This window comes from Papaver somniferum, chromosome 3 (genome assembly GCF_003573695.1).
Source record: "Papaver somniferum cultivar HN1 chromosome 3, ASM357369v1, whole genome shotgun sequence".
Classification (NCBI taxonomy): domain Eukaryota; kingdom Viridiplantae; phylum Streptophyta; class Magnoliopsida; order Ranunculales; family Papaveraceae; genus Papaver; species Papaver somniferum.
In genome coordinates this window covers 136,242,038-136,314,126 of record NC_039360.1, presented here as the reverse complement: position 1 = coordinate 136,314,126, position 72,089 = coordinate 136,242,038, and the positions used below count along the sequence as shown (strand labels likewise).

General features: G+C 36.7%; 1 protein-coding gene and 1 long non-coding RNA gene across 5 annotated transcripts; both read right to left on the bottom strand.

Annotated features, from left to right (window-relative positions):
- Positions 1-5,436: 5,436 nt before the first annotated feature.
- LOC113361660 lies at positions 5,437-6,489 on the bottom strand. Its single transcript, XR_003365256.1, has 3 exons — positions 6,241-6,489; positions 6,012-6,132; positions 5,437-5,918 (listed from the first exon to the last, which is right to left on the bottom strand). It is a non-coding gene; the product is annotated as an uncharacterized LOC113361660 (long non-coding RNA).
- Positions 6,490-13,554: 7,065 nt separating this feature from the next.
- Positions 13,555-19,816, bottom strand: LOC113357456. Of its 4 annotated transcripts, XM_026600850.1 has the most exons (6): positions 19,355-19,816; positions 19,196-19,244; positions 18,672-18,767; positions 17,577-17,958; positions 17,131-17,441; positions 13,555-16,030 (listed from the first exon to the last, which is right to left on the bottom strand). In XM_026600850.1, the coding sequence occupies exons 4-6, from the start codon at positions 17,944-17,946 to the stop codon at positions 14,168-14,170; spliced, it is 2,544 nt and encodes an 847-aa protein (XP_026456635.1). In that variant the 5' UTR covers positions 17,947-17,958; positions 18,672-18,767; positions 19,196-19,244; positions 19,355-19,816; the 3' UTR covers positions 13,555-14,167. The 4 variants fall into 4 exon arrangements, with proteins under 4 accessions (XP_026456635.1, XP_026456631.1, XP_026456634.1 ...); XM_026600846.1 differs by having other exon boundaries at positions 17,131-17,958; XM_026600849.1 differs by having other exon boundaries at positions 13,555-16,024; positions 17,131-17,958.
- Positions 19,817-72,089: the final 52,273 nt, after the last annotated feature.

The following is a 72,089-nucleotide window of genomic DNA, read 5'->3' as shown; positions in this document are numbered from 1 at the left end:
TTAGTGTTTCCATTTGCGGTATATAGGATACACTCCTTCGTATTTATAACTATTTACTTTCAGCTTTTATGCTTATTAGGTGTAGAACTACCTGGCATCAATATAGCTATGTAGGTGTGGAATTGGCATCAATACCATTCATTGTTTGTAAGGAGGAGTGTGTCCATATACATGATTGTTTTGTGTGCGCTTGTCTTCTGAAATTGTTTTGAAGTACATATTGTCTATTCTTAGTGGTTTTTATGTAACTTCGACGTTTGGTAAGTTTGCATTGTTTAAAATTCAACTTTAATGATTTCATTTGAGAAGTGTAAGTATCCACTGAGCTTGGTGGGCTCACTATTTCCATCTCCTTTTAGTGGCATCAATATAGCTATGTAGGTGTGGAATTGGCATCAATACTATAAATTGTTTGTAAGGAGGAGTGTGTCCATATACATGATTGTTTTGTGTGCGCTTGTCTTCTGAAATTGTTTTGAAGTACATATTGTCTATTCTCAGTGGTTTTTATGTAACTTCAACGTTTGGTAAGTTTGCAGTGTTTGAAATTCAAGTTTAATGATTTCATTTGAGAAGTGTAAGTATCCACTGAGCTTGGTGGGCTCACTCTTTCCATCTCCTTTTAGTGGAAGATAACTGTGATGTAAGTGGTGTCGACTTGGGAGAAGGAGAGATTGACGTTTGGGTCGAGTAAAGTGTTTGGTTTGTGTATAGGGTTGTAGCCGTCGGTAACTTTTTGGAAGCAGTTCTGTGTAGATAGTCTCCTAGATGGATGTACTTTTGTTTGTATGTAAAATACTAACTAGTGAATAGTGTATAATTATCTATCTCCAACTCTTTGTAAGAAAATATCTAGTAATGTAATGAATATAGCTATCTTAGATCCAGAACTGTTTTCTCTTGTGATGTCCTTGTCCTTCCCTTTTGTTTACACCTTCAGTGTTTCAGACCCTTATTACTGTTCTTAGCACCTTAAGATTGAAATTAGTGTTTTAAACTCAGATTAAGAAATCGGGGTGCTACAGTTTAGCATGTGGTATGGTGCTGGTGGTGGTAATGATGATGGCTGAAGAGGTGTTCCTGAATCTATTTGCAGTGACAGAGGTGATAATGAGGAGGTGGTAGTGGTGGTGGTAGCGATGAAAAAGACGGTGGTGGTGGTGGTGTTTGGAAAGAGAGAAAATAGATAAAAAAAAATTAGATCTGAAATGAAATAAAAGAGGAAGATACTGTTACTAAATAGATATGAGGGTAAATTTGGAAACAAAAAAATAATTAATGGACCCCTGATGGTCTTATATACGGAGAAGGGTATATCTATCGTGTGATAAGGATATTTGTGAAGCCCATCAAAACAAGGGACATTTATATAATTACCACATTAATCAACCGACTCTAGATGAGTTTTGATACTAAATTATTTTGATACTAAATTATGACAACCAAACTTGACATATCAATGCTTGGTGGGTTTAGCCGAGCAATGCTCTAACAATACTCGTGAACATGCCTTACCGGTTCACGAACCGTTTCACCAACGTTCCTAGTAGAATTTAGCGGATGCTCAAAGACTTGTTTTTAGAATATGTTTATCATTGCTATGACTTTCTTTCAACTAGCTCAATGGGGCAAGGTAAATGCTAGACTTATGTCTTGGGTTGTTCCACCAGTTTGGCTCCTTCTTACTCTGTGCGATAATTACAGAAACGAAAGGATGATAACTTACAGTTTTGTTATATGTTTGTTTGCATATGAAAAGGTAAAAAAAAAAATTGTGTTTCCGGACATTGCAACTAATGCACTTACAACTTACAAGACTGTGCCAATAAATCAATATGCACTACAGTTATTGTCTTTTAAGAAATCTGAAGGATAATTAGTTAGAACATGATAATAACAACACAAAGTTGGTCTGATAGCCCTAAAACAACAATTCCTAAGTGGAAAAGACATCTAAAATTTGGATTAATTAAATGGACGGGAATTAAAGATACTTTTCTATTATCCAATTTGGACACCACCCAAACTTTAATTTTTTAGTGATATTTATAATTATATAACTGATTAAAATATCCCTATCTAGCTTAACTAAAGTTTTCCTTAACTGTGTATGCTTATGTATAGAGTATGAGTGGCTAATTTGTGTTACCTATCAGTTTGCGTGAATATATGGGTGATGCAACAAGAGATGGTGAACACATTAGGAGCTTGCACGAGTTTCAAAGCGGTGTCAATGATAATTTTTGAGAGTTTCATAACATGTAACCAAGGGACTAACATGTACATGTGAAAATTAAACCCAAGACAGTGAAGGCATTATGTGACTGGTTTTTACTCATGTATACTTTTGGAGGCTATATGATAGAGAACCGTATAAATTCTTATCAAACTGCATTTGGGTTTGAGGCAGATAAATTAACGTTCTCCTAAGGCTAACCCCTATGGGCTAGATTGGAGTGCTAGAATGACCAAAAAGTGTTGCAAATCAAGAAAAAAATGTTGGAAAAAAGTTAACAGTGATAGTTGATAGTTCTCTCACCTATCAAGTGCCCGCAGTCCAACTATCAGCGAGATTGAAACGCTGAACCTTTCGGTGCTCAAAAAGTGACATAAACACCGAACCATTCGGCGCTCTATATATTTTACTAATTTTTGAGAGAGAATGTGATGGAGATAGAAGAAAAAGAGGGAGAGAGGGGGAAAAAAGAGGAAGAACGTGATGGAGGGAGGAAAAAAAGGGAGAGAGAGGAAAAAATTGGAGAGAGAGAGAGGAAAAAGGTGGAGAGAGATATAATGATTAGTTTTTTAAAAAATAAAATTATGTATCACCGAACCATCCGGCGTTTAGCGCTGTTTTATTCAGCATTTCGCTGTTAGATTAACAATATCATAGGACTTAGGAAGTTGCCCAGGCTGACGTGGATGGCCAATCTAGCAGCTAGATATCTAGCCCATAGGACTAAGCCTAAGTCAATAAGAAGCTAGAAATCAAGTCACACTCAAGTTGTAAGCCATTTATCCCAGCATCTTTTACAATTCATCGCATAAATTAAAAATCTCGTGGTTTACGACATCGGCTATGCTGACGTGAACGACACACAAGAACATGTATATAAATGCCAGATACTAATTAAAGTTGTCTTAAAGAAGTATTTTTCCAACCTATCCATTAAAGAAATAGGTTAAAAAAAGTCAGATAACTTAGGGAGTAACTACACAAAATTACCCATCTGTAGAAAGTTTACTCCTGACTAGGTACTACCCCAAAATACAAGATAAGTGGTCGAACAAGTTTTTCAAGAATTAGCTCAAAATATATTGGTGTCTATGGCATCAGATGGAGCGTATTGGTGTGGATAGTAAAGGCTTTAGACAAAGCTCAATAGTGCTCTCCCGTGACTTATAAACCTACAACCCGGTCCTTTGTTTAGACTGGTTTGATAAATATACTAAGCAACGTACTCGTTAGGTATAGACAGATATGAGAGGATTATATCTCCATCTTTTCCATTTTTTAAATTGTTAATGGAAGCTACAAAATCTTTGGTTAGAGTAAACAATAAGAGAAGCATAAAATTAACATCAAAAATTCTGGACGAAGAGTCTCCACTAAATACTCGATCACACCGGGTAGTCAAATGAGTTGGATACGTCAAGCAATTATATTGGATATATCTGGATACATCCAGTGTTGCTATTGCTATTCTTATTTCAACTTCGGTAACCAACATATGATATAACTGGATTCATCCCACAATATATAAATCGTATTTATTCCAGATTTAACTCAATATAGAGCAGGATGAAACCGATTTTCTTAATAACTTAAACATGGAGGAAAACTAATTCAACCAAATCTAAAACAAGATGAAAATGATTTCATCCTAGTTTAAATATGGATAAGACTAGTTAAGCCAAATGTAAAACATGATGATACCAGTTTCATCCTAATATAAACATGGATAAAAAAAATTCAGCCAAGGATGATACTAGTTTCATACCGGTTTAAACATGGATGAAAGCAAATTCAGCCAAATCTAAAACTTGATGATATCAATTTCATCAAAACTGAATGATACCAGTTTCATACTCCTTTAAACATGGCTGAAAACAAATAGCATAACTGATATAGGATGACACCAGTTTGATCCATATTTACGCAAGAAAAAAAAGATCATTCATCTCATAAATTTCAGGTCTAATACAGGATGCTACTAGTTTCATCCACTTTTACCCACGTAAAAAAAAACTATAATTTCGCTCATATATAAAATGATTCATCTCATGATAAGGTAGTTAGGGTCAATTCATGTGAAATTGATGAATTCAGATAATACAATCAAGAAAAAACTTAGGATTAGAAACTTACGAGCGCTCATCTTGCTAAATTGATGGAAGACAAAACTCTAATATTTTTAGTTTCAATGAATTTGAGAAATCTTCACTTTAATTAGGGCATTTGAAGGCAAAACAAACTGTATACGGTGGGGGTGGTATCAATCTCAACGATGCTGACGGTATTTTTTTAGTGGGGGAAGATGGTGGTGTTGGTTGTAGTTGTTGTAGATGATGATGGAGGTGGTTGTAGTTACTGTTTGATAGTGGTGGTGTCTGTGGTTATAGTTGATGACGGTGGTGGTGGTAATTGTGGTTAACGGTGTTGAGAAAGAGAAAATTGAGATGGTGGAGAGAAGATTTCAGACTACGGTACTAGTGGTTTTAGTGGATTTTGGTGATAATGACAAAAATAAAAGATGTTAATTATCAGTTATTTTTTCTTTACAAAATATAAAAAGAAAGAAAATTAGGATATATTTGGCAATTTCAAAGTAACTCTTTTCCGTCCATTTGACCCACACAAGATTTTACTCGCCTATTACAACTGAAATTTAAAGGTTTACCGGCATTTGACCCATTTTTCTATAATAGTAAATTAAATCTATCCATTTTTAAAAACAAAACTAGTCATAAAAACCCAAGGTGACCAAACTTGTGATACAAAAAATCCACTCAAGTGTTGGGATTCATTAAAACTCCATCTTAAACTAAATTATACAAAACCCTCAAAATTTTAAAAAATTGATACCAAAATCCCAAATTTCAAAATTGGTTTCATCAAATTTTATGATGAAACCAAAAATTGGTTTCGTCAAACCCTATAAGGTTTCATCAAACTTTATGATGAAAGGGTTTTTGTGTTACTTTTGTTTTGACGGGTTTTTTGTGGATGGATAGTGACTCCTTTGGGGTTTTAAAAATAATTAATTATTAAGGACGAAGAGTACTACATTAATTAGTTGGAAGCCTAACAAACTAGGCTCGGGGTTGAGATTGTGTCACTAGGGGGACAAATTAACTCTACCTTCCATGTTAATTTCTGCAATATTACGCCATTGGGGTTCGAATCTGGGACCTCCTGAAACGGATGAAACTTTGAAAAACGGGAATGACCAGCTGAGCTAGGTACCCATTAATAATACAAGCTCCATCCATTCGAATTGATAATTTATTTAACAAATCATACAACACAATATCAACAAAATACAAATTACATCCATTTCGCACATTTAGGCCCTTACGACCAGACGACCTTTACGACAATAAATCTTCAATCAATCCCAATAAAAGAAATCCTAAGCACAATTTGTAGTGTAGCCAGTTCTTAAAACCAATTTGGATGAGTGTTCGGCCATGGTTTTAGCCGATCACGCCTTAATAGCACCAGCTGAGAGAACTATGATCCACACAAGGAGAAAACATGCGAATATGGAGAGTCCGAATGATGCCCACATATATCTACAAAACTTATCGAAAACATTACATGTTTTTGACCATCCATCATGGGAATTTCCTTTAGTTCCAATAAATAAGACAGCACCGGCTGTTCCAGTAGCCGAAGCCAAAAGTGTCAACATAACCTGCACCAGAAAAACAAATTCAGAATTTTAACCTTTTTTTTTTATAAGAATAAAACATTTGCACGAAATAGATTTTGTACAGAAAATACTTACGGCATCGCAGAATAAGAGACTGAGAAGAAAATATTTGTTTCCGCTCCTCCCACAAATTCCTGAATTTATTGCTGCGAAGAAAGTGTAGGCAAAAACAATCCAAAGAACCGACAGAAAATACCTACAAATAATTAAACAAAAAATAAAAAATCAATCATTAAAAATTATTTACCGCTCTAGCTAATTCGTATCAGGAAAATGAGTTTGATTAAGGATTTAATTAACTTACTTGTAGGCAGGATAATGAGTGTATCTGGTTGTTTTAGAACCGTAAGAGTAATCATCCACTGTCTGCTTGCTTGTATGTACTACAACTAACACCTAAACTTGCTGTTATGCTTGCGACGCTTGTAGCATAACTTGATGAGTATCCCCCTGTTTCCACAGATGACTCTTTTCCTTTGACTTCCTCAGTAGACATGATTACTGTTTGATGGATTACGAAGATTATTACAGAGAACTAATCTGTGTTGCTTAATTAAGAGTGTGTTTGAGATAATGATTCAGGAAAATATCTCTACATATTTATATCCGAAGCAAGCAAGGGAGAGATAAAAGTTAAATAATTAAGAATGAATGCCAACGTCGAATGATGATATATGCGCACTGTCTTTTTAGTTAACTTCTATTGCTGCATGGAATATATATCTACTAAGACGATATTAGTTAAACTAAACTAGAATGCATGGCATGAGCAGCCCACGTGTGTACTTTCCTGATTTGATCCTCCTGCGCCTATTCATTTTGTGGTTAACTATCATATTTGACGCAAGTAATTTTGAGTCCCAAATTAATCCTTTGAGAAAGCACTGTGGTGGTTTTGGTGCTTTTGTAACTTCTACGAACTTCCCATTTTCTTCTTTGATGTAAGACGCGTCATTTTACTTGTTTCTTGTTCTTGCATCTAGACTAGAGATTCATTGTGATTCTACTTCAGTAAAAGATGATACAGCTAACAGGGTAAGCCAGAACAGACAGGCTAAAAGAGGATCCTAAAAGTCTAATTAATAGGAAAAGAAGTTGGTAAACTTGCCTTGCTTGCATAAATAATTCCTATCTACTCCTCAAAAAAGATCGTATATTTTATCCCTACTTGCATTGAAAAGCACATTGCTGCGATTCTAGCTCCTACTACCACTAGTGATCAGAAAGAAACTAACAAAACTAGTAACTTCATGACTACATTTTAGAGTCAAAGTCAGAGCAGTCTAAAGAAATTACATTAGATATGAGTCATATGACTGCATTTTAGAGTCAAATCAGAGCAGTCTAAAGAAATTACACTAAAATACGGCTGCCACGGTGGCGAGGGCCCACCTAAAAGAAAGCGAAACATCGTTTAGCGGTTGCATAACGAAGTTAGTGGATGTATAAGTTGTTGTGCATTCTTTATGATAGCTCCATAATTCATTATATATCTTTTTTTCGTTGGAATGATATTTTTAGGCGTATACTACCTCCGTTTCAGAAAGAGAGATACTTTCACAGCTATATTTTTATCTAAAATAAGCAAAATTTAAGAGGTGCAAGTTTCATTTTTCCTGACATGGAGGGAAAGTATCAATTATCCAGACACGGAGTGAAAATATCACTTTTCCTGACACGGGCTGAAACTATCACTTTTCCTGAAACGGGGCGAAAGTATCATTTTTCCTGACATGCGCCAAAGTATCACTTTTTCTAACACAGCGTGAAAGTATCAGTGTTCCTGACACATAACGTAAGTATCATTTTTCCTAACATAGAATGAATATTATTTTTCCAGACACGGCGTGAAAGTATCAGTGTTCTTGACACATAATATAAGTATCATTTTTCCTAACACAGAATGAATATTATTTTTCCCGACACGGGTGAAAGTATTATTTTTCCTAACACAGAGTGAAATTATCATTTTTCCCGACACAAAGTGAAAGTATCACTTTTCTTGACACGCACGAAAGTATCATTTTTCTTGACACGCACGAAAGTATCATTTTTTCTGACACGACGCGAAAGTATCATTTTTCATAACACAGAGTGGAAGTTTGATTTTTCCTGACACAACATGATATTAAGTATCATTTTTCCTGACACGGGGTGAAAATATCACTTTTTTATTTTATAACTAAAAATTTAAAATCAAGAAGGGGCGTTTTGGGTTTTTTCATAGTAACAATTTCCAATTTTTTTAATCAAATTGCACGTTTGCATGTTCTATTTTACAAAAAAGTGACTATAAAAGGGACTCCCTCCCTTCAAGCCCTCCTGTCGGTCGGCCCAATTCCTAAGACCAATATACGACCCATCACACTCGTGGACTCACCCGGACAGCTTCTTAATCCCGCCCTAAGGGCTTGAATCCCGACCTCCCTCTTGGAATGCATACCGCAAAACGAGATAAATCATATCGAAGAAAAATAAAATATCTAATCAAGTGAGTCTTAGCTTCTTTAGATTGGTCATGTTTCTTCCCTTATACCATTGTTAAGCATTTAGTTAGAGTGGGACGAGATCACACTTCAGTATTGCTAGTAAGTAGTAATGATTTTTTTTTTAATCAGAAGATTAATAAGCCTTTTAAAATTTTAAGAGTCTGGAAAAACTTTGACGAAATTGTGAAAGATAATTGGAGAACTGAAACTAGGGGTTCAAATGCTTTCAGACCGAATAGTAATGATGAACCTTGTGAATATATTTAGGAAATGGAACATACAAGTGTAGTTACCTAAAATATGAGAGAGGTTAAAAGTGGGATTGTAGGATTTCTGAAAGTGAGTTACGGGAGGTTGAACACGAACAGTCTTCGCCTAAACCACGCACAATAGCCGTTCAAAGGCTGCTCAGTCACAGGGAAGAGTCTTAGGGCCGGTCTTAGGGATGAAAGCAAATGAAGAGAGAGATCAGAGAATTCTAGGGTTTGAATAAGAATTGCTCTGAGTTGTTGAGAGAAAAGGTTGGTGTTAGCTTGGAGAAACAGATGACTTATTTATAGCTGAATTCACTAATTTCAGGTCGGTGAAGATAAGTATTGCTTGTCGTGCTGTGCAGAGAAATTCTCGTGTCTCTTCAGGAATAGATAGAGATAAAGTAGGTTGAGTTTATCTCATTATCCCACTTCCTTTACTCTCTTCTGCGGTGAGAAATAGGACGGGTATTTCTCAGACTTGTCGTAGACCGCCAGACCTAAACCCTAATTGATATCCCCCCATTTATGTGAATCTCAGTCAGCCTTTGTGATGATGTGTTGAGAGAGAAATATTCTCTTTAGCCGATTTGGCCAAGATATAGAGATATTCTCTGATTTGTGAGAATGACTAGGATGAGTCACGTGAAAAGGCATGGAATGTCCAGGAATCATGTGCAAAGTGTAAGAGGAGCTGAGGTTGAGCTCCCTTTATCCATGTCCGGTCACATATGTCATGTGGATACCGTATTATTGCTTGTGGGTCCCTTTGTTGATCATGCGAAGCTCAAGAGAGCTTATCCACGTTTTTGTATATACATATATAATTCAGGCTCAATTTACTAGCCATGAGTGTGTTTGAGAGGCTAAGAAATAGTCTTGAACCCTAGGTAAGGCATGTGCCTATTATGGGGAATATTCGGTCCTGTCTGAGATTTCCTGAGAGATTTGAATCTCACGGAGATTTTGCAGAGAGATGTGAATCTCTCTGGGATTTTGAAAAGTGATGTGAATCTCTTTGAGATTTTGAGGAGAGATGTGAATCTCTCTGAAATTTTGATAACAGATGTGAATCTCTCCGAGATTTTGCAGAGAGATGTGAATCTCTTCGGGATTTCAAAAAAAAAAAACTCGTGGTTACCCCATAAAAACTAATTTAGTCAACAACAAATTTCTGCTCGTCAGAATTTTTCAGGAACGTTTCTCTGTTTTGTAAAATATATATTAAAAAAAAAATACTTTTACAACTCCAAAAATTCTGAAATTTTATGTGGGTAACTATCAAGATGGCTACTACATTAGGTCAAAAGGGTTCATCGAGATTCGTCCTAGGTTAAGAGATAAATTCGAAACGGTACAGCTGACTGAAAATTCATTTTTTGTTTATCACTCCACAATTAACATCCACGATTATTACAAACGTTAATGTCTTAAGATTGTTGTGTGCAATAATCAAAAACAAGGAAAAATCATATAAAAAAAGTTATTGATACTTAGCTTTATAATGGAAGTGGTTGATTTGACGTACGAGCTCCCCAGGTCTCCGCAACATCAACATCGAAAAACTTTGGAAAAAAGAGTGAGTCACGTGTTCAACACGCTGTTCTTAATACATTAGCGCCCGGCTACACTCAAGAGTGATGCTATATCCCTTACAAGTGGATGCCTTCAGGATAAAACACCTTACTACATCCACTACTAGCATATGTAATAGATGCTCAACTTGAGCTTGGCAGCTCCGAAAACCCCCCTAAGGAAAAACGCAAACACTTAAGAAAACAATAGAAATTTTTTTCTTTGGGGTCTCTCTAAAATATAGAGAAACCCCTTTCTCTTGGAGTTTACAAAAGTAGAGAAATTTGTTTATATAATGGAATAATATAACTTAAGAAGATGAACTTCCCGATGCGGGACTAAAAAGTTCCATTCAGAAAAGAAAACAATAAGTTATTATTTTTCTTAAAAAACTTTAAAAAATAATTTTTTTTATAAATTGTTTTCCAACAAAATCAACATATGGAATGATCCATGGATTCCCACAACCAGGCTTTACGCCAATTGGTATAAGAGATGGTATGACTAATTTTACTAAAGTCATTCAACTAATTGATGATACTACTGGCACATGCAAAGTGGATGTCGTTAACCAAATTTTTATCAATTATCAGCAAGGCACGTGCTGGATATCTACATCAACAAAGAGGCCAAAGACAAATTGATATAGATGCACACAAGTCATGGTAATTATACACCTCAATCTTACCCAAAAAATGATATGTTGTAGGTGAATCCACAAATGTTAATGATAATACTTTTCCAAGGAAGATTTTTGGAAACTAAGAAAATGGCTCCAAAAGTCAGATTGTTTTTGTGGAGAGTAATTTACAATTTTTTTTTTTTTTTTTTTTTTGAGTTTAAGATCGAAAATAAGAGAATACAAAGTAACAAGAGCATACCGTACAAGCACAATAACGAGAAATCCGACAAGAGAAAGAGAAGGATTACCGGAGTAAGACAAATACAAGTATGAATAAGATCCGATTAAATCGGAGGAAGAATGGTTTTTCGCGGAATTAGAATCCAACCATTTAGTTTGTTTTTCTTCTTTAGAAAGATATGCTCCCAAAATAGGAGTGGTTTGCTCAAATCTCTTGAAACTAGTGATGGAGATTCCGTCATCAAAGAAATCACCAATGAAGATGAAGATTTCGTCGTTGGAGAGCATCACTATCGATCTTGAAACCCAACCCAATAACCAAGAACCGCCATTAAAGCGAAGATACACCTCAAAAGAGTAGATAAGACCACCATAATGGTATAGATAAGAAGAAAACATAATAAAAATTAAATTATAATTACTAACCTAGAAAACAAGAAATAGTGAAGAAATCTGCTCAGATCCAGCCCAAAATGGACTAGATCTGAGCAGAGAAGGATTGTTCTTGATGGTGTTGTTGTTGAAGAAGAAGAAGAGTGAGAGATGAGGGAGAGGATTTCACTACGATTTTGGAGTGCTTAACAAAGTTGGTATATTTACTGAGGGGTTATCTACAGACTGTTGTATTTGCCACTCGGCTGAGGAAAGCATCAATCACTTGTTGATTGCGTGTTCTTTTTCCCAAGCAGTGTGGTCCGCGTCTCCTTTTGGTTTGAGGATCTTTTCTGTTAATCCGTTAACCCTTGCTGACAATGACTCCCTGTTCAGGATGAGGAGTATTCTTTCTCAATGGTGCTGCAATTTGTCGGGCCTTATGGAAATCTAAAAACACACTGGTGTTTGAGAAACATCAAGTGAATATTCAGGGTGTTCTTAAGCAAGCGCTTTACTGGTTCAATCTTTACTATTCCGAAAATGACATAGAGGAAGATAAGATAAGCTCTAGTAGTGGGAATTTCGTAGGTAATGCTCAACAGATCGGATGGCTTCCACCACCACCTGACAGAATCAAAATCAATCATGGCGCTTTGCGTGGAGGCAAGTTCGCAGCTGCTTCCATTGCAAGAAATAGTCAAAGTAGAATTGTGGGTGTATCTACTGTGCCGAGAACCTCTATATTACCATTAGTAGCTGAAGTTACTGGATTCTTACTTGCTACCGATCTGGCTCACACACTCAATGTAAATGATGTGGTAATTGAAAGAGACAGTCAAGTGGTGGTTAAAATCCTCAAGGGTGAAACTACGTCAACACCTTGGAAAATTTGGAAGATAATAGATGATATTAAAGCCTATGTAGAGGACTTTTTCAAGCTGATTTTTCCTCTATTCCGAAGAGAGCTAATGCTACTGCTCATGCTCTTATAGCATATGCGATTTCCAACAATGTCCAAGAATGGTGGACATCTTCTCAATCTCTCGACCCTCTCATTTTCTTACTCCCTTGTAACTGAACTTTCTCATTTTCTTGTTCGTTTTTTTCCCTTCCTTTGTAAAAGAAAAAAGAAGTTAAATTTTACATATTTGCCCCTCCAAGGCATGCTATTTACAAGAAAACGAACCCTAAGTTAGTTAAATCTCAAAATCAAGTGAGTCCCTATTTATAAGAAAACTAAGCATGTTTAAATTTTAAAATCAATAGGGGTCCCCGTATCCTTCCGTCCCTGGGTGTAGTCTAGTCGAAGGGAGTTATTGGTTGCATTCTAAAGTTGGATGTTTGGCATGAGTTTAACTACACAACATAGCAACTGCATGTTCTTACTGTTATATTGAATACTCACCTGCAGCTATGTACTACGCCCTTAACTATATTATTGATCAATATTTTTTCGGCTTATTTTATTAACATAGTCAGATATTGAACTGGAGAAGTCTCCTTTAAAGAAAAAGTTAAAATTCATATAATTGAAAAAAGAGAGAAACAACCATCAGTTGATATTACAACATTATGATACCACTGCTTCCTAGCTAGCTAGGATGCAAGTGATAGGTATCAAGTGAAAAGTATTTTCATAAAATTGACAAAGCTTTCACCTCTAAAATACTGTCCTCACTGGTCTTAAATTTGCCTTCAAAATATTGTGTGAGGTCACAGTGAAGTCACAGTGTCACACTATCACACAAGCACACCACAGGTATGGACATGAAATTTTGATACTCTGTTTTTGAGCATTCTCATTGGACTTGGGCTTTACAACTTACAAAACTGTGCAGTCAATTGATGGCCCACAATTAATACTGGTTTCTGTCTACAGCCTATCGAGAGTGACCTACTTCACAACAGTATCATACTGTTTCTGTAGTAATGAAGCTAAAAATATTGTGCTATGACTCCGCGACAGTTGGAAAAGGGAAGTTACCCAGAAAAACTGATGTTTACCTAATTACTTCTCATGGTTTACCAAAAAGCAATAAAACAGTTATTGTATGAATTCTATGTAATGAAGTCTTAAGAAGAATCATCACAGGTAGTAATATCTATTCATTACATCAGTGCAGTATCTGATAATAGTTGTGGATATACCACTTACATGTTTATCTGTCATGGTTTCAACCCAAAAAGAGAAGGGCAAAGCAAAAGAAAGAGGCAATCAGAATGTTGATTATTACCTCATGCTGTAATTCTGTATTATCCGTCTTTCTCGTCTCGGTCGAGATTGGTGGTTGTTTCTTTACTTGGGACTGGATACCCTCTCATTAGAGAAATTAAAATATGTGAAGGACCCAAGCTTCATGCTTGCTTGTCAATAACGACTTCAACAGAGATTCTATGACTAGTTACTCCTTTCTGTAATCCAAAATCCCTGACCTTTACCAATGTACATCCACGAACCGACCGCCGTCAATAAAATCAACAATGTAAGAAAAAGCCATAGACAACTGTTGTGTTTTAATGCGCAACACGATTAAAATGTGCTGTTTTTTTAATGGCGAACCTGATTTATGTCCATGGGTATTTTGACTAGTTAATCTGATCTCACTCTTATATAGAAACAACCTGACATCCTGAAAGAAAACCCTTGAGAGCAAAGAACAGCAAGTTGGTCCCTACTCCCTAGCCAGGTTGATTGTATCTTTCAGCAAAAATTTCAGAATGATAGGGAAGTTTCAGGCTCAAGCTCAAGCTCAACATTAACTCATCACATCCTTCTATTTCAGACCGAATACGGGATTCCCTAAGCATGTCAGTGTTACTACTGCATGCTTCCTCAACCCTCTCATCCACCTTGGTATTGGCACTCCCTGCAGCAACACAACCCTTTGCACGGACTCGAGGAGAGGGCCTTGTAAATGAGTTATCTCTTGACACAGATTTCTTGTCCCTTGATTTCCTATTTGTGGTTATGTACCCACCAGCCAGAGCTTCCAATGCTTTTGCGGTTAGCGGTCGATTTCTTGAACTCTGTCGGCGGGCATTAAGAGTAGGCTGATCCTCAGCACTAGAGATACCATTTGAGGTTCTCACTGACGTTTGAAGATCCTCTGGTTGGATTACTTCAGCTGGAAGAGACAAACCCTTCGTACTTTCATCGCAATGGAAATCCCCCTCCTCCATGAAGAAGGGATCACTATCTTCATATTCTGGTAGTGCATTTAGATCGATCATAGGCCGCTGTTCAGCTCTCCGACTGCCTAGCTTTTCATTGCTATCATGTCGGTCTTCTTTAGTTGAAGAACCAGACGATACTTTATCTTGAAATGGATATACTTCAGGAACCATATGTTCACAGGCGTCAGGTGAGTCTAAATTGGAAGAGGGCTCCTCTTCTTTTACTCCAAAATGTGTAGATATGTTATTTGTACTCAAGCTTCTCTCTTTTTTAGCACGAGGACCTATTTTTTTTCGTTTCTTCACTGGAACACTAGAGTTTGACTCTCCAGATTTTGCTCTCTTTTGTAATATACACCTCGACATCTTCCCCACATGCTGGTTGTCATTAACTGCAGCATACTGAAACTCGTGATTCTCCATGGAAAAACTGCTAATAACTGAGCCATTAATCGACACACACTGCCTTGAAACACCAACTAGATTATCTGCATTAGAGTTACCCTTCCTCGGCCTACTAGTAACAGTATCTTGCTGAGTGCCATCAACCAACATATCAACTGAGTCTGGATAGTCCAGGCGCTCTTTAAAGCTTACTCCGATAGTTTCTCCAGATATACTTGATGGAGTAGAAGCATTATTGGTCTCAACGGGTAAGGTTCTTAGATCTCTCATCTTGAATGGTCTTTCTCCATTTATCAAACTGGTATCCACAACAGTAAACTTCACTAGATCTGAATTAGAACTTGAAAGCGGCGGTTTCAGATAACAATGGCGTTGATGATCTGAATGAATATCCTGATCCATCTCTGGATTCCACTCATGCGCTTCGTTGTTGTCATCTTCTATAGGTGCTTCTTCTACCTCAACGTCAAGAAGAGTTGGATCAGATACCACTTTGTCCAAAACGTCGGTGACAGAATCAAAATAGTGATTTCCTTTCACATGTCGTTTTCTTGAGAACTTCTTAACATCCGGAATGAGAAACACTAAAGAATTCTTGTTACCATTATTATAACCTTGATACTTAGGTTGCTCAGAGTGCCATCCTCTGGCAAGTAAACGGGGCCAAACGGCTTCCCAAAATAGATCATTAGACCGAGCTTTGCTTAAACGGAAATCACCGTTTAAAAACTTAAGGATGTCCGCAGATGTAAGAGAGTTACACTCTTTGCCGGTTGGAATTTCTTGACGAACAGGGATAGCTTGGTTGCTCCTTACAGAGTCTGAAATGCCAGTCAAATCTCGCTTACCCTTGCCGATTCCCACAGCTTCTACCAGTGTTTCTATGCCAACTGTTTCCTTCATCATAGAAACATAGTCCTCGAGCGTAATTGTACCATCTGTTAATTTCTTCCCCACCTGCATCTTTGCAAATGACATATATAAAGCAACTCTATCTGAACAATGTTTCTAAAGGTTTCTGCAAGGAAGTATAAGAGCATGACCACGTTCTCTCCTTATAAATGTTCGGAAATGGCGACAAATTCTGCCAGGGTGATACTTATGTCTGTGATGATCAACATACTGAGAGGCGAAATTGGATGCATCTCTGCAACTGTTATTCGAAATTTTATGGATACCTGATACCGAGATAATGCAACAATAATGACCATAATCTGTGATGATCAACATCGTGCTGGTATATTCAGCAAAAAAAAAAAACATCGCGCTGGTATATACAAGAGAGGCGAAATTGGATGCATCTCTGCAACTGTTATTCAAAATTTTATGAATATCTTATATGTTTTATACCGAGATAATGCAACAATAATGACCATAAGAAAGAAAAGTTGAAGTTTGAATCTGCTAGAGCATTTGTGCATGCTACCAGTACTAGTGATTAGTGAGAATGAAGTAAACTAAAAGCAAAACGTGGTAGCTAAAATCCAGATGCATCATCTGATGAGACAAACTAAAACTAGATATATTAGTACAAAGATCACATGTATGCTCGCAAGCCCACAATTTGATGAGAAATCTAAAATCTTCCAGAGGGACAAACATATCGAGGTATGGTGGAATACTCTGGAAGCTACACGTTAATAAGTAAAGATTTTATTGTGGAAGATTTATTCCAAAAACTAAACCATTGAGAAATATAAGCTTAGCCACTTTAAGAGGCAGAGAAGGCTTCGGAAATGATGGATCTCCATAAAATAAAATTACTCAATACAATTTTGATACAAGAACACGAGGATTTAGGGGAAGTATTTTCAGAAAGATGAAAGCAGTTAAAGATTGCATCAACAATATGAAATCAACTCTAAGATTATTACATGAAACTATCAAGTGTTAAGATCTAATTGTTTTCACTGATGTACTTCTAAGGGATATAGGAAACCAATCATGACGATTTCATAAAGACATAGATAAGTGCAGAGTGGAAATTTATTTGCAATTGTGACCAAGTGATCATTTAATTTATACTCCCCAGCAAAACTTTTGAATCTAAATATTGACATTACCTCCATGAAAGCATTTCTGCACTCCTTGGGAACATGGGGAAGCAAACGTGATAACAGTTCTTGTTGCCGCAATCCAGTGAAAATCTTTTGCCCGTGTACACATTTTTTGCTTCTTATCTTCCTGCCTTCTGACCATCGACGGTGTGCATCAGACCTAAAAAATCTCCCGTAGTAATATGACTGTATATCACCCATCTGTTTACTTTCAACAAATTTCTTCACCTGAACAAGATTCTTCCCAAAAATATAAAGACCAAGGAGAAATCTATCCTTCTCAACATCCCTCCAGGAATTGCTTACCAAACCTGGAACTGGACAGTAATTTTTGGCAACTAAGTCACATTTCTCATTCATTGAGGGTAAATCCGCATCCATCCGGTTGCCAGCTAATGTACTATTTTCTCTACTATCCAATTTCACAAAAGGTTCAACTTTAGCTTTAATACCTTTATGGTCTGAATATTTGTGCCTGGCTTTCCTTTCAGACCTATTTGCACCCATTCTACCATCTGGGGCCCGTTGCAATTTTATCCCTTCAAGTTTGATATCATCAACTTGATCATACACCCACATAACTGGGATGGATAATCTCATTGGTGAAGAATGACTAGTACCAGCTGTTTCGAAATGAGATGCGGTATTCTTGAAGTTGTCCGATTCCCTTTCTCTTTCTGGAATTTCCACCTGGTACTGATCTCCAACTCGAGGAACTACTTCTGGTTCCCCGAAGATATCATACCTTGGAAAAAGCAAAAGCTCGGCAGATGTGTCTTCAGTAAGGTGCTCACCGTCGTGATCCATTTTGACAGAATCCATCTACCAATTGACCTGAAAGAAAAAACAATTCAGAACTTAAACAATCTATGGTAGAAACGAAACATATTTTAAAGTACTCAAGTATTTATCTCGGAAGCTTGTTCGCCCATCTGTAGTACACAACTTTCAACTTATAGACAGAACTGTATTCCTAAGTTCAAACTGCAAAGTCAGCTATCAACATTTTGACGCTCGTAACAATGTGCGTCATTTGAGTAGTTCTCAAAGCTAAGTATTTTAAATTCGTACTCAAACCAGTACATTAACCAAGTCTCAATATGTTTTTCCAAAAAGAGTACACAACACCCATAGGAGTCCATGCGAAGTTAGAAATGAGGAGGAATTAAGCACTATGCCTTAACCGATAAATCAAAGTAAAGCTAACTAATTCATATTTTCAGACTAGTGAAAACAGGAGAAACCTTTGCGAACTTAATCAGTATGTATTACTTAATTAAGCCTAAAACAAAACATAAATCGACTGTTAATATTGGATTAAATGGGGCAAAGAAGTTTGACTACTCCATCAGAAACATAACAAAGATCAGAGATACACTAAACTTAAACATTAAACTTAAACTTAGACTCAGTTTCATGTGAGTTCATTTTCATCTTGTCTTAATTATCAGTTAAGAACATAAGCTCTTAATACTGACAAATCAGCAAAGCACCCTACTACTGCAGAAGAAACTATTGGAACAAAATCACATATTATCAAGAATTACCTTCAATCCATCATTAAAATCCTTGTATGAACTGCCACAGTTTAACTTCAGCTTCTCATTGCAACCGCAATTCAACTTCTAATCTCAAACTATTGGCTGTAACATAATGTAGAAATACGATTAACATCTAAACCCATAAATAAGCAATTATTATACGGTCTCAATACTATAAACCTGTGTTTAAACAGAACCCACTAATCAAAATCCCTATAGAATGCTTAAACTACAATCAATTTCAAAAAAAATAAAATCTTTAAGGCATTTTATCAAACACATAAGGTGAATTGTACAAAACAATAAGTTTTTTAAAATTAGGCTAGATAAGCTACAACATAGAATTAATATTAATAACCATGAGTTCATGCTTACAACATTGATAACTTCTGTAAACAACTATACATGAAACTCTCTATAGTTGCAGAAAGTTTTAGTTAGGAATTAGGATACACAAAAGAGGAAGTCTAGAAGAAGAAAAAAAAACGAAGCTTTGACATGACGCAGTTCGAAAGATGATTAAACCATACCGTTCAAGTTGTCGAATTGCTAGCCTGAAATTTGGAAGAAAGAAGAGATCTGTGAATTTGAAGTAACAACAACTCAAAAACAATCAAAACAAATATATTAAACAATCAAAACAGAGTTATTAAGAAGATAAAAATGAAAGATTATTTTTTTTACTTCACCTCTAACTTTACGCGACGAAAGGGAAGCATGAGTTAGAAGGGTAAAATGGGGTCGCATAAGTATATTTCTGACCCTTGGATTGGATTGTCAACTTTTTCACTCCTCAAAATATACCAAGTGTTTTATAGAGAGAGGGAAAGAGACGCAGAAAAGAAAGAAATGGTTTGCCTTGTTAAAACTCTTGATGTATACAAATTCATGGAGGATGGAGGAAGAGAGTCTTCAAAACAAACAAACAAAAAAGAAAACCAAAGTCGTTTCCTTTCCTTGTCTAAACACACGAAACCAGAAGAAGATGGAGTCTACAAAGAGAGAGAGAAAGAAGTAAAAAGTGAAACGAGAGAGACTGTTTAGATTCTAAAGGAGACGAAATCTAGAGAGAGATAGGAGATTTACGCGCAGCAACAGGAGGTTTTGTTTTGTTTATGGGGAGGATTTGATTTATGGACACATCATTTGAAAAGATGTGATCACAGGCGTTATTTTCGTTACTAGTTTACTGCTGGTTATACTGTTTTATTTATTTATTTGACCAAATTGCCCTTTATCCTTTTTAATCTCTTATTGTCATTTTCTTTTTCTTTTTTGTGTTTTTCTGTCTTTTTCTTCGTTTTCATTTTTTTTCCTTCCTTGACTAATTAAAATCTTTATCATTTCCAGCAAAATAAATAGGTAAGTTAAACTTGAATACTAAAAATCCAATCTTACTAAGCTAAATCTTATCGTTAAATTGTTGTGATTTAGTATTAAAATTGCTAATCTAATTTTGTGTGTGGTTTTGTACTAAAATTGCTAATTTAACCTTGAATGTTCGAGATTACAATATTTTAAGTTTTGCAACCAGTTTTGTGTGTAGATATTCGAATTCCAAGTGAGTTTATAATCGAAATTATGAAGATTTTTTTTTTGAATAAGGAATGGTTATATTAAAATTATGACGATTTATTATGAAGATCTTGTTTCGACTTCATCAACTTTTAGTAAATTTTTTTAATGTTATAATTCTATCGACGGAGTTTACAATAAATTTGTTGGAACTTTCTGAGCTTAATTAGACTTCAAAATTTACTAGAACAAAAAAAACAAATAAACTAAGATCAATGCACCTTATTAATTTTCTTGAACATAGAAGAAAAATGAAAATAAATTAAACCCATAATTCTTCAACATATCAATTATGTTTTTCTTTCTAGTTTTATTATCAAAAATTTGTAAGTTCGATATCAAATAATCGAAGATATGCATGTTTTAAATTTAAATTTTTGGTGCAAATTCTAATTTATCATAATTATAAACCTAATCAATGCGGGAAAAATTCTAGTCTACAAGATTACAAGTATCCTTTGTTTCTAAGAACAAAGACGTACCGGTGAAGGTTAATATCTGTATTTGTTTAAATTGATATAAAATTCTTAGTTTATCTTTATCCAGTTGTATCATTCTGGACAGATCAACACATACCGATACAAAGTAGAGAAACACGTGAACATTAAAGTTTGCACAAGTTCCTCACCAATTTGAAAAAAACGTAATGGTTTAAATGTTAGTGATAAGTAAATAACATAATGATGCATGCAAGGATGATGGACTGACATGTAACAACAATGAAATTATTGATGGGTTTACTTAAGGCCAGGTTGATATATTACCAACCACAAATATTTGTCTCCGTAAAAAAACTTTTACCTGTAAAATAATATTCTTTTATGTGTGTATTTCTACCAACCGTAGATATATCTGGTAACTGTAAATATTTTGTTACATGTATATTTCTATCATATATATATATATATATACCACAAATATCTCCGTCAGCTGTACAAATTTTTTTAGGTTAGTTTGGCAATTGAAACGTGTTTAGTTTGGTAACTTCAATCCGTGAGTTTTTAGTTCAAAGAATGTTTGGGAAAATCAGAATTTTTCTTGGTCCCTGAACGAAAACTGAGTAAATCTCTGGTGATTACTCTTCCCAAAATTCTCAACATATCCGTTTGCTTATGAACCTAAAATTCTCAACATATCTGTTTGCTTATGAAGTTTCAGTGAGATTACATTTCCTGTTTATCATCACACGATTAAAGAATTTCTACACTATTAACAAATCTTAAAAGATCAACATCATTAATTTAACGAAGTATTCAGCCTAAAAAAATCTTAAAGAATCTTAATTTTTGAAAAGTTTTTATTACCATATATAGCATTTCATGTTGCTTCAAACTCCCGTAACCAAAGATTACTACACATATCAATATACTATTGATACACAGGTCTTCTACGGTAAGTTAAAAATAAAGAAACCCAACCGTGGCCAAATTACGATTAGTGTATTTAAGATCAAAAAAGTTACCAGTATAAAACTACATAACTTTTCTCAAGGAATTCAATATATGAGTTAGTGAATTCAAACTTCCACATCTCAATGGATTTTTCTATGTTGATCCTTGAGTGTGAATCTAGTCAAGTAAGAGTTTGGATTACAAAGTTTCATTAGATTTAGTCAAATGCTTATATACAATAAGAACTTTTTTTGTAAATGTCGTTCAGTACTAAAGTGCAATCAAGACAATCCACAAATCTGAAACAGAATGAAGACATTATGAAAGACTATATTAAAGACTTTTCCGTTTTCTTACTTTCTTCAAAGTTGATAAAGAAAACACTACAAAATGTAGATATCATATTTCTCCTAAGTCCAAAGGGCTAGTAATGTGGTGGATGGCATTCAAGCCTAAGTACAAGTCTAGGAATACTCTATAATATATGTGACTTAAGTAGCCTACTTCTATGAGGAATACTGGATTGTTGAGGAGGTGTTTCCTTATGCATATGAATATGGAAACTTGGCTTCCAACCATGGGAGGTCGGTCCCAACTTGGTAGTTTTATCAATTATGTGTAAGTAATCTTTATTTTCTCTACTTGGATGTGATTATTAGCTTTTTAACAACTACACATGTATAACATAAGTCAAGACTATTCGGGTAAATAGTGAAAATGCGGGGGTCTAACAACCACACTCAACAATTCGTTTGACAATCTGAGAGGACTTAATCCAATATACTTTCTAGAGAATCAACTAGACAATCAGACTCAATCTAGAGTAAAGTATATCAAAGAGTTTAATATCTCTAACTCTTAATTCAATCCGCAATCAGCAAATAGAAATCTGCGAGCCCAATTGAATATAAGTGGAGTTACTTAAACGGTACCAAAGACCAATATTCAAGTGTCAATCAATGTAAACAACAACCAAAGGTTGGATATTCTAATTGATTGATCTTAACGCACAACCTGTGATATTTCAATTATATAACAAAATATAATGCAGAAAAGAAATAACACAGACACCGGAATTTTGTTAACAAGGAAACCGCAAATGCAGAAAAACCCCGGGACCTAGTCCAGATTGAACACCATACTGTATTAAGCCGCTACAGACTCTAGCCTACTACCAATTAACTTCGAACTGGACTGTAGCTGAACCCTAATCAATCTCACACTGATTCAAGGTACAGTTGCGTTCCTTACGTCTTTGATCCCATCAGGATATTATGCACTTGATTCCCTTAGTTGATCTCCCAAAACCAAGAGTTGTTATGACCCAAAGTCGAAGACTTGATAAACAAATCTGCTTCACACAGAAAAGTTTATGGATTGAACAAATATGTCTCCCACAGAAATACCCAAGAGTTTTTGTTCCGTCTTTTGATAAATCAAGGTGAACAGGAACCAATTAATAAACCGGACTTATATTCCCGAAGAACATCCTAGTATTATCAATCACCTCACAATAATCTTAATCGACTAGCGAAACCAGATATTGTGGAATCACAAACGATGAGACGAAGATGTTTGTGATTACTTTTATCTTGCCTATCGGAGAAATTAATCTCAAGTCAATTATTTCAATTGTACTCAATACGATAGAATCGGGCAAGATCAAAACACGCAACTACAAAGAAAATAGTTGGGTCTGGCTTCACAATCCCAATGAAGTCTTTGAAGTCGTTAACCTACAGGGTCTCGATAGAAACCTAAGTTTAAAGGAGAATCGACTCTAGTTTATGAAACTAGTAACACACAGGAGGTGTGGGGATTAGGTTTCCCAGTTGCTAGAGTTCTCCTTTATATAGTTTTTCAAATCAGGGTTTGCAATCCAAGTTACCTTGGTAACAAAGCATTCAATATTCACATTTAGATGAAAAACCTGATTAGGTTCAAGATAATATTTCTCAACCGTTGGATCGAAACCTTAGCTTGTTACACACAAATGAAATGTCCAATTTTAGGTTTATGTAACTGTTCCCGAACATTAACATTTGTTGGTTCAACAATAGTTAACCAAATGGTTAGCCATTTGATCACTTTCATATCAACCATATTCTTCTTCGCCAATTTCAAGACGATGAGAACATAATTGTCGAGACTCCTTTTTTATATACCCACGAACGCGGGTAAGATGGGAGGAAGAAGAAGGTACGGTAGTCCTTTTTTATATACCCACTAATGGGCTTGGACCCGTTTCTGAACCGCGACCCACAAAGGAATGTAAGATTTTCTTTGATGTTTGTAGATGGTGGATTTTTGACAAAGGATAAAATCGTAAAACCATAATTGTACATACTCCTGATCCAGCAATCAGATGAATATTGAGGCTCATGTCTCTCATCGAAGCATGAAAGCTCATGCTTCAAGAACCTCTGACTGAGAATACTGTCTCTCAGAGCATATATAAATGTGTAGTCTCTCAACTGAGGAAATGGCATATCTCATGAATATTGAGCAATTTCAATAATTACTTCTATATAAAACCGAACGATTGGACGGCTCCTAGACAGCTTGCCTGCTAGTATAGAGCAATAACGTCTTCAGGATGTAACAATGTTTTCCCTGACTATATAAAAGAAATATGACGCTTCAACAAGCTCATATTACTCAATTATCAAATAATTAATGCTCCTATACAGCATGCCTGCTAATCCTTAAATTCATTACCTGAATATTCGGAAACATTTTAGTTCTTCATAGTATTTCATTACTTCAATTCGTGGTTCTTACCAGCAGAATTCCATGGGTTAGTGATAAATATTCAACATACGGGCATCTGAGTCGCTATCGAGTAAGCCCCGACCAAAATGGTGCAAGTGTATTCAGCAATGCACTAACGAGCACCTGAATGCACGAACGAGCATTCCAAAATACGAAGGAATGATGAACCTATGCAAAATAGAAAGAAAAATAACAATAATAAAATATTAAGCTGAGGTGCCAGGGGACTGGGCCCACCGGCCGGCCAATCATGCCGTGGCCAGTCCCATGCCTAATTCTTTATTTTATCATATTTTATTATTTTTCCTTGATCTCATGAAAATTCCTTCATTTGAACAAAACTCCTTCGTTTTAAGGAAACTCCTCAGTTTCATGGTGTTTTCTTTGTATCGAGGAAATAATATAAAATTAGGAAAAGTGTCACGGGACCGGGTTCACTAGCCGACCGGTCATGCCCTAGTTGTGGCCGGTCCCACACCTTGCGTTCCTTATTATTTTATTATTATTATTTCCTTCATCCCATGAAATTCCTCAATTTCATGATATTTCCTTCACACCAAGGAAAAAATATAAAATTAGGGAAAGTTCACGGGATCGGGCCACTAGCCGGCCGACCATGCCCTAGCCATGGCCGGTCCACACACCCCTTATTTTGTTATTATTATTATTACTATTGTTTCCTTCATTTCATGGAAACTCCTTCACTTTAAGGAAAACTCCTCTATTTCAACAAACTCCTTGATTTCATGGTATTTCCCTAAATCATGAAAATAATATAAAATTGGGAAAAGTGCCATGGGACCAGCTCATTGGTCGGACGGCCATGCCTTGGCCATAGACGGTCCCACACTTCATGATTCCTTTATTTTATTATTATTATTTCATTCATCTTATGAAGTTTCCTCAGTTTGAGAAAAAAACCTTGATTTATTCATATTTTCTCAAAATGTTGCTCAAACGCGCATCAGAAAATATCGAAATTCTCAGGACTGAGACACGAACACTTTGGTGACATGAGCATATTACCTTGACCGACCAAGGTTGGCTCTTTGGATTGCAAGAGGCCGGTCCCACACTTTTCATCATTTGACCTAATTTGTTCACATTAGGTTCAAACTCTGGCAAACAATTTGGAATTTCATAAAATGATCGTCAGTCGGTCCCATGACCAACCAGGGCCGATTTCATGACCCCTTGGTCGGTCCTTCATCTCTTCATAATTAATAAGGTTTTATCACCTAGGGTTCAGACAAACATTATTTTAATGAAGGATTAAACCAGCATTTAATCATCTTTTCACCAACTGGTCTTCAAGAGACTTTGATATTTTGCTCACTCGAGCATCTGGGCGCCACATGGTCGACCCATCATCCCATGTAGCCGGTCCCTCCTTCACTCCATGGTTGATTTTCAATAAATCTTCAATTAATCAGCAATTGATCAAAATTAGGGTTTCGAATCCAAAGCTCTGCAAAACATAATTCTGAGTATATTCAAACACTAATAATTTTACGTTGATCCCGTGATCAACATTTTAATTATCATACTCGGTTCAGTTGCTAGTATTTTAAATTAATATTTTATTTGGTTCTGTTACCAATAATTCATCAAACGAGCACCATTTGCTCATATGAGCAATATTTGCTCAGACTAAGGAATATTGGTTCAACTATCAATATTCCACAATTCATCAAATGAGAAATATTTGTTCATCTTAACTATCAATATTTATTCGACAATTATACCTCTGTCTCAACAGACACGTTCAATTCATGAGTCCCAGAACATTTGTTCAACTCAACAATACAAAGACTCATCATCTAGAAATTGGTGAAGAAGAATATGGTTGACATGAAAGTGATCATATGGCTAACCATTTGGTTAACTATTATTGAACCAACAAATGTTAATGTTTGGAAACAGTTACATAAACCCAAAATTGGACATTTCATTTGTGTGTAACAAGCTAAGGTTTCGATCCAACGGTTGAGAAATATTATCTTGAATCTAATCAGGTTTTCATCTAACGGTGAATATTGTATGCTTTGTTACCAAGCTAACATTGATTGCAAACCCTGATTTGAAAGACTATATAAGGGAGAACTATAGCAACTGGGAAACCGAATCCCCACACTTTACATGTGATACTAGTTGCATAAGCTAGAGTGGATTATCCTTTAACCTTTGGTTTCTTCTTCTAAACCAGGTTAACGACTTAAAGTCTTCATTGGGATTGTGAAGCCAGACCGATACTACTTTTTTTGTAGTTGTGTGATCTGATCTTGCATCTTCTATCGTACGAGTACAATTGTAATAATTGGGTTGAGATTTTTATCTCTGATAGGCAAGATAGAAAAGTAATCATAAACACTTCGTCTCATCGTTTGTGATTCCACAATATCTTTTTTCGCTGCGCCGATTAGGATTATTGTGAGGTGATTGATAATACTAGGTTGTTCTTCGAGAGTATAAGTCTGGATTATCAATTGGTTCCTGATCACCTTGATTTATCAAAAGACGGAACAAAAATCGTAGGTATATTCGTGGGAGACGGATTTATCTATTACCGCAGACTTTTCTTTGTGATACAGATTTGTTTATTAAAGTCTTCGACTTTGGGTCGTAGCTGAAAAGGTGAGGGTACCCAAATATACCTCAAGCTAAAACTTTTCCTACCTATAAGTCCTTTCTCCGAAAGTGATTGTCTATGGACTGAGTCGAGACAATACAACTAATCGGTTCACACTTCGTGTGATCGTCTATGGATACGAGTTCGAGACAATACAACAACGAAGTATGTTTACTTGATACAAAGGTTCGGACTTAACCAAACACAATAGGATTGCTTATCAAGTAAATAGGAATTAACGTTTGTGTAATTTACTTTAATTATAATAAAACAATTATAATGCGGAAAATAAAAGTAAATGACACAACAAGATTTTGTTAACGAGGAAACCGCAAATGCAGAAAAACCCCGGGACCTAGTCCAGAATTGAATACTCTCCGGATTAAGCTGCTACACAATTCTGAGAGTAATTTTGTAGCAGCTTAATCCCTATTTACTTGAGAATCAATCCTATTGTGTTTGGTTAAGTCCGAACCTTTGTATCAAGTAAATATACTTTGTTGTTGTATTGTCTCGATCTCGTATCCATAGACGATCACACGAAGTGTGAACCGATTAGTTGTATTGTCTCGACTCAGTCCATAGACAATCACTTTCGGAGAAAGGACTTATAGCTAGGAAAATCTTTAGCTTGAGATATATTTAGGTACCCTCGCCTTTTCAGCTACGACCCAAAGTCGAAAAATTTAGTAAACAAATATACGGTAATAGATAAATCCGTATCCCAAGAATATACCTACGAGTTTTGTTCCGTCTTTTGATAAATCAAGGTGAACAGGAACCAATTGATAAACCGAAATTATATTCCCGAAGAACAACCTAGTATTATCAATCACCTCACAATAATCCTAATTGACGCAGCGAAAAAAGATATTGTGGAATCACAAACGATGAGACGAAGTGTTTGTGATTACTTTTCTATCTTGCCTATCGGAGATATAAATTTCAACCCAATTATTACAATTTTTCTCGTACGATAGAAGATGCAAGATCAGATCACACAACTACAAGAAAAGTAGTATCGGTCTAAATTCACAATCCCAATGAAGTATTTAAGTCGTTAACCTGGTTTAGAAGAAGAAACCAAAGGTTAAAGGAGAATCGACTCTAGCTTATGCAACTAGTATGACACGTAAGGTGTGGGGATTCGGTTTCCCAGTTGCTAGAGTTCTCCCTTATATAGTCTTTCAAATCAGAGTTTGCAATCAATGTTAGCTTGGTAAAAAACATTCAATATTCACCGTTAGATGAAAACCTGATTAGATTCAAGCTAATATTTCTCAACCGTTGGATCGAAACCTTAGATTATTACACACAAATGAAATGTCCAATTTTGGGTTTATGTAACTGTTCCTAAACATTAACATTTGTTGGTTCAACAATAGTTAACCAAATGGTTAGCCATATGATCACTTTCATATCAACCATATTCTTCTTCATCAATTTCTAGACGATGAGACAATGAGTCTTTGTATCGCTGAGTTGAACAAATGTTCTGGGACTCATGAATTGAACGTGTCTGTTGAGACAGAGGTATAATTGTCGAATAAATGTTGATAGTTAAGGTGAACAAATATTTCTCATTTGATGAATTGTTGAATATTGATAGTTGAACTAATATTCCTTAGTCTGAGCAAATATTGCTCATCTGAGCAAATGGTGCTCGTTTGATGGATTATTGGTAACAAAACCAAATAAAATATTAATTTAAAATACTGGCAACTGAACCGAGTATGATAATTAAAATGTTTATCACGGGATCAACGTAAAATTATTAGTGTTTGAATCTACTCAGAATTATGTTTTGCAGATCTTTGGATTCGAAACCCTAATTTTGATCAATTGCTGATCAATTGAAGATTTATTGGAAATCAACCATGGAGTGAAGGAGGGACCGGATACATGGGATGATGGGTCGACCATGTAGCGTCCAGATGCTCGAGTGAGCAAAATATCAAAGTCTCTTGAAGACCAGTTGGTGAAAAGATGATTAAATGCTGGTTTAATCCTTCATTAAAATAATGTTTGTCTGAACCCTAGGTGATAAAACCTTATTAATTATGAAGAGATGAAGGACCGACCAAGGGGTCATGAAACCGGCCCTGGTTGGTCATGGGACCGACTGACGATCATTTTATGAAATTCCAAATTGTTTGCCAGAGTTTGAACCTAATGTGAACAAATTAGGTCAAATGATGAAAAGTGTGGGACCGGCCTCTTGCAATCCAAAGAGCCAACCTTGGTCGGTCAAGGTAATATGCTCATGTCACCAAAGTGTTCGTGTCTCAGTCCTGAGAATTTCGATATTTTCTGATGCGCGTTTGAGCAACATTTTGAGAAAATATGAATAAATCAAGGTTTTTTTCTCAAACTGAGGAAACTTCATAAGATGAATGAAATCATTAGTACAAAACAAAGCTAGGCTAAGTTAGCCTGTGTTAGTGGTGGTCAGGATTTATCCAGACAAAGATAAATCAAGGGCTGTGGTTCTCCTGACTACCCCGTACAACTCGCACGCGTGGCATTAATTCCAATATTATGAATGAAAAATGAATACTCAAGTCAAGATATGGCTTTTCAAAAATTATAATGGGGAGGTTCGAACTCATGACCTATTGTGTCATAAGAGTGGCCTCTAACCAGTGTTCCACCTTGGTTGGAATTAATAGAAAAGATAAATCAACGGTTGTGGTTTGTTCAACTTAAATATCATAATTGCTTTATTAATTAGTGTTTCAATAATTGCACATAATAAATAATCTATTCATTATAAATTGTTTTATTAATTAATATTTCACTTATTGCTCATAATAAATGACTAATCATTTTTAAATTATAAATGTTTTCTTAATTAGTTATAATATTTATTTCTATTAATAAGTAATTTTGATAAATAATATCAATAGACATTTTTGGCGACAATGAGTAGTAGAAGAGGTAGAGGCCGAAAGATTAATGGTGGTTAAGGGCGGCGCTAAGCACAATTATATTTATTTTTGTTCTTTTATCATAAAATGGGATACAAAGCCTATTTTTCACATGTATCCAACTTGCCAAGAGTTTTTTCTCCCTCTTTCCTCAAAATCTTGGCTCCGCCCCTGATTTGTGGTGGAAGAAGTAGTGACGGTGAGTGTTGGTGAGTAGCGATGGACAATATTAATTTTATGTTGTCGTTGCAACATGGATAACATTGTAGTGTGGAAGATGTGGTTGGTTGTTTTTAACACTTTTGATAAAGAAAGGTACCATATATTTCAGGGATGATATCATACAAGATAATATTTGCATGATCGTAGTTGGATCACCCAAATGGTACCCCTGTTATCTTTGGTACTATATCGCATAAATCATGATTTTTTAATGTTAAAATAAAATTGATTGCAATACAAAAAAGAATATATACACGTAAAAAATAATAATGAAACTAATCAATTGACGACATTTTGCTCAATCTAAACCTCATACATGGCATTTGTGGTTGAAAATTAGAATTGCGTCCAACAACCTACATGGGGTGGGCCGCAGTGATGGTGGCAGTGGTGGAGTCAAAAATTGACATTGAGGAGGCCTATTTTTTTTTAAAAAAAAAGAAACATGTAAACTTTGGTGGACTAAACCATAAATATATATGGACAAAGTATTATTTATAAAATAAATTAAAAAATTTATGTAGTTATTAAAAATTTAAGGGGTTAGAGCCAGGTTAGTCAACCCTTGGCTCTGCCACTAGGTGGTGGTGGATAAAAAAAATGGATTCATATGGTTTTATGGTGGTGGCGGGTATTGGTGAACAAAAACATATTATGCTAATTTCGTAACGCCGCAAAATATGTAACGTTATATTATAAAGTATAAACGTGGTTGATCATTCTGATGTTAAAATAAACTCGATAAAACACGTGTCCATTTTAAAAAATTGGTGCAATCAATTGCCATGTTATGTAATAACTAAACGAACGACACGAATTAAGATCAGAACATATGAAATTATTTATTATCGATTTGTCTATGTAAAGAGTGGTCAGGATTTGTCCTTGGCAAAGATAAATTTATCGTTGGGATTTGTTTAACTTAACCATTTTTAAATATTTTATTAATTAGTGTCTCATTGATTGTTCATAATGATTAATTAAATTTTTATTATAAATGTCCCTTTAATAATCTAGCATAAATACATAATTTTATTAATAAATAATTGTACTAAAAGCTATATTAATTCTAATGGTGGTAGTGGAAGTAGGGTTAGTATAAACGGTGGCGGGTGTTTGTGAATGGTGGAGGCGGCAACATTACTATTGGTGGAAGAAATAGTGGCGGTGGATGGTTTTTATGGTGGTGGGTGTTGGTAATAGTAGTGGATAATAATAGTTTTTGCTTTTAGTGAGTTTTATTGACTGAGTAAAAAAAATCTTCCCAAAACATGCAACATTGTATTGTGAAAGATGTAATTGGTTGTTTTTAGCACCATTGATAAGGACAAAAAACAAATATTTCGAGGATGATACCGGAACGTATGATCATGACTGTTGGATCACCGAAACGGTATCCATATTATATAAAGGCAATTGGTGTACCTGCGTAAGAGAACATTATCGCTCTCTTAAGTACTATTACATTTTTTTTCTTGAAAGACCATCAATGTCGAGTTTTTCGCGACAACTACCTACAAAGACAACAACTTTCACTCAATTCCCGATATAAAACATTATTGACCGGGAAAATGTATTTGCATTCTAAAATATTTGTTTGAAAATTATGTTTGTTCATCAAAATCATCAAAAAAACTCTAAATCCTAAATCTAAATTTTGCTTCCGATGTTTATAGAATATTTTTTATATTTTACATTCTCAAATCATGCGACCTCTTGATTTCAAATCAACAATATCAAATTACGGATCAATATGTATAGGTTTCATTCACTGGGTTAGAAGGTAGAGTAGATACATATGGATAGATCACACAAACCAGAACATGACTGAGAATACTTCAATAATTTGGTCAAGAAATAAGGTCAAAAATTTAAGATTAACTTTCTATAGGACTAATTAGATCGGCTTCGATAGGAGCCGACTAAAATATGGATTAATAATAATTTCCACGTAAGACAATTTCAAAACATAGTTTGGCTAACTCTGCCTATGTAAAGAGTGGTCAAGATTTGTCATTCCTCAATTGTTATGTTATGTGATAAGAAGGTAATATCTAAGATTGAGGTACAATTCAAATCTATTAGATTCATACCATTTACAACTGGATGCCTTATAAAAAAATTGACGTGTTGTTATTATTATTACAGGTAAGGGATACATTGACCACAATTGCGCAAATAGCTCACTTTGCAAATGATTGGTGTTGCATGTACAGATGTACTGTCTAGAATGCAACGATGAATTTGAGGAAACAAGGCACCGGAAGCAGTGTCCCGAGTATTTTGGATATAGTAACTTAGACCCGATGTAATACTTATGTTTTTTTTTTTAGTTTTTCCACAATCTATTTATTTAAGAAAAATTAACATTGCAAGTACATAACATCAACAAAAATTAGACAGATTGCGTTTCATAATAATGACTACTGATGGTCCGGAAATGGCAAAAGAAAGGAATTGATGTAGAAGAATTGTTGGGATATACAACGGATTACTTGATACGAATGAAAGAGGTATAACTATTTCGATTCTGAAATCACATAAAGTTCACAGTAGAAGATGACATCAAGTTTAAAGTTAGTAACAAACATAATATGGCTAACTAAAATGTTAAAATCAAACATGATATATAAACTTAGAAAGCCGTGGGACTTGAAGAGGCCAATTTTGAAAACTACAATCTTAGAAAGCAACGATCCACAATACCATAATTTTTTTAATAAATATTGAACGTAGAAGATGTCAACTTTTGGTAAAGGATCTATTGACAACCTATAAATTTGAAATACGATCAGGGAGTACAATACGTGTTCAATGTTCTTTATGAGGTAATGTGTCGCCAGATTGTAATCCAAGTGAAGGTAGGAACATATGGAAGTGACAAAATGTCCAAGACTTTTGAAGTTACCAAAGCCTTCGTTAAGACGAACTTTTTGGCACAATACTTTGTTGAAGATTTAATGGAAGAGGTTTGCATATATGCATTCCCTTCGAAAAGGTAATTGGTACACATTTTAAACATTGTCATCTAATGGATGTTGAAAAATTACAGGAAAATCATGTCACATTGGAGAGTTTGTATCATCCGTTCGATGCAAAAAAATATTATTATCTGCCTATTTGGAGGATCGACAACATGACCATGATAGATGAGTCAGTTGGAGCGAAATAGGAGCATGGACAGACTTTTATTGACGATATTGATTAGTTGATTTCACTGAGATGAGCGCTGCTGACGACATATTTCCAAAAAATATTTAAACTTCCATGTTCATGTAGAGCATTATCTCATTATAAGCAATGAACCTAAATAAAAAAGTGTCTGGAAGTTAAGATTATATTTCTTTCGTTTGAGCAAATCTCCGGCGGTAAAATATTAAAGAAAAAAAAAAGAAAAAAAGAGAGGAAAATCCCGACTATTTTTATGACAAACCCATATCAAATCATAAAGAGTTGATAAGTATTCGGGACACAAATTATACGATATATTACGGCACGGGTTAAGGGCTAGTAATAATAATAAAATAAAGGGATCATGAAGTATGGGACCGTCTATGGACAAGGCATGGCCGGCCAGCCAATGAGCTGGTCCCATGGCACTTTTCCTAATTTTATATTATTTTCATGATTTTAGGGAAATACCATGAAATCAAGGAGTTTGTTGAAATAGAGGAGTTTTCGTTAAAGTGAAGGAGTTTTCGTTAAATTGAAGGAAATAATAATAATAATAATAATAAAATAAGGGGCGTGTGGACCGGCCATGGCTAGGGCATGGTCGGACGGCTAGTGGCCCGGTCCCGTGAACTTTCCCTAATTTTATATCTTTTCCTTGGTGTGAAGGAAATATCATGAAATTGAGGAATTTCATGGGATGAAGGAAATAATAATAATAAAATAATAAGGAACACAAGGTGGGGGACCGACCACAACTAGGGCATGACCGCTCGGCTAGTGAACCCAGTCCCGTGACACTTTTCCTAATTTTATATTATTTCCTCGATACAAAGAAAACACCATGAAACTGAGTTTCCTTAAAACGAAGGAGTTTTGTTCAAATGAAGGAATTTTCATGAGATCAAGGAAAAATAATAAAATATGATAAAATAAAGAATTAGGCACGGAACTGGCCACGGCATGATTGTCCGTCCGGTGGGCCCAGTCCCCTAGCGCCTCAGCTTAATATTTTATTATTATTATTTTTCTTCCTATTTTGCATAGGTTCATCGTTCCTTCGTATTTTGGAATGCTCGTTCGTGCATTCAGGTGCTCGTTAGTGCATTACTGAATACACTTGCACCATTTTGGTCGGGGCTTACTCGATAGCGACTCAGATGCCCGTACATTTGAATATTTATCATTAACCCATGGAATTCTGCTGGGAAGAACCACGAATTGAAGTAATGAAATATTATGAAGAACTAGAATGTTTCCGAATATTCAGTTAATGAATTTAAGGATTAGAAAATAATTAATTGATGGCTCTATACTAGCAGGCATGCTGTCTAGGAGCATTAATTATTTGATAATTGAGTAATATGAGCTTGTTGAAGCGTCACATTTCTTTTATATAGTCAAGGAAAACATTGTTACATCCTGAAGACGTTATTGCTCTATACTAGCAGGCAAGCTGTCTAGGAGCCGTCCAATCGTTCGATTCTATATAAAAGTAATTACTGAAATTGCTCAATATTCATGAGATATGACATTTCCTCAGTTGAGTGACTACACATCTATATATGCTCTGAGAGACAATAGTCTCAGTCAGAGGTTCTTGCGGCATGAGGTTTCATGCTTCGATGAGAGACATGATCCTTAATACTCATCTGACTGCTGGATCAGGAGTATGTACAATTATGGTTTTACGATTTTAGCCTTTGTCGAAAATCCACCATCTACAAACATCAAAGAAAATCCTACATTCTTTTGTGGGTCGCGGTTCAGAAACGGGTCCAAGCCCATTAGTGGGTATATAAAAAAGGAGTACGCGTACCTTCTTCTTCCTCCCATCTTACCCGTGTTCGTAAGATAATCGCCATGGAGTCTGGAGCTCAACTATTCCTCACTATCCTAGACCGAGACTTAGTCATAAGTAAACTACAACTCAAGACATATAGTTTTGATTACTAACATTGACAAACATGCTTGAGATACCAACGCATGCGAGTTCGACCGAGCAATGCTCTAACAATCTCCTCTTTTTGTCAATTTTAGTGACAAAACTATCAATACATATGGATTACAAAATGGATAAAACTTTGTAGCTTCTCGTCCACATGCTTGATCTCCTTGGTGCTTCAACATTACTCGAAAACTTCGTATTTTCCAAGTACTCCCATGATTCCATAGATGTTCAATTCAGCATCATAGTTGTTGAAGTTCCGTAGCCATAACAATGAGAAAACAAAATCTCTTGATCATTGTTATACAATGTCATAGTATTATTACACAACATCAAAGTTCTTATATCACAACTTCGACAACAATACTATGGTGATATGTATCACTCCCCCTTAGTCAATACTTTCGTCTCAACATGAAAACCACTCCCCCTTACATAATGAACTGTAAAACACGTAAATCATATGTATTTGTAGTGTGAACTACATATTAATTCTCCCCCTTTTTGTCAATAAAGTTGGCAAAGGTCCGAAAATGGGATCCTAATGAAATTTCCAAGAAGACGCTTCAAGACCAAAGAAAAGTACATATCAACTTATTTAGATGCAATCATAAAGCCGAAGCTAAATGAATTCATCAAGGAGTTTATAAAGATACAATATAACCCTAAATAATTCCACACCCGCACTCCCCACAAAGATATGGAAATTAAGCGCAATTTCAAAAGAACTCTCCCCCATTTGATGTCATTCCCTAGAGAACAACAAGAGCGACCTTTCTTTTACAAGAAAATAAGGATTTTATTGGACACCAAAAATCATAATGAAATGACTTTCTATATCCAAAATTCTCAATTAAACTAATCACAAGTAAACCCATGATCAATTTAATGAGCTACGACTATGTTAACCATAAAGGAATGATTAACTCAATCGTTTTATGCTCAACACATGTGTTAGATCATAGAAAGGTCGACCTCGCATGCGTTGCTATATCAAGCATGTTTGTCAATGTTAGTGATCAAAACCATGAGTCTTGATTTCTAGTCTATTATAGGTAAGTAGCGGACTAGGATAAAAAAGTGTAGTTGAGCTCAAGGACTTCATGGCGATTCATCATACAATGACGAAGATCTATTCAAGGAACCGTGGAACTTCATCAACAAAAGGTATGTGGATACTTGAACTTATTTATCACTCAAAATTCTATCTATTCTATCTCCTACTTCTTATGAGACAAAAAGTCGTATGCTATATAGACTGGATCATACACATTTGACATTTCGAGCTGAGTATTCACTACTTATCTTTTTCTCGAAATCGTGTGTTGGTAAAACGTTTCGCTTTGATCAAGTTTATCTTCACCTAGTGACAGAAGTCATGAAAAGTTTCAATTACTTTGAGAATTTCTCTGACGTGAAACGATATGTGAATAACGGCTATATAACGTCCTCTGAGAATGTCTTAATGATTGGAATGAGAGTTTAGATTACATAACAATGTATTCCTTAATCCGAAGTTTTCGAACTTTGTGGACTGAGAGAAACCGGAGGAATTGGCTTTGCCAAGTTCGCCAACTGACGGAAGTTCCCTTACCGAGAATTTCTGCTGGGATTTTCCAAAAAATCGTTTGCGTGTTTAGTCCGCGAACCTAGTCCGCGAACTGGCGGAAGTCTCATTGCCGAGATTTTATGCTGAGTTTGGAAAACTCTGTCGGTTGCCTTAAGTCCGTGAACTTGTTTGTGAGCTTAAGTGGTTATGATCTAAAGATGTGCTCTGAACATGAAACTTAAATTACTAAGGAATGCTTTATGCAAACCGTGGCTATAAAGTTCATGAGCCGATTCATCGAATCGAATCATCTTTGTTTCAATTGTGTCTTGTGTGGTTACATAAGATCTCGTATCAATTGAACAACTCTCTAACTAGTTCATTTGAGTCAATTGAACTATTTATGGTGAAGAAGAACTAGGTTAATATGAAATGCTCATATGGTTAACCTTTTGGGATACTATGTTGAACCAACATACACGTACACGTTTGGGCATGGTTTTCACAAACGCAGTAAACGTCTACCCAAGTGTGTGTGACAAGCTAAGTTTTCGATCTAACGTTTGACAAATATTAGCTTGAATCTAAATCAGGTTTTCATCTAACGGTGAATATTGATTGTTTTGTAACTAAGGCAAAACCCTGATTTGAAGACTATATATAGGAGACATCCAGCATTGGGCAAAACTAATCCCCACACGTCTGTGTGATACTAGTGCTTTCGCTAGAGTCGATTCTCCTTTAACCTTTGGTTCTCTTCTCTAAAACCAGGTTAACGACTTAAAGACTTCATTGGGATTGTGAAGCCAGACCGATACTACTTTATCGTAGTTGTGTGATCTGATCTTGCATCTTCTATCGTACGAGTACAATCTTTGATTGGCTTGAGATCATGAGAGTTCTCCGATAGGCAAGATAAAGAAGTCACAAACATCTTCGTCTCACTGTTTGTGATTCCTCGACAAACCGCTTGTATAGTCAAGAAGGATTGTTGAGAGGTGATTGATTAATCTAGGCTTATCTTCGGGAATATAAGATCAGATTATCAATTGGTTCCTGTTCACCTTGATTTTATATCTTAAGAAGGAACAAAACCTAGGGTTTTTCTATGGGAGAAGAATTTATCCTTTGATAGAATTTTCTGTGTGAGATAGATTTGTTTATTATCAAGTCTGCGATTTTGGGTTGCAGCAACTCTTAGTTGTGGGTGAAATCAGCAAAGGGAATAAAGTGCGCAGTGTCCTGCTGGGATTAGAGGCGTAGGAGTACAACTGTACCTTGGATCGTTGGGAGACTGATTGGGGTTCAACTATAGTCCAGTCTGAAGTTAGCTTGTAGTAGGCTAGTGTCTGTAGCGGCTTAATACAGTGTATTAAATCTTGACTAGGTCCCGGGGTTTTTCTGCATTTGCGGTTTCCTCGTTAACAAAATTTCTGGTGTCTGTGTTATTTCATTTTCCGCATTATATTGTTTATCTTTATAATTGAAATAATACAGGCTGTGCGTTAAAGGTTAATCGATTGGAGATCCGACCTTGTGGTTGTCGATTTCATTGATTAACACTTGGACATTGGTACCGTCCAAGTTATTCCTTTAGTTGATAAAGACTCGCTATTGTTTTTAGCTTGAGTAAAAATCAAATCAAGAGAGAGATATTAACTCCTTGAGATACTTTTATCTAGATTGAGTCTGGCTGTCTAGTTGATTCTCTAGCAGAGTAATTAGGAGTTAGTCCATACAGATTGCTAAGCGAAATATTGGGTGGTGTTGTTAGGCCCCCGCTTTTTCAATTGGTATCAGAGCAGGCAAACACGTTCAATACCTTACAAGTCTGTGTTTGTAGCGATCTGACTCTATGGACAGAGGTGTTATCTCTATTAACGTACCACCAGTCTTCGATGGCTCTAATTACTTATGGTGGAAAATTGCTATGCGAGCTTTTCTTCAAGCACGTGATTTTCAATCATGGGTATATGTTGTTAATGGCTATGATGCTCCCGTTGTGGCAGTTGGAGATGTAAATGTTCCCAAGAATATTGGTGAATACAGCCCTGCCGAGATACTTGCTGTAAAGAAATACTCCGACGGTTTGAATGCCATCATACATGCCATTACCCCAAATCTTCAGCACCATGTGTCTAATTGCACTAGGTCTAAAGATGCTTGGGATATCTTAGAAACCGTATTTGAAGGTAACTCTTGTCAAAAGGAAGCCAGGTTTCAAAACCTTAATTCCGATTGGGAGAACCTTCGTATGGCAGATGAAGATACATTTGATGAGTTTAATCACAAAGTGACTGAAATTGTTAATGCATCTTTTGCATTGGGTAAGACTATTCCTGAAGAAGACATTGTGATGAAAATTCTCAGACGCTGCCATCTAGATACGAGTCTAAGAAGCATGCCATCGTTGAGGGGAATAACCTCGATAATCTTTTCAGAAACAACTTGGTTGGAAAGCTAAAGATCTTTGACCATGAGCATACATCCAAAGTCGGTAAGGATATTGCCTTTAAAGCACAGAAGAATACCAAATTACTTGTCAAAGGTAAAAATGTTCATGTCTCTGAGGATGATCATTCTGAGGATGATTTTTCGGATGAAGATCTTGACAAATCAGTCTCCTTGATCACAAGACAGTTTAGGGATCTTTTGTTGAAGAGAAGTAAACGGTTTTCAAGAGACAAACCTAAGTCATCGTACAAACCTCACGGTCGCGTACCTCCTAAAAACAGGGATGCTGACGAGGCTGATGATGAGGACATGCTTCAGTGCTTTAAGTGTAAGGGTTTTGTCCATTTTGCTAACGAATGCCCAAATCGTAGAAAATACAATGGGAACAAAGGTCTAGCTGTAACACTTGATGAAATGTCTGAAACTTATGATTCTGATGAAGATAGAAAATCAAGTGTAGGGCATCTTTGTGAAAACATCGATTTTGATACTTGTAGCAATACATATATCAACCTCAATGGGTTCAGAGAGGAAGGAAACCCAATCAAGCTGGAAGATTCACTGAATCCGGTAACTGGAAACCCTATCAGTGATGTTTCAGGATCAACTGTATGTCTAGATGCTTGCACATCTCAGATGCCTGAATACTATCCAAGATTGACGTGCTCGTTTTGTTCGATGAAGGGACATGAACTATCAAGGTGTTACAAATACAAGCACCAAATGAGTCACGCAAGCAAACTTCAACAAAGAGCAGATCGATTAGCAAGAAAGACGAAACTTTCTCAGAAGACTGCCGAGGTATGTAGGATCTTATCTTCGTCTAAGAATTTGGTTTCCATGGATAGAATAAGACCATTTAAAAAGAAAATATGGTCAAATCGGTTTGATAGACAGAGATCAGAGGATTCCTCCCATGAGGAAAAAGATGGACAAATCGTTGTTCATCGCAACACAACTTGATTGTGTTGTTAGGAAAATCTTGTCTCATGTGCCTGATCGAAAAGAGACAAGATTGAGTGTTGATCCAGGCTTCAGAAAAGTTTTTCCTTCTTTTCTTAGATTTGTTATTTTTTGTCTATCAAATAAAAGAAAGGGTTATTATCGACAATTCTACTCTTTATAGGGTTTTAGAGTTGGGCGTATGCGAACCTGTCAATAGGTTTCGAACCCTACATTCCTTTTTCCTTTTGACATCCTTTATAAGACTGCTTGTTGAGTTAAGTGATTCCATCACACAAATCCAGTTGTTCATAACTGTTCTCAAAGCACTATGTCATCAGATGGAAAGGATGTCAACATGATTGTTAAGCCAAATCAAGGAAAAAGAGAAATCTCCTGTTTCTAAGTCCCTGAAAAGAAAAAGAAGGAATACAAGAAAACCCAGGGTTTTCCTTCTAACTCTCAGAAGTTTTCCGATGTTCTTGATGAGTTAAAGGAAATAAGAAGGGAGATTGTAAATAAAGACTTCGTGTCTAAATCTTTGGAAATTCAGAGGACCCTAATTCGACCTCTTCAGCCAAGACAGTTCGTGGGTATTGACACTTATCTCCGTGAACCTTATGTCCCGATGGTGTCGATAACAAGGAGTTCGGGAATGATAAAGAATTTCTCAAAGGAATTGTTGCCTAGTATGTCTTCTTTTTGGATTAGTTGGAAGAATAACTAGTTTTGAATAGCGAAGATTGTGACTACACATAGCTATTTTGTTTTCATCTTCTTATGTTTATTTTTTAGGTTTATTGGTTTTAAATTCTAAAAATATTTGGAGGATGATGTTATTGCAGTATTAATCTTTGATTTTGTGATATTGCAATATTTTTATGGGATATGTATTGTTTGCGTCCGTGAACTTGAAGGTCCCATATGTTGTCAAAAGTAAAGTCGTTCATAATTGGTATTCGTATTGATGAAAGGACGAATGGACTTTTGACAATACAAAAGTTATGCCTATGCAGTCATTTATTTGATGGAAAATAGGATAAATCTTTGTGACAAGGATAAAGTCTATTATGTCATTATGCATAGTGATGGAAAATAGAATAGATCCTTGTATGTATTCCACGGTATTGATCTTCATTGATCCATTTTTTGTATTACCGTGAAGGCTCCATTGTGTCTTATGTTGAGCACGATACAACTAAGTCGATTATTCTTATTGGCTTTGTTGGTTGTTCCATAAGATGCTATATGTTGAGCATTATGAACTAAATTAATCATCTTGGTTGGTTATTTAGTTATTTGCTCCGAAAGTCTTCTTTTGTCGAGCAAAACTTTTGACAATTAAATTGATTACTTCGTGATTAGTTTGGTTGTTTGTATTCCAATTAGATTAATTAGGTTCTCTTGTAATTAGTCTAGTTGAGTTTTCATATATTCCACAAGTTCTTGTGTTGAGTATATGAACGGCTATACTAATCATGTTCTATTGGTTATGTAGTCGTATATTCCGTAAGGTTTTCCTTATGTTGAGTATGTGAACGATTAAGTTAGTCATCTCCGTATGATTACCTTAGTCGTAGCTCCGTAAGTTTACTTATGTTGAGCACAATCAATTAAATTGATCACTTTTGTGGTTTGATTTAGTTGTGTATTCCAATTAAATTAATCATGGGTTTACTTGTGATTAATTTGATTGAGTTTTGGATATAGAAAATCATTTCCTATGGTTTTTGGTGTCCAATTAAAAATCCTTCTTTTCTTTCGAAATTAAGGTCGCTCTTGTTGTTCTCTCGGGAATGACATCAAATGGGGGAGAGTTCTTTTGAACTTGTGCTTAATGGTAATATCTTGCGGGGTGTGCGGCTGTGGAATTTTATAGGGGTTATCTTGTATCTTAAAACTCCTTGATGAATGCATTTAGCTTCGGCTTTATGATTGCATCTAAATTAAGTTGGTATGTATTTTTTCTTTTAGTCTATGAAACGTCTCTTGTGGAAATTTCATTAGATCCCGTTCTTGTACCTTTGCCAATTTTATTGACAAAAAGGGGAGAAAATGTGTAGTTCACTACATACATATGGTTTTCGGATCATTGTGTAAGGGGGAGTGGTTTCCATGTGAGATGGAGTATTGACTAAGGGGAGTGATACATATCACCATAGTATTATTGTTAAAGTCGTGATGCAATTGGACTTTGATGTTACTAATAATTATGCACTGTATAATATGATCGAGAATCTCGATTTCTCTCATTGTTATAGCTACGGATCTTCAACAACGGTGATGCTAAACTTACAACCTTTGGGATCATTGGAGTACTTGGAAGGACGAAGATTTCAGGAACGTTGAAGATTAGACTATGGAATAGGAGCCACTAAAGTTTATCTTTTTTGTATTCCATATGTATTAATAGTTTTGTCACTAAAATTGACAAAGGGGGAGATTGTTAGAGCATAGCTCGGTCGACCTCGCATGCGTTGCTATATCAAGCATGTTTGTCAATGTTAGTGATCAAAACTATGAGTCTTGATTTCTAGTCTATTATAGCTAAGTCAGTCTATTATAGCTAAGTCTCGGACTAGGATAGAAAAGTGTAGTTGAGCTCAAGGACTTCATGGCGATTCATCATACAACGACGAAGATCTACTCAAGGAACCGTGGAACTTCATCAACAAAAGGTATATGGATACTTGAACTTATCTATCACTCAAAAGTATATCTATTCTATCTCCTACTTCTTATAAGACAAAAAGTCGTATACTATATAGACTGGATCATACACATTTGACATTTCGAGCCGAGAATTCACTACTTATCTTTTTCTCGAAATCGTGTGTTGGTAAAGTGTTATGCTTTGATCAAGTTTATCTTCACCTAGTGACGAAAATCATGAAAAGTTTCAATTACTTTGAGAATTGCTCTGACGTGAAACGGTCTGTGAATAACGGCTATATAACGTCCTTTGAGAATGTCTCAATGATTGTAATGAGAGTTTAGATTACATAACCATGTATTCCTTAATCCGAAGTTTTCGAACTTTGTTGATTGAGAGAAACCGGAGGAATTGGCTTTGCCAAGTCCTCGAACCCAGTCCGCGAACTCAGTCCGCGAACTGGCAGAAGTTCTTTTACCGAGAATTGGGATTTTGCAAAAACTCGTTTGCGTATTTAGTCCGCGAAATGGAGGAAGTCACTTTGCCGAGATTTTCTGCTGAGTTTGGAAAACTCTGCAGGTTGCCTTAAGTCCGCGAACTTGTTTGTGAGCTTAAGTGGTTAGATCTAAAGATGTGCTCTGAACATGAAACTTAAATTACTAAGGAATGCTTTATGCAAACCGTGGCTATAAAGTTCATGAGCCGATTCATTGAATCGAATCATCTTTGTTTCAAATTGTGTCTTGTGTAGTTACAAAAGATCTCATAGCAATTGAACAACTCTCTAACTAGTTCATTTGAGTCAATTGAACTAGTTATGGTGAAGAAGAACTAGGTTAATATGAAATGCTCATATGCTTAACCTTTTGGGTTAATATGTTGAACCAACATACACGTACACGTTTGGGCATGGTTTTCACAAACGCAGTAAACGTCTACCCAAGTGTGTGTGACAAGCTAAGTTTTCGATCTAACGGCTGAGAAATATTAGCTTGAATCTAAATCAGGTTTTCATCTAACGGTGAATATTGATTGCTTTGTAACTAAGGCAAACCCTGATTTGAAAACTATATATAGGAGACATCTAGCATTGGGCAAAACTAATCCCCACACGTCTGTGTGATACTAGTATGCTCGCTAGAGTCGATGCTCCTTTAACCTTTGGTTTTCTTCTCTAAAACCAGGTTAACGACTTAAAGGCTTCATTGGGATTGTGAATCCAGACCGATACTACTTTATTGTAGTTGTGTGATCTGATCTTGCATCTTCTATCGTACGAGTACAATCTTTGATTGGCTTGAGATCGTGAGAGTTCTCCGATAGGCAAGATAAAGAAGTCACAAACATCTTCATCTCACTGTTTGTGATTCCTCGACAAACCGCTTGTGTAGTCAAGAAGGATTGTTGAGAGGTGATTGATTAATCTAGGCTGTTCTTCGGGAATATAAGACCGGATTATCAATTGGTTCCTATTCACCTTGATTTTATATCTTAAGACAGAACAAAACCTAGGGTTTTTCTGTGGGAGACAGATTTATCCTTCGATAGACTTTTCTGTGTGAGATAGATTTGTTTATTATCAAGTCTGCGATTTTAGGTTGCAACAACTCTTAGTTGTGGTGAGATCAGCTAAGGGAATCAAGTGCGCAGTGTCCTGCTGGGATCAGAGGCATAGGAGTACAACTGTACCTTGGATCGGTGGGAGACTGATTGGGGTTCAACTATAGTCCAATCCGAAGTTAGCTTGTAGTAGGCTAGTGTCTGTAGAGGCTTAATATAGTGTCTATTCAATCTGTACTATGTACCAGGGTTTTTCTGCATTTGCGGTTTCCTCGTTATCAAAATTTCTGGTGTCTGTGTTATTTCATTTTCTGCATTATATTGTTTATCTTTATAATTGAAATAATACAGGTTGTGCGTTAAAAGTTAATCGATTGGAGATCCGACCTTGTGGTTGTCGATTTCATTGATTAACACTTGGACATTGGTCTTTGGTACCTTCCAAGTTATTCTTTGTATTTGATAAAGACTCGCTATTGTTTTTAGCTTGAGTAAAAATAAAATTAAGAGAGAGATATTAACTCCTTGAAATACTTTTATCTAGATTGAGTCTGACTGTCTAGTTGATTCTCTAGCAAAGTATTTCGAAGTTAGTCCATACAGATTGCTAAGCGAAATATTGGGTGGTGTTGTTAGACCCCCGCTTTTTCAACAAGAAAATCTTATGGAGCATTGCAGTATACACATAAGATATGGATCAGGGAAAGATCAATACTGCGGCATATACAAAGATTCATTTTATTTTCATCACTATTTGCATAACGACATATAATAGACATAATCTTTGTAAACAAAAGAGTTTAACCTATCTTCCATCAATAAATTGACATAATAGGCTTAACTTTTGTTTGTCAAAAGTTCATCGATCTTGTATCAATACTTGCATATCGACATATAAAAGAGATAGCTTTTGACATTGTATGGGACAATAATAGTTCACAGACACAAACACACATATCCCATAACACATTGCAATATATAAAACCATAAAGATTAAAATTGTGATCATCATCTTCCAAGACAACTTTAGAATTTAAATAAATAAATCTAAAAAACAAGAAGATGAAAACGTTGGACATAGCTATGTGTACTCACAATAATGGCTATTCCGAACTCTAGTTACTCTTCTAAACAAATAAATAAAATAGAAGATTTACTAGACATTAAGATCTTTGAAAAATTCCTTGTCGTCAACAACCATTGGAACATATGGTTCATGGAGGAAGGAGTCAATACCAATAAACCTTCTTGGTTGATGATCTTAAAACACAAGCCTTTATTTGCTGAATCTCTTTTCTTGCCAGCTTCAACTCTTCAAGAACATCAGAAAACTTCTGAGAGTTTGAAGGAACAGTTCTTGGCTTCCTCACATTCTTTCTTTTTCTTTTTTAAGTTGGAGGCAATTGAGATTTCTCTTTTTCCTTAGTGATTGATGGCTTAACAATCATATTGACATCTTTACCATCAGAAGACGTGATGCTTGGAGTTTCCATGAAAGCACGGTTTTATGAGAGGAATTCATAATCAACACTCAACAAGCAGTCTTAAGATATAAAGAGTACCAAAGAAGGAAAAAGGAATGTAGGGTTTCGAAACCTTTAAATAGGTTCGTACACGTTCAAATCACAACCCCATAAAGAGTAGAATTGTTGATAATAACCCTCTTCTTTTGGCAAACAGGTTCTTTGCAATATCAACAGTGATATGAAGGAATTCCAAAAACCGAACAACACAAAGCTAGAAAATAATTTTTTTTAAAGCCTGAGGTGTGCAAGATCTTGTCTCTTTTGAACATGCACATAAGACAAGATGCACATTACAACACAATCAAGTTGTGCTGTGGTGAACAACAATTTGTCCACCATGACCCCTTTGGTTGGAATTCATGGAACCCTGCCTTTCCGTATGTTTAGACCAAGTTTTCTTCTTTAATGGCCTAGTTTTATCTTTGGAAACTAATCTCTTTGAGGAAGATAAGATCTTACATACCTTAGCTGTTTTCTCCGCGAGTTTAAGCTTGGTGGCTAGATGATCTGCTCTTCATTGAAGCTTTTTGGCATATCTCATCTTGTGTTTGTACTTGAAACACTTTTGAAACTCATGTCCCTTGAGAGAACAATAGGAGTATGTCAACGCAAAAGATGATTGAGGCTTGATGAGCACGAAAGTGCGACACATTTGCACCCATAAATATATTAGCTGGGACTCATTTTATCACTAATAAACTTGTTTGTAGGTGTTTTTGTAAAATAAGCTCTTATGCAGAAAGTTACTCGAAAAGTGGTTTTTGTACCCCGGAGGACGCGTGTTATTCGGACTCTCATCGCTGGTTAAGGGGCACCTCAATTACTAAGGGGTAACCCAATTACTATTCGCACCCCAAGAATTACTAAATATACCCCAAATTGTTAAAGGGACGCTGGATCTGGATAAGGGGCAGTCATCTTCTTCGTTTGAATTTTGGAGGGAAAATGGCTGCAAAATTAGGGTTGAAGATTTGAAGGCGTTAGGAAGAGACTAAAGCGCTGAAATCAAATGGGTTTGTTCCTAGTACCCAAACAAAGCTGGTATGGGTCTCTGTTTCGATTTAAATTGGCTAGAATCATGGATCTGAAGCATCATAGTTTTGGCGGGAAAATGGGTTTTAATGGAACAGAATTAGGGTTGATGTTTTGAAGCTGCTGTACTGAGACTCAATCGCTGAAATTTCATGGGACGTCTTGATTAAGCTTTACAGGAATGGTATGATCATTATTTTGGATTAGCATTGGCTGGAACTTCAATTTGAATCACACAGGGAGTTACGGGTTTCTTTTTAAAATCCGAGAGCGTATGTGAAGAATTATAGGGAGTTTTAGCGAGATTAAATCGCTGGGGTTGACTTGGAATATCCTGTTTTGACTAAACATGAGTGGTAATGGTATTCGAATTGAAAATATTGGGCTGTCCACGCGGCTTGAAGTAAAACAGGGAAGATAGTGTTTTCTCGAGGATATTCGAGTATACTTATCAGTTAAGATATTTTTGGAGGATTTCGTGCGCTGTAATTAGTCACACTCAATCAAGACACGTGCATCTTCGTGTTTGGAGTGTGTAGTCTGTCAACAGACGTGAGAATGAGATAAAAAAAGGGAACTATTCCCGTGAAGAATAATGAAAGTTATTGCGAGATATTGTGGAGTAATTACGAAGATTTTGAAGTACTGTGAGTATAAATACTAAATAGAGTTTCCTGGGAGCAGAGAAGAGGATGGAGTGATTGGGGAGGCTACAGAGTCGAGAGAATTGCTGCAGAGAAATTTGCAGCAGCAGCAGAAAAACAGTGAAGAACACGATGAACAGACCAGCAAGGACAGTCGTTTTTCTACAGTGATAACGACTCACAGGTGAGGGTCGTACATCAGAGGCAGACTTATTTGCTACAGTATCAGTGACACATACTGTGGGTCGTTCTGGTTTGTAACACATATAACTGTTACAAACCCGATTTTAATTGATTTTCTCTTTTTCTCTTCTTTGTAAACGCTATTTGAGCAATGAAATATTATTTTGAGAGTGTTTTCACCATGTGGAGCTAAACCCCATCACCGGGACGATGGAGGAAGCCGAATTTCATACTTGGGTAAAATTATTGTATTCTTTATTTGACTTTTTTATTTAATTAAAATAGAATTATGATTTGAAAAAATTAGTTATTATTTTATTAGATGGGTCATTGATAAGTGCATATTTTACATATATTTAATGTTAATTCCATGCTAGTAATTGTTTATATTCTTGCAAATTATTGTACATTACGCTTGTTTTCTCTTATTTGTGTTTTATTAGGTAAATCATCTGAAAGAAGTGAATTGACACTTAATTGTGCAATAAAAGAAGCTAGCTACAAGGGGAGAAGGGCCAAATACCAAGTGGACTCATTAAAGTACAAGATTTCTACTTTTCATTTTGTAGAGAAAGAGAAAACGAAGTCACTGACGAAAGAACGGAGCCATTCGGAGTTTGTATGAAGAAGTTATGAGCAAAACAAGAACTTGGATGAATGAAAGGGTAAAATGGTCATTTCAAGTGCAAGTGCTATTAGCATCCCATTGTACGTTAAGGGGTACCCATTCTGCTAAGGGGCAGTCAAATTCACAGGAACTGCTAAGGGCTAGTCAAGTCTTTACAAAGGGGGTGCCAGAATTTGAATTCTACTAAGAGCACCAGCATCTTCGACTCAAGGCTGCTATCTTCCTTGATGGTGATGCTATTCGTAGTTGTGTTCGTTGTAGTAATTGCAGTTTGGAACTGTTGCCATTATCGTGATTGATGGCTGATGTTCATGGTATCAAATGGCAGTGATGGTGTTGGCTGGGTGGAACTGATCGTGATATTCGCGACAAGGTCTGTGTTAGGTAACAGAAACTCGATGGAGCTGAGATGACGATCGTGATGGTGATGCTATTCGTAGTTGGTGATGATTATTAGTTACGGGTGATGATGGCATGAATAGAAGAAGCTCGTGTTTGAGCTTGGAAGTTATGAAGCTGAGATCGACAGGAACTTTGGTCGATGGCGTCGATGATTCAAGGAGAGTTGCTGTGAAGCATGGGAGAACTCGAGCAAGTCGGAGACGAGGGAGGAAACTTCCAAGAGGGAGAACTGATGCGGATGATTACTGGAAATACATGACCGGGATATTCTGAGACAGTGTCCTAGTTTGATAAGAAGATTGGGTATCCGGATAAATTTTTCAAGCAATAAAACAGGGATTTATGGAGCTCGAATTTGTAGAAAGCTGGACATCAGTTCATGCACACCAAGAACGACTTGATGCCGTTGATTAAAGAACCGATCGGAGAGGATTAAGAGGTGTTGTCGGCTCGAGACGTTAGGTGCAGGGAAACAACTTAACTTGAGCGAGAATTCAGATTTGGATAAGTTGCAGGAGCTAGAAAACAGCCACCAACTAGTGGCTTTGCCGTTGATTTTCAAGATGAACGACTGAGAAATAATATGAGTTTAGGGTTTAAGTCGGTCTAGAATTCTTGTATGATTATCAGATTCGAAATTACAGGGTCGAAAAACTATAAATAGAGGCTCAAATCGTGAGCAGAAGGCATCTCCTCACCCTCACTTTCACGTCCAGAAACTGTTCGACAGAAGTACCCAAAGAGAGAACAGAAGCATTAAGAGTTCATATATGCAGTAGTAGCTAAAGTTTTCTTGCAACAAGGCGACAGTGGCTGATCTCCTGCAACAGAAGCAGTAGTAGCTAAAGTTTTCTTGCAACAAGGCGACAGTGGCTGATCTCCTGCAACAGAAGCAGCAGTAGCTAGAGTTCTTCTACAAATACAGTTTGCTTTCTATAAACTCCATTCTGTCTAGCTAATTTACTTATTTGATTGAGGATGAATTCTAAGTACTATATATGATTTGATTAAGTATATGAATCTGTTCTGATTTCTTCATATGATTATTGTTTGTGTTTATTATTAAAAATGAATATGATTGATTGATAGATTGTTTAGGTGGCCAACTGAATATATTTGTTAACTCAATCTAATGCTAATAAGGGTTAGGATGTCCGTAATTGTTGAATAATTTCTTACACAAGTAGAGAACGTGAGACCTTGCAGAGGGATTCCGTAAAACAATCGCGTGTAAACACAACACTAGAAAGTAGACCGAGCGTACTGAGTCTAACTACTAGGATTAAACCTAAATTCACAGACCATAAAGCATTCGACTGAATTACATCTTGTAAGCGTACCTCAAGGTGGTTCAGAAGGATAGACTCTGGCGACTAAGCGTACCTGTTGTCCAGTGGCTTAAGGGATTTTGGAGATAGCTAAGCGTATTTGTTATCTTACGGTTAGTAATAATCTATGATTAATGATGAATGGATGAATATACTACTTTGATGAATATGTAGTTACGAAGAAGGATTCCTCGATCATCTCACTCCATTTTGCTTGCAATCTTAATTACTTCTCATTGCTTTATTATTTATTTAGATTTTGAATCTAAAACAAAAACCCCCATTTGTGACATTTTTGACAACTAAACTCCCTGCTCTTCGTGGGAACGATCCTTGCTTCCATTATATTACCAGCTAATTGTATGGAAATAAGATTATTAATTTGTTGAGCCTACGACACCCATCAGTCATGCTTGCTTAGATGTTTGATGTCCCATGATTACGATTTATAACTAATGTTTGGAGAATCTACCTTGGCAACAATAAGAGTCGATGTTGTTTTATTGAGCGATAATTGTTGAGAATGGATAATTGAACCTATTGATATGAATTCGGTGGAATCCTAATCCCAATGACTCTCGCTTTTATTCCTTTAAAATTAATCTCAACAAGTCTTAGAGTTCGAATCCTTATTTACTACAACCACAATCAAAAATATTAATCAAGGCTCCTTTGAAATGCAAGCTGCTAGGCACAAGGTAGATCCTGAAACATTAAACGAAGGGTTTCCAACAGAGGGTTCAATTGATTCTAAAAGATTATCAAGATTGATGTATGTATTGCTACAATTATCAAAATCAATATTTTCACATAGAAGAGCAACACTTGATTTTTTGTCTTCATCAGAATCATAATTGTCAGACATCTCATCAAGTGTCGCAGCAAGACCTTTGTTCCCAGTGTATTTTCTACGATTTGGGCACTCGTTTGAAAAATGACCAAATCCTTTACACTTAAAGCACTAAGGCATATCCTCGTCATCAGTTTCATCCGTGTCCCTGTTTTTAGGAGGAATATGATTATGAGGTTTGACTGATGCTTTAGGCTTATCTCCGAAGAACCGTTTACTTCTCTTCAATAGAAGATCTCTAAACTGTCTTGTGATCATCGAGACCGATTTGTCATGATCTTCATCTGATGAATCTGTTTCAGAGTGATCATCTTCAGAGATATACACATTTTTACTTTTATCAAGTAATTTTGTGTCCTTTAGTGCTTTGAACGCAACAACCTTAGATTTGGATGAATGTTCGTGATCAAATATCTTAAGCTTCCCAACCAGCGTATTTCTGGAGAGCTTATCAAGGTTATTTCCCTCAACGATGGCATGCTTCTTAGAATCGTATCTAGATGGCAGGGATTTGAGAATTTTTATCACAATGTCCTTTTTAGGAATAGTCTTACCCAATGCAAACGATGTGTTAACAATTTCAGAAACTTTGTGATTAAACTCATCAAATGAATCTTCATCTGTCATACGAAGGTTTTCCCAATCGGAATTAAGGTTTTGAAGCCTAGCTTCCTTTTCACTGGTATTTCCTTCGAATACAGTTTCTAAGATATCTCACGCATCTTTAGACCTGGTGCAATTTGACACATGGTGCTGAAGATTTAGGGTAATGGCATGTATGATGGCATTCAAACCGTCGGAGTTTTGCTTTGCAACAAGTATATCAGCATCGTCGTATTCGCCAATATTTTTTGGAACGTTAACGTTACCTACTGCAATAGCGGAAGCATCATATCCATTAACAACATATACATATGATTGAAAATCACGCACATGAAGAAAATCTTGCATAGCAATGTTCCACCATAAGTAATTAGAGTCATCGAAGACTGGTGGTACGTTAATAGAGATAGCACCTCTGTCCATAGAGTAAGATCGCTACAAACACAGACTTGTAAAGTCTCGAATGTGTTTGCCTGCTCTGATACCAATTGAAAAAGCGGGGGTCTAACAAGCACACCCAATATTTCGATTAGCAATCTGTATGGACTAACTGATGTATTTTCAAATGTTGTTGTAGATAGTGGTAAAAGGTGGGTTCTTTTCGAACTTGTGAAGGTAACTTTTTTTTTTTTAAGATTTAAGCAAATAAATAAATGAAGGAAATTAATAGTAATGTCAATATTTTAGAAGGATTAAGGCTCAGGATTCACTACCACTTCAAGTTGATTGGTTATAAATAATATTTCAGAAATTATTATTAAGCTCTTTTTCTTATTAAATCACTTTTTAATTTAAAAGGTGTCCAAATATTAAGTTGTAATCCTTAAGCATGATTTATCAAAGAATTATTCTAAGCATAAAACATCAAACTGATTCACAACTAATTAAGAAAACCATTTTATCTTTTTTTTTTTATATTTATCCAAGTGAATTAAATAAAGTAAATAATTAAAGAAATTATAAATAAAAATATTACCGATCAAACATGAGCGAATAGATCCTCCATTGCCACAATCACCAAGAATTTAGCCTCTCATCGTGTTGGAAAAATACTCAAAAGATTTTATTAATGCTCAAAAGTTTATTACAAATGATGAAATAAGAAGAAAATCGTTTTAAGAACGTTCTTTTCGACCCACAGAAAGCGTCAGGGAACAACGACACTTTAGAAGTGCTGTAAGCACAACACCGAAGTCGCGGGAAAGGAACTGAGAATTGTCGCAAATATGCGACACTAGTCAACGACTCTCCTGGACTGTACAATGTTCTTCGTGTTCCTGGCTGAGCAGCAGCAGAACTTCTTCGCCTGTCGACCTCTTCTTTTGATTCTCTCGTCTCTAACTCTCTCCCAATGACTCTCCAAAATTGCTAGCTTCAATTGTACGTGTATTTATAGTGAATTGAGGCCAAAAATCCGACCATTGATTGCGTATATACTCTCTTTAATTCGATTATTCCTTCCTGCCAAAAATAGAGAATAATTGCCATTTAAAGAATTTTCTCACGCCAACTTGCTTCCTGCACGCTCCCATTCGACTTATTCACGCATCAACACTCTTTCAACGCCAGCAGAACTCCTCCATGCACACAAGAACTTCAATTTTTCTCGTGTTACAGTACACGTGCTCTGTTTTGGGTGTGTGAATCATCACGCGTTTTCCAGCCAATTCCGATCGAACCCACTGCCCAAAATGTGTTCCTTAACCTATATGACATCTCTCTATCAAATTTCAGCCATTGAATCGACCCGTAACCCCTTCATTTTTGTGATCAAACTTCTGCCAGTTGAGAATTTCATTTCCCACCAAAAAACAGTTTTCAAACGAAGAAGAAAGGGTGTCCCCCTATCCTGAACTGGGGTGCGAATAACAGGGGTCCACTGAAGTGCCCCTTAACCGACAGGGAGAGTCCGAATAACAATTGTCCTTCAAGGGTGCCAAAATCAACTTTTCGAGCCGAATTTTCCAAAAATGTTTATTTCCTAAAAATACATAAAAACACAATATTAGTACAAAAATAGAGTTCCAACAATACGGACATTGAGGACAAATTAGACACAAAAATGCGTCTATCAAATACCCCCAAAATTATTATTTGCTAGTCCTCGAGCAAAACTAAAAAATAAAATCGAGTTAATCCCGGGTGGGTTTAACAGAGGTGTACCCACAAAAACCATGACTTCTAATTGGTCACAAGTATCCAAAGAGCTATGAGGACATACATATTCTCAACCTATCTCCAAGTAACTAGAATGCCAGAGAAATTAAAGGTGTCATCTCTAAAGCTGACTGAAAAAAAGGGGAGACACATCCGCACGACTGCTAGATAAAGAGATATCCGCTACACAGCTAGATAAACATTGTAAGATGCGTCCGCTGCTTTACAGCTGGATAAGATTAGGAGAGAGAGAAAGATGAGAGGGACATCTGCCACACAGCTGGACTAATTACGTGTGATGAGTTATACCAGTGCTAGAAAGATCTTGTGCCAGATTGAAAGCAGACTAACAAAGCAACCAAAATGCATCTTTCTTCGACTCTCTCACAGTGCTCAGTAGAAATAACGTCTTCTTCGGTCTTCAACTGTTGATGATAAACTCTCGAACCTCATAGAACCTTGACAATTAACTCTTCTCTTCGATTTCTTGCTTGACTTATAAATTTTTTCTTCCCTATGGCCTTATTGAACAAAAAGAACGTAATGATGTTTCTTTTATTTTATTTTATTTTTATTTATTTATTTATTTATTTATTTATTTATTTTATTTATTTATTTTTTTTTTTACAAGACAAAAATTTACATGGCCATGAGAGAAGGACTTTAGAACTTGGATCTTCACAACTTGTGATGTCTTGATATCATGAACTTCAACAACTTATATCATTTGCTCTTGTAACTTCTTGTAACCAAGTCTTCAACTTTGATTTCTGAATTATTCTTTTCTATTGTTGCTTCTAAACCTTAAACGTCTTCAACTTTTTCATAAATTTTGATGTCACTCCGCTTGTTGATGATGATAAGTTTCTACTGAGAGAGAGTCGTAATCCAGTAACTAAGACTACATTGTAAGGTTGCTCTGTCTTTCTGGCATTTCCTTCTGACCTACTTGCCTATCCATCATGGATGGTTAGGTCCATCACGGTTACCCTCTAAAAGGAACAAGTTCTCTCCTGAATTTCAAGGATCTCAATGTCTTTTTCTCTAATGTCTCAATAGGTTGTTATCTCTAGCATTCCAATTTCTATCTTTTCGGTGAGAAACAGTATGTAAACTTAGCTAACCGGGTACTATGTGACGCTAGAAGTTTCAAAGATGTGACTAAAATGTTTCTCCCATACCCCCAAACTTAAATCTAACATTGTCCTCAATGTTTCTAATGAAAGAGCAGTACCAAAAGTAACACAACACGAGGAGAAGTTGGAAAGATATTACCTGGGTGAAAAAAATCAAAAACTAATATACAACATACAATCCGCCTCGATGGTCAATCAAGGGTAAACAGGGTCCTCCAGAGGGACCTCCTCAACATCACTTGTAGGCAAGGGCTCTAAAAAGGGTTTCAATCTCTGACCGTTAACCTTCGAAGAACTACTACCATCCGGTGACTTAATTTCAACAGCTCCATGAGGAAAAACAGTGCGAACAATAAAGGACCCGTCCACCGAGAACACAACTTCCCAGGGAAAAGATGTAAGCGGGTATCATATAGAAGAACTTTTTGACCTGGAGAAAATGTCTTTCTTAGAATATTCCTATCATGCACAAGTTTCATTTTGTTCTTATACTCCTTAGCACTATCATACACATCTCTACGAATCTCTTCCAACTCATTGGGCTGGAGTTTCCTATGGGCTCCTGCCTTGTCGAGTGAAAAATTTAGCTGCTTAACAACCCAATAAGCTCTATGTTCTAACTCAACAGGTAAATGACATGCCTTTCCATAAACAAGCCGATAAGGCAACATTCCAATAGGAGTCTTAAACGCAGTACGGTAAGCCCATAAGGCATCAGTAAGCCTAGACGACCAGTCTTTCCGATTAGGATTAACTGTTTTCTCTAATATACGTTTTATCTCCCTATTGGAAACCTCAACTTGACCACTAGTCTATGGATGATACGGGGTAGCTACCTTATGAGTAATACCATATTTCTTCATTAAAAGCCTAAAAGATCCATTACAAAAGTGCGACCCTCCATCACTAATTATAGCTCGCGGTGTACCAAAACGTGTAAGTATATTTTTTTTGAAGAACTCTATCACAACCCTATGGTCATTGGTTTTACACGCAACTGCTTCAATCAACTTAGAGACATAGTCTACAACGACAAGGATGTATAGGTTACCAAAAGAATTAGGGAACGGACCCATAAATTCAATACCCCACACATCAAAGACCTCAACAATCAAAATCGGGTTCAAGGGCATCATGTTCCTACGGGAAATGGTTCCTAATTTCTGGCAACGTTCACAAGTAACACAGTAACTATGGGAGTATTTAAACAACGAAGGCCAATAGAATCCACACTGCAATATCTTAGCAGCAGTCTTCTTAGCACTAAAGTGACCCCCACAAGCATGATCATGAAAAAAGGAAATAATACTGGACTGGTCACTCTCAGGTATACATCTCCTAATAATCTGGTCTGGACAACACTTAAACAAATAAGGATCATCCCAAAAGAAGTGCTTAACCTCGGCTAAAAATCTAGAACGATCTTGTTTACCCCAATGTTGGGGCATTCAACCAGTAACAAGATAGTTCACTATATTCGCATACCAAGGTAGTTGGGTAACAAAGAACAATTGTTCATCAGGAAATCTATCCCTTATAGAAAGGGAATCATATGGGGAACTAACAACTATCCTAGACAAGTGATCTGCTACAACATTTTCGGCACCCTTTTTGTCTCTAATGTCTGGAGAAAACTCTTGCAACAACAGAATCCACCTAATCAATCTAGGTTTAGTGTCCTTCTTAGACATAAGATATTTTAAAGCAGCATGATCAGTATATATGATAATCTTAGAACCTAAGAGATAGTGTCTAAACTTTCCTAAGGCAAAAACAATGGTTAATAGCTCCTTCTCGGTAGTGGTATAGTTCAACTGGGCATCATTCAGAGTTTTGCTATCATAGTAAATCACATGAAGTAACTTATTTTCTCGCTGACCTAGCACAACACCAATAGCATAATCTGAAGCATCACACATGATCTCAAAGGGTAGGTTCCAGTTGGGTGCCTGGACTATGGGGGCGGTAGTGAGTAATGAATTAATCTTCTCAAAAGCCTCTAAACAAGCATCATCAAAGACAAACTTAACATCTTTTGCAAGCAAATTGCAAAGAGGTCTAGACATCAAGCTAAAATCCTTAATGAAACAACGATAAAAACCAGCATGCCCTAAGAATGACCTAATATCTCTTACGGTTTTTGGGACCGGTAAAGTTTTAATAAGGTCAACTTTGGCTCTATCTACCTCTATGCCCTTTGAAGATACAATATGCCCTAGAACAATTCCTGAACGAACCATCAAGTGACATTTCTCCCAATTAAGCACTAAATTCTTTTCCTTACACCTAGTCAAAACTAATGACAAATGATGCAAGCACTCATCGAAAGACGAACCAAACACTGAAAAATCATCCATAAAGACTTCTAAGAACCGTTCTACCATGTCAGAAAATATGCTCATCATGCAACGCTGAAAAGTCGCAGGGGCATTACATAGCTCGAAAGGCATGCGTCTATACGCAAAGGTACCAAAGGGACAGGTAAAAGTGGTTTTCTCCTGGTTTTCTGGGGCAATAACGATCTGATTATATCTAGAGTAGCCATCTAAGAAGCAATAGTGACTATGTCCATCTAATCTCTCTAGCATTTGGTCGATGAAGGGAAGGGGAAAGTGGTCCTTCCTAGTGACCTTGTTCAATTTCCTATACTCAATACAAACACACCAAACCGTGGTCACTCGGGTCGGGATTAACTCATTGTTATCATTCTGGACTACAGTAATACCAGATTTCTTGGGAACAACCTGAACGGGGCTAACCCACTTACTCTCTGAGATAGGGTAGATAATGCCTTCATCTAGTAGCTTAAGAACCTCAGTTCGAACTACTTCTTTCATATTGGGGTTTAGTCGACGTTGCATCTCCCTAGAAGGTTTGGTGTCTTCTTCTAAATAGATCTGATGCATACAAATATTAGGACTTATACCCTTAATGTCTGCTATGGTCCACCCTAAAGCTTCCTTGTTGTTTTGAAGGACGGTTACTAGCCTACTTTCCTGATCTCTATCCAAGTCGGAAGAAACAATCACAGTTAAAGTCTCAGACGGGCCTAAAAACACATACTTCAGGGTATCTGGCAATGGTTTTAGGTCCAACTTAGGAGGCTCTTCTAAAGAAGGAACTAGGGTAGACTTAGAAACTGGTAGTGGTTCGAACTTAGGTTTCCATCCATTACTAGTATCTAACAAAGGGGTTGAATCTAACAAAGAATTCACCTCATTAATCACATTATCATCATCAAAATCAATCCCAAAGTGAGCTAGGCATTTCTCTAATGGATCTTCTAACAAAGTGTTTGGTAATGACTCCTCGACTAATGTTCCTATCATGTTCACCTCTTCTATATTCGAGTCATCTAGTTCAGAGGGTAGCTTACTAATATTAAAAATTTTCATCTCAATAGTCATATTACCAAAAGACAAATTCATAATACCATTTCGACAGTTAATGATCGCATTGGATGTAGCTAAAAACGGGTGACCTAAAATCACTGGTATTTGGTTCTCTGGGTCAGGGAAAGGTTGGGTATCTAGGATAACAAAATCCACCGGATATATAAACTTGTCGACCTCTATGATAACATCCTCGATCACACCACGAGGAATTTTAACGGACCTATCAGCTAACTGAAGTGTCATCTGGGTAGGTTTCATCTCACCAAGTCCTAGCTTAAGGTACACATGGTATGGCAGTAAGTTCACACTGGCTCCTAAGTCAAGCAATGCTTTCTCAACACGGTACTTACCTATTGTACAAGCAATGGTAGGGGACCCTGGGTCTTTATACTTAGGAGTAGTGGTATTCTGAATAATAGAACTCACGTGACTAGCTATGAAGGCTTTCTTCTGGACACTGAGATTACGCTTTCGCGTACACAAGTCCTTAAGGAACTTGGCATAAGAGGGAATCTGCCTAATTGCATCTAATAATGGAAGGTTGATATTAACCTGCTTAAAAACCTCCAATATATCATTAAAGTTGGACTCCCTCTTAGTCGGAACTAGCAGTTGTGGGAATGGGGCTCTGGGAAAAAATCAGACTCAACATGACCCTCATTGGTCTCTTTAGAGACTCTATCAGTCTCTTCATTCTCTGGTTCAGACGGGTGAACTACAGCATGTTCACTATCAGGCATGGCAACCTTGTTGTCTACTTTCTTTCCACTCCTAAGGGTTGTGAACATTCACATGATTGTACGATTTCTCCCCTTTGGGATTAGGCTCAGTATGACTAGGGAACTTTCCATCTTCTCTCTCACTTATAAACTTAGCTATTTGTCCTACTTGAAGTTTTAATTCGGCAAGACTTTGAGAATTATCCTTCAATTCTTGCCTAGTTTCTTGTTGAAAGCTCATGTGGTTCTTTGATAGCATTATGAGATTTTCCTCTAAGGCAGAGATCTTTTTCTCGGAAGTGTTCTGAAACTGAGTTTGACCGAAAGTTCTTAAAACCAAATCCTGGGGGAGGCTGAGAATTACTAGACTGTCCTTGATTCTGACCCTTAGACCAAGAAAAATTAGGATGGTTTCTCCAACCAGGATTGTAGGTCTCTGAGTATGGGTCAATCTTCTGACGGTTCTCAAATAGCATTGTTATAGACAGCATGAGCTTGCTCTTCACTAACCTGACCTTCCCAAAATGAATTATCGGGCTCTATTCCACAACTAGAGACTTGAGAGGCTCTATTAGGTTCAACAAGGGACCTATTTTAGACTGACCCATTTCCAAAGCCTCTAACCTTCTAGACAAACGCAAACTTAGCATCAGACGCAAAACTCGTATCTACCACATTGGTGCTACTTCTATTGACCAAGAGTCTTTTAGGGGGTTCAACACAAGATTCCCACTGTTGGGATTTTTCAGCGATAACTTCTAAGAAGGTAAAAGCATCATCAACACTTTTACTAGTGAACTCACCAGCGCACATAGACTCAACCATGGCTTTGGTCGAATAGTCTAAACCATCATAAATAATTTGTACGAGTTTCATCTTATCAAATCCATGGTGAGGACACTGAGATAGGAGATCATTGAATCTCTCTAAAAATCTATAAATAGACTCTCCCTCTTGTTGCACACTAGCACTAATTGTCTTCCTAACAGCTGCAGTTTTATGCTTAGGGTAGAATTTCATATAGAAAGCGGCAATAAGTTCCTGCCATGTTTCAATGGATTCAGATGGTAGGTTGTTCAGCCAGGTCTTGGCTTTATATCTCAAGGAAAAGGGAAACATCTTAAGTTTCAAGAATTCATCAGTAAGGTCTTTTATTCTAATTGTCCCACAAATTTCCTCAAAGTCCCTAATATGGAAATAAGGGTTCTCATCATCTTTTCCTAAGAATATAGGGATCATCTGAAGAATACTAGGTTTTATCTCGAAATTAGCCGTAGTGGCTGGCAATTTAATGCACGAAGCTCGGTTGGTCCTAGTTGGGAACATGTAATCTTTCAAAGTTGCCATCGCTGGCACAACAGAAGTACTAGGGGTACTTTCCTCACGAAGAGACAGATTCTCAAAACTGAAGTTTCCAAAAACAGGGCTCTCAAAAGAACAATCTTCGAGCTCCCTGCTTATATCAGAAGAACTACTAGGTTTTTCGCTAATCAATCGACCTAGGATATCTCTTTTCCAAGCCCTATTAACAAAATCGGGCATACACTAAAAAAATCAAAAAGAAATAAAAATCCTAACAGGAAGGTTCTAGCAATCACACAGCAGGCTGACTCGACTTTACCACAACAAACCTAGAGATTTCTAGCAAACAACAAGCATGATGGCTCACTTAGATTGTTTCTAGACTAGATTCTATGTCTCGAAAGGGAATTCGTTACAATTTAAGCAAACCCCTCTGGAATCCATCCGAGTCAAAGTAAGTTGAATCGAGGCGAGGGAAGCTCAGTGGAGCTTTGATACCCAAGGCCTCACCGCAGTACAAGGCGGCGCAGTCACGCATTCAACTCGCAGAAACCGTCATGAACTTCGAAGTATGCTAAAAGAATAACCAATATCCTTCGAAATTTTTTCCTAACAAGCTCGATGCCCTATAGGTCTCTTTCTAATAAGATTTTAAAGCTTGGGTTCGCGTTAGGTTTTGTTCTCCTAAAGCGGGCAAGAAGGGAGCGGTGATGAAATCCGAACCCTTATCTTGTTTAGGCCAGGCCTTGCCCTTTACTAGGAAAATAAAGACAGTCCAAATTCGTCCTTAATCAATGATCACCTTAAGGAATACAGTAACTCGCTTGCAGGGGATTCGCGAGTGTTTCGATTGGACTTACCTCCCGTACCAGACGGGGGATGAACCGTTGTTGTCGACTCGGGCTACGACTCCTATGCCGTGTGCGAACCCGAGGGGCCGAGACGATATTGTAATCACCGTCCTTCCCTGCACACAGTTTGTATTTAACTACCCTTCTGTAGGGTTTAAAAAAAAATAATAATAAAGTCCAAGAGTCCAGTCCAAAGTCCAAATAAAGTAAAGTGCAAAAGAAAAAGAAAAATAACCTAAAAAAAATATCTCTTTTTTTCTCTCTTTTCTATATATAAAACAAAAAAAAATTCCTCTTTCGCTCCTTTCGCTTTAAGCTTTTCCTTCCAAGGTCCTTAGTACTCCACTTCGAACCTGCAAATCAAAGACAAAAAGAAACGTAAAAAGGAAAAAAAAATAATAAACTTAAAAAAAAATTCTACCTAAGCACAGGTCCGCGTTGGCGGCGCCAAAAATTTGATGTATTTTCAAATGTTGTTGTAGATAGTGGTAAAAGGTGGGTTCTTTTCGAACTTGTGAAGGTAACTCTTTTTAAGATTTAAGCAAATAAATAATTGAAGGAAATTAATAGTAATGTCAAGATTTTAGAAGGATTAAGGCTCAGAATTCACTACCACTTCAAGTTGATTGGTTATAAATAATATTTCAGAAATTATTATTAAGCTCTTTTTCTTATTAAATCACTTTTTAATTTAAAAGGTGTCCAAATATTAAGTTGTAATCCTTAAGCACGATTTATCAAAGAATTATTCTAAGCATAAAACATCAAACTGATTCACAACTAATTAAGAAAACCATTTTATCTTCTTTTTTTTATATTTATCCAAGTGAATTAAATTAAGTAAATAATTAAAGAAATTATAAATAAAAATATTACCAATCAAACATGAGTGAATAGATCCTCCATTGCCTCAATCACCAAGAATTTAGCCTCTCATCGTGTTGGAAAAATACTAAAAAGATTTTATTAATGCTCAAAAGTTGATTACAAATGATGAAATAAGAAGAAAATCGTTTTAAGACCGTTTTTTTCGACCCACAGAAAGTGTCAGGGAACAACGGCACTTTAGAAGTGCTGTAAGCACAACACCAAAGTTGCGGGAAAGGAACTGAGAATTTTCGCAAATATGCGACACTAGTCAACGACACTCCTGGACTGTACAATGTTCTTCGTGTTCTTGGCTGAGCAGCAGCAGAACTTCTTCGCATGTCGACCTCTTCTTTTGATTCTCTCGGCTCTAACTCTCTCCCAATGACTCTCCAAAATTGCTAGCTTCAATTGTACATGTATTTATAGTGAATTGAGGCCAAAAATCCAACCATTGATTGCCTATATACTCTCTTTAATTCGATTATTCCTTGCTGCCAAAAATAGAGAATAATTGCCATTTAAAGAATTTTCTCACGCCAACTTGCTTCCTGCACGCTCCCATTCGACTTATTCACGCCTCAACACTCTTCCAACGCCAGCAGAACTCCTCCATGCACACAAGAACTTCAATTTTTCTCGTGTTACAGTACACGTGCTCTGTTTTGGGTGTGTGAATCATCACGCGTTTTCCAACCAATTCCGATCGAACCCACTGCCCAAAATGTGTTCCTTAACCTATATCACATCTCTCTATCAAATTCCAGCCATTGAATCGACCCATAACCCCTTCATTTTTGTGATCAAACTTCTGCCAGTTGAGAATTTCATTTCCCGCCAAAAAACAGTTTTCAAACGAAGAAGAAAGGGTGTCCCCCTATCCTGAACTGGTGTGCGAATAGCAGGTGTCCACTGAGGCGCCCCTTAACCGACAGGGAGAGTCCGAATAACAATTGTCCTTCAAGGGTGCCAAAATCAACTTTTCGAGCCGAATTTTCCAAAAATTTTATTTCCTAAAAATACAAAAACACAATATTAGTACAAAAATAGAGTTCCAACAATACAGACATTGAGGACAAATTAGACACAAAAATGCGTCTATCACTAACTCCAATATACTTTATAGAGAATCAACTAGACAGTCAGACTCAATCTAGGTAAAAGTATATTGAGGGGTTATATCTCTTCTCTTGATTTGATCTTTACTCAAGCAAATAGAAATCTGCGAGCCTTTATCAAATACAAGGAATAAACTTGGATGGTACCAAAGACTAATATCCAAGGATCAATCAACATCCAATCAACAACCAAATGTTGGATTTCACTATTGATCGATACAATGCACAACCTGTATTATTTCAATTATATAACAAAATATAATGCGGAATAGAAATAACAAAGACACCAGAAATTTTGTTAACGAGGAAACCGCAAATGCATAAAAACCCCGGGACCTAGTCCAGATTGAACACCACATTGTATTAAGACGCTACAGACACTATCCTGCTACAAACTAACTTCGGTCTGTACTGTAGTTGAACCCTAATCAGTATCACACTGATTCAAGGTACAATTGCGCTCCTTACGTCTCTGATCCCAGCAGGATACTACGCACTTGATTCCATTAGCCGATCTCACCCACAACCAAGAGTTGCTATGACCCAAAGTCGAAGACTTTAATAAACAAATCTGTATCACACAGAAAAGTCTACGATAATAGATAAATCTGTCTCCCACAGATAAACCTACGAGTTTGTTCCGTCTTTTGATAAAAATCAAGGTGAACAGGAACCAATTGATAAACCGGACTTATATTCCCGAAGAAAAACCTAGTATTATCAATCACCTCACAATAATCTAAATTGTATGGTAACGAAACTAGATATTGCGGAATCACAAACGATGAGACAAAGATGTTTGTGATTTCTTTTTATCTTGCCATATCAGAGATATAATCTCAAGTCAATTATTCAATTGAACTCGTACGATAGAAAATGGCAAGATCAGATCGCTCAACTACAAGAGAAGTAGTTTCGTCTGTATTCACAATCCCAATTAAGTCTTTAAGTCGTTAACCGACAGGGTCTCGAGAAGAAACCTACGGTTAAAGGAGAATCAACTCTAGCTAAACCAACTAGTATCACACAGGAGGTGTGTACCTAAGGTGACTGGTTTATGAGTTTGTAAATTCCAAACTCAGCAGAATTTTCCGGGAGGAAAGGTTCCGCCAGTACGCATACGGGTATGCATACCCAACCCGTCTCCTTCACCAATACCGCATGCACACATATGCACGGACTTGTTTTCCGGCACATGGATTTATACACTAATGTGGGAACAAACTATATATGCTTATATCCATAGTTAGTTACATAATCTCAACTCTACATTTCAATCATTGAAACATTGTTCTATAATGTTATAATAGTCGTTAGACATAAAGAATCGACTATCGTCATCAAAGCTATTTTCAAGACTGAAACGTCATCATGACTTTCGTCACGGGTTGTAGATGGGGAAAAACGATTTCCTGGTTTTTACGGAATTGAGGAGACGACCGTAGGGAGGAGACTAATTGAACCGAGCAAAATTCTTAATCTCACACAGATGCACTGCAAGAAGGGAGTGCTTTAAGTTCGAGAGATAAATCTGTAGGACTCCGGCCTAAACCAAGACCATGGACGTTCCAGAGTCAATTCGGTCACAAGAGAGGATGGGTCGATCTGTAGGAGGGAAGCTGAGAAATGTATGAGATCAATGGTGATCGAAGATTGTAGATGAGTTGTGTATTCTGCGTGAAGAAATAACATAAGTTCTGATTGATTGAATTTGCTCAGTTGAGAGTAATTGATCAGACGTTGAGATGTTAATCTCTTGTTGTCTGTTTGACGAAAGATTGTCCTCCTTCAATCATGATTCAGAGACTTATTTATATTGCTAGAAAAAAATTGCAAACACCTTGATCCCATGAAGTGTGACAGTTGCTGGAGTCAAAGAGTGGGGAAGTGGAAATCGTGTTAAAACCAGTTGCTCATCATGCAGAGACTTGGTTGATTTTCCATCCACTAATTTGATAACTCCTTCAACTGAGTGCACGACATGCTCATATTCTCGTCGTGTGTATGAACACACGTATCGTAGACCGCCAGACCAAAACCCTAGTTAATATCCCCCCATGTAATACGATGGATGTCTCGTGATTGTGGAGTCTGCAAGGCAGACGTGTATTTAGTTAGTCAGTTGCTGACTTCATGGGACGATGAGTCCTTGTATTGCTGAGTCTAACGTGATTTGTAAATGTTCTGAGACTCATGAATTGAACGTTTATGTCGAGACAAAGGTATAATTCTTGAATAAATGTTGATAGATATAGTGAACAAATATTGTTCATTTGATGAGTCGTTGAATACTGATAGTTGAACAAATATTCCTTGATGCGAGCAAATGTTGCTCACTTGATGAATTGTTGAATATTGATAGTTGAACCAATATTCCTCGTCTGAGAAAATGTTGATCATTTGATGAAGTATTGGTAGCAGGACCAAATAAATATTAATTTAAAATACTGGCGACCGAATCAAGTATAATTAATTAGAGTGCTGATCATGGGATCAACATAAAATTTAGTGTTTGAATCTGGAATTATGAACCTTGGACTCAAAACCCTAATTTTGATCAATTGCTGAATTGATGATTAATTGACGATTTATTGAAAATCATTTATGAAATGATGGAGGGACCGACTACATGGGATGATGAATCGACCATGTAGCGCCCAGATGCTCAAGTGAGCAAAATATCAAAGTCTCTTGAAGACCAGTTGGTGAAAGGATGATTAAATGCTGGTTTAATCATTTATTTAAACAATGTTCGTGTGAACCTTAGGTGATAAAACCTAATAAATTATGAAGAGATGAGGGACCGACCAAGGGGTCATGAAAACCGGCCCTGGTTGGTCACGGGATCGACCGACGATCGTTTTATGAAATTCCAAAACTGTTTGGAAGAGTTTGAACCTAATGTGAACAAATTAGGTCAAATGATGAAAGTATGTGAGACTGGCCTCTTGCAAGCCAAAGTGCCAACCTTGGTCGGTCAAGGTAATTTGCTCGCGTCGCCAAAGTGTCCGTGTCTCAGTCCTGAGAATTTTGATATTTTCTGAAGCGCGTTTGAGCAACATTTTGAGAATATATGAAGAAATCAAGGATTTTGCTGAAACTGAGGAAACTTCATGAGATGGAGGAAAAATAATAATAAAATGAAGGAATCATTAAGTGCGGGACCGTCTATGGCCAAGGCATGGCCGGCCGGCCAATGAGCCAGTCCCATAGCATTTTCCTAATTTTATTATATTTTTTCATGATTTTATGGATATGTCATAAAATCAAGGAGTTTGTTGAAACTAAAGAGTTTTGTTGAAATCAAGGAGTTTCCATGAGATGAAGGAAACAAATAATATAATAAAATAAGGGCATGTGGGACCGCCTTGGCATGGTCGGCCGGTTGGGGCCCGGTCCCGTGAGTTTTCCTTAATTTTATGTATTATTTCATGATTTGAAAGAATTTTCATAATTTGAAGGAAACATCATGAAATCAAGGAATTTCATGGGATGAAGGAAACGTAAAAATAATAATAATAAAATAAGGGGGGTGTGGGACCGGCTAGGGCATGACCGACCGGCTAGGGCCCGGTTCCACGAGTTTTCCTAATTTTATATTATTTTTCATGACTTGAAGGAAATATCATGAAATTAAGGAGTTTTCATGAGATGAGGGAAATAATAATAAAATAATGAGGAATCCTGAGGTGTTGGACTGGCCACAACTAGGGCATAGCCGTCCGACTAGTAGACACGGTCCCACGACACCTTTCCCAATTTTATATTATTTCCTTGATGCGAAGGAAACACCATGAAACTAAGGAGTTTCCTTAAAACGAAGGATATTTGTTCAAATGAAGGGATTTTCATGAGATCGAGGAAAATAATAAAAATATGATAAAACATAGAATTGGGGGTGGGACTGGACACGGCGTGACTGGACGGTCGGTGGGCCCAGTCCCCTAGCGCCTTGACTAATATTTTATTATTTATCATTTTCTTCCTATTTTGCATAGGTTCATCGTTCCTTCGTGTTTTGGAATGCTCGTTCGTGCATTCAGATGCTCGTTAATGCATTATTGCTAAGTACACTTGCACCATTTTGGTCGGGGCTTACTCGATAGTGGCTCAGATGCCCGTGCGTTGAATATTTATTACTAACCCATGGAATTCTGCTGGGAAAAACCATGAATTGAGGTAATGAAATATTATGGAAAATATAGAATATTTTCCAGGGATTCAGTAAATGAATCTAATGATTTAGGAATAATTAATCGATGACTCTATACTAGTACGATCGTCTAGTAGCATTAATTATTCATGAATTAAGTGATATGAGCTTGTTGAAGCGTCATACTTCTTTTATATAGTCAGGGAAAACAATTGTTACATCCTGAAGACGTTATTGCTCTATACTAGCAGGCAAGCTGTCTAGGAGCCGTCCAATCTTTCGATTATATCTATAAATAATTAATGAAATTACTCAGTATTCATAAGATATGCCGTTGCCTCAGCTGAGAGACTACACATCTACATATACTCTGAGAGACAATATTCTCAGTCAGAGATCTTTGTGGCATGAGCTTTCACACTTTAGATAAGAGACACGAGCCTCGATATTCATCTGATTGCTGGATCAGGAGTATGTACAATTATGGGTTTACGATTTTAGCCCTTGTCGAAAATCTACCATCTACATTAAGTCCCCTGCTTAGTGAGGGACAGTCATGTTCCTCAGTCCGCACTGGATGGTGATTTTTTTTTTAGTTACAGACGAAATAAGTAATTGAACTTAGTCATAAGATAGAATGTTACCGGATTTTCGATTGTACGTGCGAACCATGACTTGAACGAAGATCCCAGTAGCATGACAGAGCATCGTCTAACGAGCGTAAATTGGTGTAGCACCGCTCTTTTTTTATTTCTTTTTCAGAAGTTGATAACTTGTTCATGAGTTGTTCATGTTAAAATTATATACACATATGCATGTATAAACGTGAGTTTTGTAAAACCCTAGTTTTAGGAACTAACGTCCGATCGTTAGTTTAAGAAACTAGCAATAATCCCTAATGTAAGAAATTTTTTTTTTAAATATGTGAGATTTTAATAATCTCTCGTTTCATAGGTGGATGCTTGTACGAGAGAAAAAGTTTTTTTTGTTTTTGAATAAACGTGCGTCTGTTAGTAAAAAATTTGTCTATGAGCTTTCATGAAAAATTTATTTTCGATATGTAAGCTTTCACAAATTTTTGAAAATATACTCTCGAGGGAGCAATATATATATATATATGTTTTTCAAATTTACGTGAGTTTCACGTTAAAACGTATTTTTTGTAAAATCAATGTTTTGATTTTGAACAAACGTTGAAGGAGACAATTATACATGGTGAAATAATGTCTGTATGTGAGTTTTCACAATTGTAGAATGGACGTCTGTCCAATTTTTGAAAAACCGGCGGATGTTAAAATTCACGTGGGTTGTTCATGGTTTTATGAACATCAAGTCATGATTTTGAATAATGAATTTTGCTCGTATTTGCAGGTTTGAAGGAATGAGCAAGTTTTCGAAATTCTGACGTTATAATCACTACACCTAGTGAAAATGTAAATAAGCAAGAGTTGGATTGTTACCATTTTGTTGCGTGTTTGTTATTGGTATATCCATGACTCTATGTCTTTCACCTCAGATAGTGGTGACTTCTGGTTACAACCACCCTTGTGTCTCTTCCGGCGAACGCTCCAAAAATATTAAGTCAAAGATGAAGACTTCTGCGATGTTCATGCCGAGGTGAATCAACCTTTCAGAGACGCTGGAAAGATGGTACTTTGTATGTTTCTCGATCATCTGGGAGTCGTCCGTGCTAAGATATATGCTTTCTTGGTATTAGCATATGCGGAGAGAAAGCAGGAACATGATGAAATATCACAAAAAAGAGCTGAAGATGAAAAGCTCATATCTTATCGGTAGAAGCACCGCCGACTTCAGAAAATGAGACTATCGGCTGAAGATGAAGTCAGGCTTTGCGTTGATGGTGTATATCCTGATTCAGATGTGGATGAACGAAGAATTTCGTCATAATTCGTCATCAGAAAATTCAGAAGTCAGTTTTTGAGTAAAAACGTTGTAGAATCTTCGTCCGATGTCGGATTTTCGCGGTCTACCCATGTTTTTTATCCTCAGAAGATTTCCAAGCTTTATCAAAGAATATTTTCGAGTTTTGAGCATGTTTAGGGTCCTAAATAGGCGAAACAGTAAACTTCCAGGAGATTTCCAGAAAATTTTTCAGCTGGCATGTAGTCCAATGTTTTGGACACATCTCTTTGCTCGTTTCTCCAATTGCTGTGAATTTTGGATATATTGTAGAGAACATCCATACAAAGAGAATGGTATATGACCCATACCTAGATTATTCACCAATTTCTCCCAGATTGCTTCTTTGTGTGGGACAGTGTAAAATCATCTCAGACAAGCTTGTTGTAAAACACTCTTGTTGTGTCTTTGGACCATTCGCTTGTGCCTTGAACGGTTGGTGAAGGATTTAAATGTCATTGATTCATTTGAGATCAGGACCCCTTGATTGATACATGAGTATGGTGCTTGCAGCCATCTTGTTTCTGTCAGTCGTAGAAACATCACTTCTGAAACCCTGGTCACGGGATCATAACTTAGGTTGCTCTCAAGAGGGGGTGGTGTAATGACCATGGTTTCATGTCCCGGTGGTAGCATTCCTTTTATTATGAATGATTAGCACATGAGAGTCTGGTGCCACGGGTCTTGGACTGTGAAACTGATCGTCATGATCAGTGGACCGTCAGTCCTCAGTATTTTGTTAAATCTCTCCTTTTCGTTTTCTCTTCTTCTGGCAGACTTGGATAGAGGACCCAGGTATAAAAATTGATGTAAAGACCTAGGTGGTGAAAGTTCGAGGCACCTTGATGAAGTACTTAGTGGAAAGATTTGGTGGACACCGATCGACTGTGGAAGTTATGAATCCCGTCTAAGAATTGCTGCTTGCATGTTGTATGCTCTGGAAGCTGTAGGAACCTCATACGACGTCGGAATTCGATGCTTGACCCCAACTTTTGAAGCTAAGAGACTGAGTTATCACATGAGAAAAGAATAACTCAATTTGGATTTGTATAGGTGATCCAACGAAGCGTTCATATTTGTAATTTGTAACCCCGTACAAATTTTTCAGATTTCGTAGACCTGACGGTAAAGGCCATATCTTTCAGCTCATATGTCCGATTCAGATGCCCTTTTGATATGTTGTAGAAGAGATATAGACGAACATATTTTGTTGAGGAAGAATTGTCCCATTCCTAACCCATTGGTACTTATTTGTAAACCCATGGCCTGAAGTGTGTTGTATCTCATTTGTAGAGGTGATGAGAACATCTTGTAGATGTTATCAGGTCTACACATCTTGATATGAATCATTAGTTATTGGAGAAGTCCGCTTCATGTGTAACACTTCAGAGAATGGTTAGTTGATGAAGCCATGTCATGAGGATGTTGCTCCTGAGACCGTTGTTGATGCTGAGACCATGGATAGAGTTTCTCCAGAGACCGAAAAGGCTAGAACCATGATTATCGACATAGCCTTTGCTCCTCCATCCAGTGATATTTTACATTCACGAACTAGTTGGTGGGTTGAGCATACCTAAGATGAAGGTGTATTGGGAATTCAACCTGAATTCTCCTGAACACTATGACTTTACTACGAACTGGCTCTGTCAGTGAGTCGACATTGTTGCGGTAGATAGCAGCATCAGTCTTCATTATGGATGTGATTGGTGAAGAGAGGAAGTTCCTCAGTCATGCAGGGGATTGTGATGTAGAGAGTATCTATTGTTGACGTTTCATGGAATCACACTAGGTTTCCATGACTTGTTATGTCTTGAATCTTTTCCAATAAGATCAAGTCCCCAATCCATGTTGAAGGAGTTTGTGCCATCGATGGATGAATGATATTGCCTCTGCTCTAGAAGTCTTATCATAGGATAGTGGAAACTTATCGATTGATCGTGTTGGTGTTGGATCAACGTGTCATCTTCAAGATATTTTTGTTGAAGATAAAGGCGCCATTATAGAAGGTGTACTCTTTGATTGGGAGTACAATTTTAAGGCTTCTTATATTCTTGAGCGTTGAAGCGTCAAATGTCTTAGGATTGTCTCGGCCCCATGTATCTTCTGTTGATTCATCATTCCATTCGCCGCTGTAGTGGGATTCAACACTTGTGTAGACATCAGAGCTTTCTGATTTGTGGCACAGATGAACACTCCTGCAAGGCTATGGAGAAATTCCCAAAGTTTTCTTTCCCATGGTTGAACATCATCTCAGTAACGAATGTCTCAGTGCTTGATTCGGTGAAATGTCAGATTCAACCACTTGGTAAAATAGTAATGCGGTGAAGCTACCATTCGTCTTGCAATAGCAGAGTTGCTAGAAAAATTGAGTCCCTATGCTAGGATAGCATGTGAGGAAATAAATGACATAGACATGGAATGAATGACACTTTCCTGAGTGTGGAACCTCTTGATGAATATCTATGTATCTTTTACAGGTTCTTGTTTCGACCTCGTCAAAGTTCGATATTCCTCCAAGTGCTCTGATGATGGAATGTCCGCCAAATCTTCTGGATCAGAACTTTCTTCATTGGAGAGATGTGCAACCAAATGCGCTTTTTCAGTACCCATCTTTTCAACATGGATCCACGCTCGTCTGAAGAATATGTCATATCCTGGATCTTCCTGATTATGTGAAACTCGGTTTCTGTCCAGGTTGAACTTATGTTCACTTTGAGAGTGATGTAGCCATAAGTATTTCCTAGAGTTCCTTCAAGGTATCTGATTGAGATGGGATCACTAATAGCTTCTTGTCGAGTGATGCCTGCGGATTTGAGA

Excerpts from the sequence above, each read along its gene's own strand:
- LOC113357456 (XM_026600846.1), bottom strand. The coding sequence starts at position 17,946 with ATGGATTCTGTCAAAATGGATCACGACGGTGAGCACCTTACTGAAGAC. Across the intron at positions 16,031-17,130 it reads GCAGAAATGCTTTCATGGAG|ATGCAGGTGGGGAAGAAATT; the intron begins GTAATGTCAATA and ends TCATTTGCAAAG.